Source organism: Ambystoma mexicanum, chromosome 11, assembly GCF_040938575.1.
Source record: "Ambystoma mexicanum isolate Mex_15411 chromosome 11, UKY_AmexF1_1, whole genome shotgun sequence".
Lineage (NCBI taxonomy): Eukaryota > Metazoa > Chordata > Amphibia > Caudata > Ambystomatidae > Ambystoma > Ambystoma mexicanum.
In genome coordinates, this window is record NC_090934.1 from 99,964,823 (window position 1) to 100,036,911 (window position 72,089).

Below are 72,089 nucleotides of genomic sequence, written 5' to 3' on the forward strand. Positions count from 1 at the left end.
TAAGCGCTGCCCTCAAAGAAGACTTGAAGATGTGGTGCAGATTCTTAGATAACTTCAATGGGGTTCAGTTATGGCGGACCCCGTGGGAAACCAGCGCTGAGCTACAGATGTTTTCGGATGCTGCGGGAAGCGAAGGTTTCGGTGTGATTCTAGGGCCCGAGTGGTGTGCTCAGAAGTGGCCGCAGCAGTGGCACAAGAAAGGCCGAACAAAAAACATAATGGTCCTAGAGATGTTCTCCATTGTAGTCGCATTGTTGTTGTGGCCTATGACTCTGGCCAACAAGAGGGTTCGTTTTTGGTCCGACAACAATGCGGTAGTCCAAGCCATTAACTTACAGTCTGCTTCTTGCCCAGCAATGTTGAGCTTGCTCAGAAAACTAGTGGAAGTATGTTTACATCATAACATTGAATTTAGGGCTCGTCATGTGCCCGCCACTGCAAATGTTGCTGCTGACGCTCTTTCTCGCTTTCAGTGGTCCAAGTTCCGGAAGGCCCACCCGGAGGGCAAGCTGGAGGGAGCACAGTTCAAAAAGGAATGGTGGCAGTTGGTAGTGTGGACAGGGCACTCGCAGAGTTGAGTGAGCGCTCACTCACACCCGGAGTAAGATCCAGATACCAGCAAGGTTATGGTAAGTTCAAGAGCGTGATTTCTTATCTACAGTGTGAAAAACAGACCGCGGTGGAACAGGTACGTTCTTTTGTGGTTTGGGCGCACTCAGAAGGATTGTCAAAGAGTTGGGCGGCGTCGCACCTGGCGGCGGTGGCCTTCCACTCCAAGTTGGAGGGGAGGTGTGATCCCACAAAAGGTTTTTTGGTGCGCTCAGCATTGAAAGGCTGGGCCCGTTCGGAGCCTAGGTCTGGGGACGTGCGCGAACCAATTGACTTTGGGTTATTGGTAAAGTTGTTGGCCATATTACCTAGCATATGCTTCGGGGAATACGAGACGGCACTATTCAGGTTGGCGTTCGCATGGGCCTTTTTTGGGGCCTTCAGGATTAGTGAGCTAGTTTCTGCATCCAAGAAAGACACATCGGGGAGGGCCATTGCTTTGGGTGATGTATCCCTGTTCCACAAAGACTCAGGTGAAGGGGTCAGTATATGGTTGAGGAAAAGCAAGACGGATCAGCAGGGAAAAGGTTTTCACATATGCCTACATGGGGCCCCCCTGGCGGAGTGCTGCCCAGTGCACCTTTTTAAGCTGTTTTTACAAATAAGAGCGACATGCACTGGCCCCCTGCTAATCCACGCCGACACTTCCCCCCTCTCTGTATTTCAATTTCGCAAGGTGCTGACAATGGCCTTGAAGGGCTTGGGAATTCAGGGTGAGGGTTGGTCTACCCATAGTTTCAGGATAGGCGCAGCTACCACTGCCTTTCAGCAGGGCATGTCTCCACGGGCAATCATGAAGGTGGGGAGGTGGGAGTCTGGCCGTTATCGACTGTATGTCCGCCCCCAGCTTACTGCATCGCCCGAAGAATACTAGATACAGAGGGCAAACAAGGTCGGGGCGGGGTAGTGTTTGTAGGTCCCGGGCTGATCAGAGGACTGATGGTATGGTATGTTTTTTCCCCTTAGATGATGCAGTATGGCTGATCGGCCACTCATTTGTGACACGCGCTGAAAAAAGGGCCAGGCAATGGACGATCGGCCACAACCTGGGTTTCAAGGCTACCGAATGTGTGTGGCTGGGCACTCCGGGCATGAGGTGGCATTCCTTGCTGCCGGCAATTCACTGGCGACTCCAGTGGCGGCGGGCACCAAGGTGGTTAGTTATTCATTTGGGGGGCAACGATCTGGCTAAGCTGGGTCACGGACGCTTGCTCGCACAAATTCAGGTTACGTTGCGGATAATGGCACACGAGTTGCCAGCCACAGAAATATTCTGGTCAGAAGTTGTGCAAAGGCAAGTATGGAGAGACGCCATTTCTGTGGCCGGCATGGAGAAGTCTAGAAAGCGCCTCAACAAAAGTGTTGCAAAATTCACCAAGGCAGAGGGCCTGGGGTATGTGGCCCACTGCTGTTTGAGCTCCTTGCCTTCCCATTTTGAAGCAGACGGGGTCCACCTATCTGATAAAGGCAACAATGTTTTCCTAACGGCTTTATTGTGCGAGCTAAAGAGGGCAGGTTGCAGGTGAATTCAATGGTGAGTAAAGCATGTTGTAATTGTCTAGTAAACTTGAAAGAGAAGCAAGGTCCTAAGGGTTGGGGGCATTGATGGCAGCGTCAGCCACCATCAAAGCGTGGCGGAGTATCGGGGCGGTCCTAGCCAATGAGGTACTTCACGCTGCAGCTGCAGCGGCTCGGGATTGGCCGGGCTCGAGCCGATCCCTCGACGGGCACTGACTCTCTTCCTTAGGGCTTTAGGCCAACAATCATCCTGGTCAGTGCCCCTGGTTCCTGCTGGCTGTGCCAGTGTAGCTGGAAGAACCAGCAGTTTGTCAGTTTGGCCAGTGGCTAAAGTGGTGACATGGTTCACCCGTATCTGACTGTTTGTAATGTGGCTGGGACCGTCCCAAGTTGTCTTGCTCCAAAATAAACTGTGACCTTGTGTTTTTTCCAAAGAACTTAAAGGATAGTTCCGGGACTTTTTTTTTATTGTCCCTAGGGGTCGGCCATGTGTTTGTAAGCATAAATCGGTAGATCGTAGAAAACTTTCCTATGGACCTTACCCGACGTTTCGCCCATTATCGCACTCGAAATCAGCCTCCATTTTGTGATAATCGTATCATTTCCCCACATCTACCTGGCTCACCTGCCTTTGCAGCACTAAATCAAATCCCCCGCCCCTGAAACAGACTTCATCAAAACATTCATATTCCCCGCCTCTATCCGCGACGTGACTGTGCTGCGTAGGCAAACGCGCCCAGGCGTCTTCTACGCGACTCCACACAGAACCCGGAAATCAACACAGATCAGCTCACAACACAGCGCGCCACAATTCGGAATATGAAAATGTACTTTTAAATCAAACCGCAAGATTGTAAATGTGGTAAAGTACATTTATTTGACATCAAATGTTTAGAGAATATTCAGCGATTTGCATTTTTATTTGCTCACGTTCCAAAAAGTTCGTTTTGATGAAAGCGATGGTCCTTTGCTGTACACATGGTCTTAGATCATCTCACAATACAGCGCCACAATTTGGAATGTGAAACTGTGGTTTAAAAGCAAACGTTAAGATTGTACATTTGGCAAAGTACATTTATTGGACATCAAATGTTTAGAGAATATTCAGCGATTTGCATTTTTCTTTGCTCTCGATCCAAATTAGTTCGTCTTGAGGGAAGCGATGTTCGTGTGCAGTACACAGGGTGTTGGTTTACGATAAAAATAAGCTCTTCGGTCGCACTGATAATTGCATGGCTGTTCCAACAACGAGGCACTAGGCCACCACAACGGTAGGTATGTTGCATCTAACCGTTAGTACCGCGTAAGGGCATACTTGTACTTGGCGATCGTCCCATAAAATGGTCAGGGTGGTAACGTTGTTCACGCGGAGAAGCAACTGGCGGCTGTAGAAGCCGTCTGCCGGTGTCTGGTACTCGTGACACAGACAATAATGGAGGATGTACCTAAAAACATAAAAAATGAAATTAGTCTCACCATCAGATCCTTATTAAAATTATTCATTTCATAGCTAGGACAGCGCTACTGGGTGTACACAAGTGTTTAAAGGCGTGGCGAGGCAGGGAGGGGGGGGGGAGTGGAGTACAAGGTAAGTAGCATAAAATAATAAATAAATAGGGCCAGCTGGTGGCAAGTGCAAGGTAAGTGCAGAACAAGTGCTGGGAAGGGGGGGGCTGTACGATACTGAGACAGTCCCCCAGTGCAGGGGTTGACAGGGAGGCAGTGCAGGTGGAGAGTGGAAGGGCCCAGGTCCGAGGTCACAGACAGTGGACCAGTTGTAGCAGGGGAGAGGGAGAGAGAAAGCAGAAGCAAAGTCGAAGGTTTTGAGGTGCTTCCGTAAAAGGAGATGGTTCTCAAGAAAGATAGTGCGCGGTAGAAAACAATATGCCACATAGAACGAACAAGTACAACTGAACCCGTCTTTAAAGCCACTGTATAGTAATTAAATTGCGGTATAAACTCATCAAAAGTTACTTACATTATATTTGCATTTTCCATTCTGTCTCTGTGTAGGGCAGACCCGAAACACCACTCCTTCTTTGCCGACGTTAGTTCTTCTAATGATCATGGCTATCGTTTCGTTTCTGAAATTTTATTCATTATCTTTTCTTAGTCTTTCGGGATGGTCCCGGCCTGTCAAGGTCAAATCACAATAGAACCTTATACTGGGTCGTGGGCCGTTCCGCCACCCGAGCAAAACATCAAAGCAGCTGACCTTTACTTTGAGCGAGCAGACATTTCTAGTTAGCTGCAGTTAGTGTAAGGGCATCTTGTCTGCGTGCCTTTTTTTTTTATTGTCCCTATGGGTCGGCCATGTGTTTGTAATACGGAAACATTCTATATTTTTTGTAAAAAGGATTTATATTACTGTTTGGTTTAATTTAATGCGCAAATGAACAAGGTTCGAGAGACACATTGCATTTACACTGAGCAATCACTTTTATTTACACAATACATAGCTACACATATTCAATGGGCCTGCAACATGAGGAGACTCGAGAGCAAAGTCACAGGTGACACCCGGGTGGTTCGCACTACTGCACGGTGAAGGGAGGGGCAAGGGTGGAGAGACACATTGCATGTACACTGAGCAATCACTTTTATTTACACAATACATAGCTACACATATTCAATGGGCCTGCAACATGAGGAGACTCGAGAGAACAGACAATCAAATTACAATCATTTAAACCGTGATGTGTATTTCTCAATGAGCTCTGCTTTAGGTGGACATGGAACAGAGGCAATGTTGGGTGGCAATGCAGTTGTCCCCTGCATAGGTTCGTTCACCACTCCATGTATGTCCCTATCGAGGACATCTACGATAAGTCTCTCAATAAACTCATATTGCATATCCTCAAACACTGGTTGGATCACCCATTGTTTACTTCTTTTAGTGAAGGCCTTATTGTAGCGAAGCGTACCTAAAGTTCCGGTCGTCCTACTTTGTTGACGGCCAACATTATGGTTATGTGCCAAGACCGCTAGAAGAGTCCGATTTATCATGCCTTCCATGCCAAAATGCAATCGCTTGGGCCTGTACTTTAGGCACATATTGTGGAACACCTCCAAATCTCCTGTGTGGCAGAATTCCGTGAGTCCCCTCAAATCTCTTGTTATAGTTTTATCAAATACAATCTTTTCAATGGCCTTGTGAGTGGGTGATGAAGGAATCAACCACTTCTTCTTCCGTGCCTCCTCTGTGGACAAATGGCCATGTTCACAATTGTGGAAATGTTGGTTCATCGACCATCGATGTACGTTGCTGCAGTGCAACATTACTGACCGCCATTTTTCCAGTAGAATTTCCAACGACCCTTCACATGTTTTTGAGCTCCACCAAAGATGGTTACTGATTGACTTGGACCACTGTGACATACCTTGCATATCTTTTTTTTTTCCTGCAGCCGACAATTTTTTATTGATTGTTTTTGCAAGATGCCATACGTCAAATTGGTGATTTATATTTTTGTACTCTTCTCTCATTGTCTTGGCAATTGAAACGTGTCTGTCCGTGGCTATCAGGTCGATCACCATTCCCCGCGATTGTAGTTCTTGCAATGATGCTACAAAGCCAACTTTCTCCATGGCCACTGAGGATGTACTTTGTGACACCTGCACGACCACCAAACTCACAATTTTCTTACTTTCCATGTCCTGAAAGTGGTAGGTGCAGTACTTGGCTGAAAATCCTGGGCTGTCGCACTGTCCATCACCGGCTAGCCTGAAGCGTTTGCCCGCGAATGTACTTTCCATTGACATTTTTTCCATTCTCCAAGCTTCGCTGATGGCTGGAAATAGATAATCGGTTTGGTATTTGTAGAACTGAGTTTTCGCAATGAAATGGATTCCCACAAACTGAAAGAAATACTGTAACTTTTTAAAACTTGAACCACTAAAAAGTGCGGCCGCTGCACAAAGTAGATTGCCTGCTGGCAGTTGCCCCAGCATGGGTTGTGCAGACCATGCGAACGGATGATATTGTGTACAGGTGGCATGTATTTTAAGGTTAGTGCCTCGAATCGCACGAGTCACATTAATCAATGGCTCCCCACATACTTCCCCACCAACCCAATGCCCACATTTCATCACCATAATAATATCCATCAAACAGCTATCGAATACAATGAATTTGGCCTCTTTCCTTATACTGTCACTCTGCATCCCAGCTGGTTCGGCCTGTAACGTTGAGGACATGTCACTCACATGAAAGGTACAATCTCTGATATCGTCTTCCGCTATGCTGAGTGATATTGATGGTGTTTCATTGTCGTCCATTTCACTCTCTTCCACTGCAACAACTGTTCCTTGTCCGGAGATGGGAGAAAAAAACAATGTTTTCAACTTTCTCGCGCTCTTATTTTTTGCGGGTGTGGATTCTGTGAATTGATCTCCGACTGCATCCAAACTACCAGGAGGACATTCACTATCAATGGCTGGTGGTGGTATAGCTCCGTTGTCAATCACTTCATATTCTTCCCATTGGCACGATGCATCTCCAGTCTCAAGTCCCTGCCAAAAGGTTTGACAAGCAACATCTCTCGTTCGCTTCACTGTCTGTGTAGATCTAGTTCTTACACCCACTCGCAACTAGAGGACAGATTGGAAAAGGGATGTCCAGTTTAAACACAACTTACAGTATTGAACTATTGACAGTGAAAAACAACATAATATAGTGAACAGGACACTAACCTTCTTTTGCTTTCTTTTCTTTGAAACTTTCTTGACTCGAACTTCAACATCTGGACGCTGTTGCTCCGACTCGTGTGTGCATGTCTCCGCTTCCTCTCGCGCTGCAACGACTATATTTTCATGATAAGCACATCCATCACTCACTGACGCTCCATCGACTCCCTGAAACATAGAACTTTCATTAGTATGTATAATAATATTGAAAACACAAAATGTACTTGGGGACCAATACCCATACGTACATCTCAATAGCAAAACACGAATGAACGCATTGTGTAGAACATTCAAACGACAATAGTTCACGCATTGTTGATCTAGTTAAATGGAACTGTCAAGATCCATACCTCGGGCTCCGCATAGACTTCCATTGATGATATTATTGAAGATGACGCTTCAGCAACTCCCTGAAACACAGTAATTGCATTAGTATGGTTTTCTATTTTGTTAAAAAGAACATAAACTTTGTGCAGGCGTCAACGGCTCATCTAAATAGACCTGCACAATCTTTGATCAGTTGTCTAAAATAAATAATGGATATCTAAATATGATTCGATTTGCTCCATCGTTGGAAGTGTCACCACCCAGAGATCTGCATCAACTACTAGGGGTGATGTTCTTGTAGAAGAAGCTCCGTCAGCACACTGAAACATAGTACTTGCGTTAATAAAGAAGGAAGTATAGCGGATGTAATCACGTCATTTGATCTCGCTTGATCGATCTGTCAGTATCCATACCTCGAAATGCATAAGAACATCAAGGGACGCTGTAACTGCGGTGCACACTTCTGCAAGCTGTTGCGCCGACCCGTAACTGCATGCTCCCCCTTCTTCTTGGACTAATGCTCCATCGACTCCCTGAGTGACATCAACGGTTGTCGTCAATGCGTTGGACTCCTCAGCATCTCCCTGAAAGACAGTACTTGCATTATTTTGGATAACAATAATTATAACTGAAAACAAAGACTAGAGGACGAGTACTGTGGTGTACCATTAGGTAAAATAATTACACGATAAATTAAAACTATTGATTTACATGCCTAAAACAAGTCAGTGGCAGAATAGCTAAGTAAGATTACCCGATAGGCGCTTGAAGTGGCTGATGACTGCAATAACGACACGGATGGAGAATCTTCCGCCTTCATATTGAGTGGATACATAAATGGGGAAATTATTGTTAGCTAATGCTACTCACACTACCGCAAGGCCGAGAGCTAAATACGTAAACTTGACTCACCAGTGGAGGGATGTGGACGAATAGAGTGGGGATAGCGGTTGAGAGCAATTTTCGCCTCGCTCGCGGTGTTTTCTTCTTTATTAGCAATGATGTGGAGTACATGTCGGAGCTAAAGTGCCTGCTGCAGATGCGGTATCGATCACCCCTCTTGTCCGCAAAGACTTCTAGGACTCTACTTTCAAGCTCAGACGGTGGATATCCGCAATATCGGACCCATTCTCTTATCTGATCTATTGTCTTAGGGAAAACATGCATTATAGTACCTTCAGATTTATTATGGGTCTTCGAAGGGCAACCGCCAATGGAACAGGCAGGCATTGTGGAAAGTTCTGAAAAGTAAAGATCAACAATTCTCTATGAATACCAATGTGTTAAAAAATTAAATGACACATAAAAGGTTCAATGCAAGGTTCGTTTTGGTTCTTGGAACTATTTCAATAACTTTAAAAAAATAGAAAAATAATTTGACTAAACTCAGAACATGTGACTAGTTCCTTGCATGTACTGTCGTGAACGAAAAGAAAACATGGATGCAATTTGATAACTACTAGCAAATAGATATAAATTAAAAAATTGGACGCAAAATGATTATGGTACATGGCCTTACCTTGACGAACAAACAGTTAGATGCAGGGATCAGAGTAGTTTCTTGTCGTAGAACAGGGAGCAGTTCACAGGTTGCAAACTGACGAGTTTGCTCAAAGTGGTCACGGAAGTTCACAGAGACGAAGAGCAGATAACCAGCACCTTCACGGGTTGACTAGCAAAGCGCAAAGAAGTTCTCATTAGAAATATGAAGTGGGTTATAAAGAATTCGAAACAGGGGTGTGTTTGTGAATGAATGACGTGTATATGTCGTGGCATTATGCGGATTGCAGGGGGGCGTCCAGCGTGAGGGGGGATGCTTGGCTGGAGACACGGGGTCTGGAGGTAGACATGGGAACAACAACCCATGCTCTATAGACCACTTTGAAGTGTACATGGTCTTTGGCACCTCTTGGCCTTTATCGCTCCCTGACAGCTCCACTTGCCAGCACAAGTACCCTGGTGCGAACTGCCTTTGATAGGGCGGGGGGTGGATTGGGGCGGTGGTCGTGCAGACAAGACACAGGAAGACTCGTGAATGGAGACACACTTATGTGGATTGCAGGGGGGCGTCCAGCGCGAGGGGGGATGCTTGGCAGGAGACACGGGGTCTGGAGGTAGACATGGGAACAACAACCCATGCTCTATAGACCACTTTGAAGTGTACATGGTCTTTGGCACCTCTTGGCCTTTATCGCTCCCTGACAGCTCCACTTGCCAGCACAAGTACCCTGGTGCGAACTGCCTTTGATAGGGCGGGGGGTGGATTGGGGCGGTGGTCGTGCAGACAAGACACAGGAAGACTCGTGAATGGAGACACACTTATGTGGATTGCAGGGGGGCGTCCAGCGCGAGGGGGGATGCTTGGCAGGAGACACGGGGTCTGGAGGTAGACATGGGAACAACAACCCATGCTCTATAGACCACTTTGAAGTGTACATGGTCTTTGGCACCTCTTGGCCTTTATCGCTCCCTGACAGGTCCACTTGCCAGCACAAGTACCCTGGTGCGAACTGCCTTTGATAGTGCGGGGGGTGGATTGGGGCGGTGGTCGTGCAGACAAGACCCGTTTGCCGCAGGGCCTCACCAAGGAGAGGCCATCTAACTGAATGTAAGAGGATGGCTGCAGGATCTACTACATGGAAGGCAGGGGGGTGAGTTTATAAATACCTCACCCTCCCAGGAGAATATATGGGGGTCATCTCTGTACCCAGTGCCCAAAAAGAGGATTTATTATGATCAACCATATTTATTATTTACCTATAACCATGTTTTGTATCAATAAAATCCAACGGCTTTTTATTGCCAACGCTTGATGCCAACCCACAAAATAATATATGTATGACTGCTGCATATATGGGTTCAACGGTTATGTGGATTGAAGGTGTGCGGCCAGCGTGAGGGAGGATGCTGGCCGGAGACATGTGGTGTGACAAGACAAGGCACTGGAAGGCTATTCAACGGAGACACACTAGATTCATTTAAAAAATCAAAACAACCATTGTTAAAATATATGTTGGGCTTTATTTTAGATTTTAATTAAACATAAATAATAAACATTACACATTGTAAAGTTGAGGTTGCAGCACATCGAGGGAAAATCCGCGGTATTGTCCACTGTCACTGGGGAAATGTTGTCTAATGGCAAGTACCGCACAGGCAGGTATTACTCTCCGAACGCGGTGTCCGAGCCTCCCGTGAAGCCACCAAGTGAAGCAACGATAGGCCACCAGCCTGTACCACCTGTGAAAAAGAAAGATGCAAACTGTATTAAACTGACAAAACTTTCTTATCAATGTCGATTCAGGTAAAACATGTCATTTTGCTTTGAAAAAAATTATATCTAGAAAATGCACAATATGGAACCAATTTACATGCGTTCGAATGATATGTAGATGTAATTTTATATGTGGGAGACGACCATGAAATAGTAGTGGCATCACTGACATCACAACCAGAGTATACTTACTCGTTACTCGGATTACGCGGACGAACAGTGCCGCGAAGTTCGTGCATAAGCACCATCATCATCCTCAACACGGTCCGTGAGAGGCAGGCTTCCCTGAACTCTGGCAGCTCGGTGATGCATTGCGGACTTTGCTCGCCTTCCTGCAGACTTTGCTCGCTTTCCGAAATGTAGGCCAAGCACCCGGAATTTTCACGGCAGCAGCAGTTCTCCTCCTCAGTTGGCATTAGCTCGCACCGATTGCATGTGCACCAGGTGGAGACGCCGTCCATGCGACATGGTCCAGGCTCTTCATCCGTTGACTGGTCCTCCCAACTGCCGTCCGAATCCCCATCGTTTTCGCGTGCTTGCCTTTCCAGTAGTTCCTCCTCGGTGTACTCGGGCTCGTACATATACGGCATTATTGTGGCCATTGTGCGGTAAAGATAGTAAAATAATTTACAGAGATGGTACAGGTGTTCACACGGGCTACAAGCGGCGAAGGTAGCTGACCAGAGCACTGAAACGAGTCACAGAATACTCAAAGTAACACAGAGAGAGGAATGGAATCGAAAATCTGCTGCTGTGTGTTGTGAAACGGTCTGTTTATACTTATTGGGGAAAGAGGCATCCTGCCATTTCCATGGCAACACGTCAATAGCTGAGGCGCAGCGATTGTTGACACGAGACGTGCTTTGGTGTTGGGAAATGGGCAGTACGCGTCTGCTGATGTCAGGCTCAGGGGAGGGGGATTTGATTTAGTGCCGCAAAGGCAGGTGAGCCAGGTCGATGGGGCGAAATGATAGGATTATCACAAAATGGAGGCTGATTTCGAGTGCGATAATGGGCGAAAAGTCGGGTAAGGTCCATAGGAAAGTTTTCTACGATCTACCGATTTATGCTTACAAACCCATGGCCGACCCCTAGGGACAATAAAAAAAAAGTCCCGGAACTATCCTTTAATACAGTTGTCTGTGTATTCATTTATTCATATTCATCGTGTTATGATAAGGGCCTAAGGAGTTGGGGGTGTCCAATGTGGATCTCCCCGCTAAGAGGCTGACCGGCCCCCGCAGGGGGCGCTAGAGGGACAGCCTACATAGCGGGCTGTCCCTTCTGGCCACCCCCTTCCGGTCGTGGTCAAGCCTCTCTCCTCTTCCTCTCCTCCCTGAGGGGGAAGGGGCGTCCCCAGGTGGACCTGGCTTCCGGTCAGGTCCCCCTGCGGACACTTATAAGGGCGGGAGCTGCTGGCCATCAGTCTATTTGCCCAGCAGCTCCCGCCCAGTGAGAATTACTAAACACCCACCCACCCACCGCAGTGAGCATAGTGCCAAGGTTAGAAAGGTTGAATATTGGTAAGTTGTAAAACAGGAGTGATACGTGCAGGCCAGTGAGAGGAGTGTGGTGACGCTTTCGCATCATCAGTAGAATTAGTAGAGTGCCAGAGTAGAAGTAGCGACAAAATAAGTAATGTGTTGTTTGAATTGTTCGTAATATTTTCGTTTCTTGTTACAGGCGGAGTATCGGGGCGGTCCTAGCCAATGAGGTACTTCACGCTGCAGCTGCAGCGGCTCGGGATTGGCCGGGCTCGAGCCGATCCCTCGACGGGCACTGACTCTCTTCCTTAGGGCTTTAGGCCAACAATCATCCTGGTTAGTGCCCCTGGTTCCTGCTGGCTGTGCCATTGTAGCTGGAAGAACCAGCAGTTTGTAAGTTTGGCCAGTGGCTAAAGTGGTGACATGGTTCACCCGTATCTGACTGTTTGTAATGTGGCTGGGACCGTCCCAAGTTGTCTTGCTCCAAAATAAACTGTGACCTTGTGTTTTTTCCAAAGAACTTAATACAGTTGTCTGTGTATTCATTTATTCATATTCATCGTGTTATGATAAGGGCCTAAGGAGGTGGGGGTGTCCAATGGGGATCTCCCCGCTAAGAGCCTTTGCTTTGATACGTTACAAGCCTTACAGTTCATTCGTTTCCAACTGGTATCTGTAGCACAATCAATTCATTTGTGTTTGGGGAACCTACAAGGTTGGGGGTTCTTCGCCCTGCCTGCCATGGTAACGTTCTGTGTGTGTTTTAATGTATATTTACTTTATAACTGTTGCCAACCCTCCCTTTCCACAAAAACCCCCTCTTTCTCTTTCTCTTGTGTATCTATGTGTCAGACATGCACTCCTGTGTTGGTTCGCTGTGTTGCCTCTACAGCATGCCAGTGTAGCTGTGGAGGATGGCGGCTGCCTGAGTGCAGTGTAGCAAGCCGGAAGCGTCGGGTGGACAGGATGGGTGCCTGGGAAAGAGGCGGGCGCTGTAATGCTACTGCAGCAGGTATCTTGTCCAATGGCCAGAGAAGAGCTCCGAGTGTGAGTCACGCGTGCGAGTGGGGCAAGAGAGTGTCAGGGTGCAATTTGAGAACGCTCCAAGTTTCTTCATGGTGACTGTCTATTGCAGAGGCACTGGCACTAAGGGGCCAGTGTCTCTGGCCCCTTAGTGTCTCTTTTGGGGGAGCGTGCGTTGCCCTTGGAGACACTGGTACTGAAAATGTACTTTCAATGGAAGTCGCTCTTGGGTTTAGGGGGTTAGCAGCTGTTTTGCCTCAGTGGAAAATACCATTTATTTATTTATTACATTTTTGACAGTGCCCAGGCCCGATGTTATCACGGGTTAGTACATCATACAAGTGAAAAAGCAAAATACATCATCACGTCAAGACAAAATAGTGAAAGAGAGTCGTTGTTACACTTATTTGTCACCATGAATTCTCAGCAGCACTATAGTGCTTGAAATGAATTTGCCCGAGCACTTAACCGAATTAGTACAACACTTTGAATGGAGCGTTACTAGTATTGTACAGGACTTTGAAATTGTACAGCCAGTGCTTGTTCAATCAGCAGTGCTTTTAGTGTTTGAGCACCAGTGCTCTTCTGCAGGACCGTTATGCGTTCAATGAGGCAATATAACAGCACTCAGTAGGCTCTTATACTTGTAATGGGGCCCAAACAGCACTTCTCAGTAGGCTGTGACACTAACGCTTTTGTCGCATTCTCAGTTGGTTGTTATACTGACACTGTTGCCACATTCTCAGTAGGCTGCGATACTAACAACTTGTTTGCATTCTCAGCAGGGTGCTATACTGACACTGTTTCCACATTCTTAGTTGGTCGTTATACTGACACTGTTACCACATTGCCAGTAGGCTGCTATACTGACACTGTTGCCACTTTCTCAGTTGGTTGCTATACTGACACGGTTGCCGCTTTCTCAGCTGGTTGCTATACTGACACTGTTTCCGCATTACCAGTAGGCTGCCATATTGACACTGTTGCCACATTCTCAGTAGGCTGCGATACTAACACTTTTGTTGCATTCTCAGTAGGCTGCTATACTGGCACTGTTTCCGCATTCTCAGTTGGTTGCTATACTGACACTGTTACCACATTCTCAGTTGGTTGCTATACTGACACTGTTACCACATTCTCAGTTGGTTGCTATATGTCAGGAAATCACCTCGATTACGCCCTCATGCAACCAAGTCATCCCCTAATGCAGTGGTCTTCAAACTTTTTGACCCCAGGCCCTCCCTAAGAAAAATTTCTCCGGCCCAGGCCCCCCCTATGCCCATGGACTCCAAAATTGTACTCAGTTGCGAACGGTTATCGTGCGCTGGAGTAGAATGGTGCCCCTAACGAAGGAGTGAATGCCAAACACCCTGTTGTTTCAAAATCATTGCTTGCAATGATTCAAATCAGATTAGAGGACAAATGTTTGTGAACAAAGCATTCCGATTAGTTTGCTATAATACAGAGGACTCGACAAAAAATAATGTTGGATATTTATTTCACACAAACGAAAACACCCAATATTGCTGTCCCGTAGTAACAATTGCTATGCAAGTGCTGTAACAATTTGTTTCTCAAGTACAACAACGTGCTGTCACTTGCAAGTTGGACAGTGGCATACTGGAGAACTAGTGTGAAGGGGGGCCTGCCTTTCACCAGCCAGCCTGTCAATATTGGGTTCCATTTTTCCAATAGCCAACCGCAGGCTTCCTTCCACCTCCAGCTTTGACTGATATTTTGTCCTTAGGGCTGCAAGTGCAGAGAACCCAATTTCGCACAGGTATGAGGTGCTGAAAGGTAAAAGTACATTGACTGCACATTCCGATAAAGTTGGAAACTCTGCAGACACATGTAGCCAAAATGCACCCAAAGACAATTTTCTGAATTGGCTCTCTAGTAGGCGGTCACTTTAGAGCTCCATTAGTTCCTCCTGGGGTTGTATTGGGAGAAGGGCTCCGACGTCAGCTAGGAAAGGCTGAACCACCCAGTCATTCATGTCGTCAGGAAAGTACTTTTCGAGACTGCTTCTGAGAGCATTTAAATGGTTTCCAATTATTTCAGAAACACATGAAATATCATACTCCGTCTCAAGAGCATCTTCTAATAATGGGAACGCATCGGTAATGCCAATATCAACCCTCCTCCTCCAAAGCTCCAGCTTCTTCTTGAATGCCGATATTTTAGCATTCATGGCAAATGATGTGGTTTCTGTGTCTTGCAGGGAGAGGTTTAGAAAATGTAGCTTTTCAAAGATGTCGCCAAGGATCACTCAGAGGCTCTGCTTTTGTCTGGTCTAACTCCAGGAGAAAGTGTCTCACTTCGTTTCTGAGTTCATAGATGCGATTTACAACCTTTCCCCTGGATAGCCACCTGACCTCTGTGTGAAACAGCAAAGCATCATGGTCAGCTCCCATTTCTGCACATAAGGTGGCAAACAGACGGGCTCTTGTGGGGTGCATCTTAATAAAATTTACGATCTTCACAACAGAAGTCAAAACCTGTGTCAGTTCATGCCCCATATTGCGCACAGCCAAAGCTTCTCTGTGTATCATCCAGTGTGTCCACACAATATGTGGAGCTACTGCCAATACTTTTGCTTTTAGCCCAGCTCTAGCATCACACAATGAAGGAGCACCATCCGTGCAAATACCAACACACGCCTCCCACTTTAGGCAGTGGGAATTAGGAAGTTGTTTAAAATTTCAAAGAGTTCAGGTGCAGTTGCTCTGCCCTTAATTTGCTTACAAAAACAAGAAGTCCTCCAACATCTCCTTTCCGTGGCAGTACCTCACATAGGCAATCACGTGAGCTTCTTTTGCTATGTCAGTGGCCTCATCCAACTGTAGGGCGAACTGGCTGTCTTTCAAGCGCGATATCCATTCTGTACTGATATCAGAGGACAGGTCAGCAATACGGCGGCAAATTGTTGTGTCGGACATAGGGATACTTTTGCATTTCTCTGCTGCACTTTCACCAAGCATTACCCGGTTGTCAGCGAGAATGGTTGCGAGAATCACTTTCTCAGCATCTGTAAAAGGCTTCCTGTTTTTGCCAAGAAAGTACACAATGTGGTAAGATGCTTTCAAAGCATTTGCAGGTACAGATGCAACACTTTTAACAGTCTCCTTTTGCTTTTTCATGCCTTGCAGCTGCCGTACAAAGAAATCCCTGGTCTTTTTTGCTAAATCGGCATGTTTGGTTTCCAAATGCCGCTTTAATTTTGTTGGCTTCAGGCTGTCATTTGCTAATGTAGCACAACAAATCAGAGGTGTCCAGTCAAATGGTCGACAGACAAATGGTCAACAGACAAATGGTCGACACAATTTGGTCGACAGGTCAAATGGTCAAATTTTTTAAAATTTATATATATATTTTGTAGGTTTTCGTTTAGGGAAAAAAAGGGGTTTTTAGCAAAAAAAAGGGGGAGGGGGGCCCCCCCAAAAAAAAACATTCGACCATTTGACATGTCGACCTTTTGGTGTCGACCATTTGTCCTGTCGACCATTTATTTTCGACCAAATGACCTAGAACCCAAATCACACACTGTGGCTTCACTTCCCCAGCGACTGTGATGCATGTGAACCCAAAGTCCTAATAAGAGTGATCATATTTCCGTGTTTTTGCATTTCTTTTGTCTGTTCCCACCTCTCCTTCTGCTTTACATTTCAGATCCCTACCATCTTTGGGCACTAGAAAACGATCCATCGAGAAAAGGAGCCTGACCCTGTCGAAACATTGCAAACGGTTTTAAAAAAGTAAAACTGCACCCCAAAAAAAGGTAATACATGGCAAACACCACATGCAAAGAGTTAAACTGAGCCATGTGAAAAGGTTGGAGTTGGTGGGAAACACGCCATGCAAAAAAGGGTCAGAAATATGGGGTGGAGAAAAAAGGAGAGGAGATTTAAAAAAAGCAAAAATTCATCAAAAAAAGGTCTGAGAAGCTTGGGAGTGAGGGAGGGAAGCCCCACACAAAAATGGGTCAGAAACACTGGTTGGATTAAAATACATTGGTACAAGCCTCAGAAGAATTACTATTGAGATCATGCAGGCCTAGCTCTAATTTCTTTTTGCAGTCTGGCCCCGGACTAGGTTGCAGGTGCAACCTTGCACAGGGTGGATTTAAAACATCAGCATATTTACTCACCCAATGGCACACAGGGAAAATAAATCCTTACCTGCGTGACTGGGGCAAGTGCTTCCCTGGGTTTTTCTTGCCGGAACACAGGTGGTTTGGTTGATAGACTGACGCTTGGAGCAATGCGGCTGCAATGAAAACAGAACAGTTAGTCCAGGTTACATGGGTCTTCCTGAGACTTCAAATTAGGATTAGATGAGCAGGAGCTAAACCCAGCTCTTGGGTAAAATGCATCAGAGATAGGTACAGCCCCAGAAATCGATAGGGTTGAAATCCCTGATTCAAATACATGACCCGTATGGCGCTGCCACCCCTGTCCCTCAGACGCCCTTCCTACCTAGTCTCAAACGGCACTGGCACCTACCAGGGAAATACGAAGATCGGATGACGGGCAGGAAAGATCCGTCAAAGTATGCCAGAAGTGTTTGTATTTTCTATTAAGACTTAGCCACAATTTTATTCTTTTCAAACGTGCCACACACAGCCCACGATCCCCCCGCCCCACAGTGGATATTATTAGGGCCCCCTTGGTGGGGGGCAGCCATACAGTTTGGGTAACGCGTTCCCAACTTTAGCAGTGTTGGAACTTTGTGCCAGTTTTAAGACCAATTTAGAAAGGCTGCAGTGTACCAGCAGGCTCTGCCAGCACCCCCAGATCTTTGGCAAAGCCAACAGAAGGTGTGGATGTACGAGGAAGAGCTGCAGAGTGTAAAAAAGCTTTCAAAATGTCCAAACCCATTAAAAATTGTTACTAAAATGTGCCCACCAAGTGAGGATGAAAGGCTGAGACAAGGTTGCCAGATATTGAAACAGAAAGCTGCTCATCATACATATGTACTGGGTTTAACTGGCCGATGTGGTTGCAGAACAGTGCACACAGTTGTACAACATCTTGCTGGACCATGAACACGTTTTTGGGGATATTGGAGGACAATACTTGCGTCTAAGCACTATGGAGATAGTAGTTACCAATAATGATATGGCACATGAAATTCACATATCTGACACCAGATTACCTCCTCACTTTGTAACTACATACTTTGTGTGTGTTTCATCTTCAGGTCCGATTTTAAAAATTCAGGTAAGAGCAGTTTTGGTCCCCCGCTCGCCTCCTCTCCTACCTGCCCCCTAATGTGGGGGTTGCAGAGGGAGAGGGGCGCATGGGGGACCGGTGCTGCATTAATAACGCAGCTCCCCCATGGCAGATTGCTGGGCCCCACAGATTGAAGACCTCTGGCCTAACGTGACTGGTGATTCGTCGTAGCACCCTTCCATCAGTCCCAAGGGACCCTCTTCCCACAGCTATCCACACACCCTTTCCCTGCCGTGATGTCCTGCGTTGGTTCCTTTTCTCTCACGGCTTACCTTCTCCTGGCTAACCCCTTCACAGTGCGGTAGTGATTTCATTGGCCTGTTGATGTAACAGGAAACTTGGGACCACAAATCAAACTTTACCCAGTTCCCGATTGCTGGCCAAAGAATTCACAACTCATATTTTGTTAAATCCATTGAAACTAGCACAGAGATAAAGTCCATCACACCAATTAAAGGCACAGCACCTATTGACCACACTATTATGCTGAATAAGAATTGTACCAGTGATTTAGGGAGATACATGAGCTTAGCATTATTGAATTCGCAGAAACAGCAGGTTTGGAAGGGCAGCTCATAAGTGTAATCCAGCAAACCTGCGAGGCTTCAATGCCCAATTTTACTGCTGAATTGATTAATTATATGGAAAAGGAGGATGCAAATGCTGAAAAGGTTACCCAATCTCCTCACTTAGAGGGCCTGGAGGCATCAGGGAAGGCTGACTGCATCACACGCAGGGGGGACCGGTGCTGCATTAATAACGCGGCTCCCCCATGGCAGATTGCTGGGCTCCAGCAATCTGCCATGGGGGAGCTGCGTTATTAATACAGCACCGGCAGCGCAGATTTGGTCCCCCGCTCACCTCCTCTCTTCCATGCCCCCTAATGTGGGGGTTGCAGAGGGAGAGGGGCGCAGGGGGGACCAGTGCTGCATTAATAACGCGGCTCCCCCATGGCAGATTGCTGGGCTCCAGCAATCTGCCATGGGGGAGCTGCGTTATTAATACAGCATCGGCAGAGCAGTTTTGGTCCCCCGCTCGCCTCCTCTCCTCCATGCCCCCTAATGTGGGGGACGTAGGGGGAGACGGGCGAAGGGGGGACCGGTACTGTATTAATAACGCGGCTCCCCCAACGCGGCTCCCTCATGGGGGAGCCGCGTTGTAAAAAAACACTGGCAGAGCAGTTTCAGTCCCCCGCTCGCCTCCACTCCTCCATGCCCCCTAATGTGGGGGACATAGGGGAAGAGGGGCGAAGGGGGGACCAATACTGTATTAATAACGTGGCTCCCCCGTGGCAGATTGCCATGGGGGAGCCGCGTTGTATATAAAGGGGTCACTTACCTCTCACGGGCGGCAGCAGCAGAAGCAAGGAACACAGGACACCACAATGCAGCCTGGACGTGCGATCCAAATGCAGGAAAGCACGCGTCCAGGCTGCGTTTATTTCCTGTTTCATGGCCACGCCCCCACCACATCGCACTGGCTGAGCATGTGCATGGGAGCCAGTGGCTCCCCATTGCACATGGTCAGTTCAGTCGGCAGGGAAAAAAAAAAGGAGGAAAAAAAAGCGTTACTCTTTCGTCTTCTGCCAGACATCACGTGCCCCCCCCAGGCATGTTGGCACACCCACAAGGGGGGCACGCCCCATAGATTGAAGACCTCTGCCCTAATGTGAGGCAAGCTGATACTGTCTTACTCCCTCTGCTTCTTCACGCTCTTCTTGCAGGTCTGCGATCGGAAAGCAACGCACCAAAAGACACATTAGGAGTAAACCCCCAACGTGTCTCCTTTCTTTCAGAGAGCTTTGGGGGTTCTCATGGAAATGCTGGCAGCCTGCTCACAAACTCTGGTTCACTCGAGCACGACGAAGCAGCGTAAAGACAGTTAGCTGATACTCCATATAAGCACCGCCCACTTTGCAGAGCGTTGCTTCTGAATTTGTTTGCAGTAGCATTTCACGTTGTTTTAATTCATTGCCTTCAGGTTCCTTCGACCTTGTTTTGTTTCCAGGACTGTCTATTGTCTGCTCCTTTGGTTTTGGGTCCTGCATTTCGCCTACGGTGTTGGACTCGGAAAGTTTAACGGACTTGTCTTGTTCCTGTTTTTTGTCTACTTGCTCTCGGATATTGCTGACCTTGGATTTATTCACCGGACTCCTTTTCGCCTTGTGGATTTGCCAACGGCATTGTTTCCAGGTACTTGTGAACACTTGTAACACTCACACCCTTGTATCTGGGACTTATGTAATCAGGAGAGTTAGGGGTCCCATTAGTGGGGTTACCTCCCTGACTGCCACCTGTTGATTGATTAGAAGGCCTTCTTTGCCTCTGATTTTGCTGGTTTTGGGTAGGTGCATTTTTAGCTCCCCACCCATTTCAAGGTCCAAAATGGGGACAACCTTCAGCTCCGCCACCTGAGCAGCAGCAGGGGTGTTGATTGCTTTAGGTTTTTTTTATCTGGTTTTTATTTTCTGCAGGTTTTTAGACCTCATAGATCCGGGTAGCCTGCTCTATTACCCAGTCCAGGGATCTTTTGTCATGTCAATCCCTCACCAGCTGGGTCATTATGTATTTTGGGAGCGCACAAACATAGATAGTTATACATTCTCGGGAATTAGTGCGCACCCTCCTTGTAGTTTATTCAAAGGCGCGTTTCAGCTCCTACACAAACTCTCTTGGGGCCTGATCTTCTCTGCATTTCAAATTGTAGGCCGCTTTGCGAGCCTCATGGGGGTTTCTGTGGGCGGAAAAGTGCTTAGAGATGGCCCCGTTATAGGTGGACCACCCTGAATGGTTTTGATCTACCAGTCCAGCAAAGAAGCTGGAGTACTCTGGAGAGAATATCCATTTGGCATAGTCTATGCAGTTCTGGCTATCTTTGATGTGAAAAGTGTCCATCATTTGTTCATAGAGTTCCAGATGCTCCCAGACAGAATATTTGGCGTTTTTGTGGTACAGTGTTATGAAATTCCTAACAGCCTTGATCTGCCTAATCAGTTCTTTCACCAGAACTCTCCTCTGTATATTTGCCTTATTTTGCACCATTACCTTAGTCCACTCACCCTCAGACTCAGAGGTGCTACTGTTTGAGGTCCCCTCATGATCTTCTAGGTGCTCCCTGATTCTGTGATCTTGTGAGGCTCTCACAGAATGGTGGGTCCTAGTTTCTTCTCTCCTGTGGCGCACAGGAGAGTAGTCTTCTGACTCCTCCCTGCTTTCAGGGTTGGCGGAGGATCCCCCCACTTCTCTGATTGGGTGGAGGTCTTCAGAATGCTCTTTCGGGGCCTCATTTCTTGCTGTTTTTTCTGCAAATCGAACAAATGGTCCCTTTGGAGATAATGCTTCTGCAGGTCTAATTCCCTGACTGTCTCCTCGTAGGAGGTTTCCTGGTCAGAGACATCAGCCATAATATTTTTGTATCTGTACAGGGACACCCGTCCATCAATTTCTGAGGGGCGCTGACCTATCTGTTGAAACATACTAGGCCTATTGCAGTCTGACTGCCCCATGACACACAGTTCTTGTGACCCGGCAGACATGAAGTCAGCTGTGACAAAGTATTAAATGGGTTTTTGTCCCTTAGTACAGACGGCATCACACTGTGATCAGGGGTGACCCGCTCTACTTGTTCAGGGTCCCTCAAGTTTGGATTTAGCCTGGCATACTCTTTCTCCAACCTCACTAGTTTCTCCTTCGCAGCCCCTACCTCTTGATAGTAGGCAACGGTCTGAGTATTTTTGCTCGGCTATCAGGGCTTGACTGGCCTCTATAATCCGCTCTTGAGCTGGCACCTGCTTGTGGAGTCCATTGTCCTCCTCACCGAGGGCCTCGTTGTCCTTTTGTGCTGCCTGTATGGTTTGAGAACACTGAGACAATTTTTGTTGCAGGGGATTCACCTCCTCAGTTTTCACATTTTTAGTTTGGGTGTTCTCTTCCAGAGCACCTTCTACTCGTCTGGTGTGCTCCAATAACGTTTCATATTCTACTTTGAGTGCATTTAGTTTCTGGAGTCCTAAAACTCTTTTCTGTAGTTCTGTTTTTAGGTTGCACACTTCCTGAAATAGGGCATCAATCTCCTGATTTATGGTGCCCCTCTGTTCAGCCAGGTCGTCCCTTTGTTGCTTGATAGCATTTAATTTCTGGCATTCTTGATCAAATTCTGCTTGCACGTTCTTTAATAATTAATGTATTACTTTCCACTTCCACTTTCTCAATCTGCTTTTGTAACACAGTGATTTGTTCTGAGCAAACTTTATTATATTTTAGTTTTTGATTTAGTTTCTGATGACTCTCTTTCAGAGAGTCAACCTTTTCCTGACACTCCTCTTTTAATGCATCTAATTGGGTCACTTGTTCTGAATTATTTTGTTGTTGTAAAGCCAAGTGCTCTTTCAGCTGTTTAATATCATTTCCAGATTCTACGTCAGAATCTTGGCTCTTTTTCAATTTTTCTTCCACTAATTTTAATTCAGTCGGGATTTTGTTTAGGAGCCCAGACTGATTTTGCGCAAGGGTTCTGTTTCTTCATGTTTTGCCTGCATCACTCCCATATGGAGATACATGTAGGCTGTGATTCTGACAATTTGAATCTGCTTCTCTTTAATTTTCGGAGTCATGTACAACTCGCTCAAAGCTTGATGTAATACGCCACCGTTCTGCCACGTATCCATGTCCATGGCAGTGACCTGTTGCATCATTTCTTCTAGCTAGACTTCCTCATCTTGTTCTGCCCATTCCCCTCTGACAAATAACTTGTGCAGAAGGTGCCGCCTAGCCATGTTGATCTCTACTGTGGTCATTTTGGAAAGTGTTCTTTCTTTATTAATTTATTTCTATAAAGGTAACCTGTATTCTGTTGCTTTTTGTCTAGTTTGGAGTTGATTATGCTTTAGTTTTACACACATACCTGGTACTTAGTGTTTATGTTTTGGGGAGGCGCTTTCTACAGCGTAACACAGCTTTCTAGCCACACACTCTATCACTACCTTGAAGGTTAGCCTGCTGTGTTAAGCTGCTACGGGCAGCAACACTTGTCTCAAATTGTGGCACAAACCCCCAATCTGTTAAGGATTCCAATTGGGCATCACACACCAGACCAGCACTCTTGCCCTTAGACTAGGATGTAGCGCACAATTAAAATACTTTTTCTTTATTTCCTAGAATTCAGATTGAGCTGGCACCCAACCCATCTCACACCTGCTTTTACAAATACCCCGGGTCACAATGAACCATGAACCAGGCTGGTGGGTGGCAATACAATATTAATTTATTTTAAATTCAAATAAAATCACACAAATGTAATATTGGGCAGCAATCACCATTGGGGTGAGAATTACAAGGTAAAATTATGAAATACACTTAGTTTGACCTTCTACTATAACATATCCAAAGCACAAATGAATGGGAGCAATTTTACTGTTTGCGTAGATAGCACCCGAGTTACGATTTCCCCCTGCAGTGCTCCCTCAAACCCCTATTAGTCGAATTTTGAGTAGATAGAAAGGAGCAGCAAGGAGTCAGGTGTACTAGGCAGCAAACATAATTAAAATCCAACCTTCCCTCACAACACTGGAATTAAAAACCTTAGCAATTGTATAAAATAGCACTCAGAATGACTAAATATTTAATTTGAAGGTGCGGTTGAATGAATGAGGTAATTATGAGTTATAACCGTATCAGGCATGTAAGAACACTAGCAAACTACAAGGCAAGGTACTAACAACGAGCATACAGTTCAGAAAATCCACTTTGAAATCACAACACAGTGCAGCCAAATCACACGCATAGAATTTGCTTTTTCTTACTTTCACAGGTTTAAATGTCAAAACGGTTTGAAAGAACGTGTGAAATAGACAGAATCGGAATGCGGTTTCTGTGCTGAATGACAGATGCACATCACAGGGATAATATGCCAGTGAAAGAGTGACTCTAAATTAATGACAGGATGAGATTCTCATGGAGAAAGTAAATTCGGTTTTAATAATAAAAGCAGTTAACAAAGAAAATCGGTTTGGAAAGGAAAGGACAAGTTTCACTTAAACTACATTTAGTGGCTAGAAAAGAGAAACACCACCCGTGAATTGAAAAGTTAGCCTGCAGTTGTAACCCTTCACGCAGTGTGCCTCTTTTCCGGGAGAATTCATTTATTTAATCAAAATAGTACTAAGGACTTATTAATGACAGCAATTCGTGGAAGAATGGTGCTAACACTAGGAAATCAAGGACAGCATGCACAGAGAATTCTGACACTTTTAAACAAGTTATCAGGGTATTGATGGGATTACATAGAAAGTGGAACAAAGACAAGGTATCAAGATGGGGTATGTTCTGTTGTGCTATGAGATGGGGTGATACTCACATCAGCACTTGAGTTTGGGATTTGGGACAGCCAACCAGGTTTCTGGACACCAAGGCAATAAAATTGGTCACTGGTCACTGCGGGGGGCCAGTTGGGCCTGTCTGGTCACTGGATAGTGAGGGTACAGTTGGCATGCAGGTAGTGGGGCAAAAAACCTGTCTGGTCACTGGATACTCTTAAAAAGGGTACCACAGCTTTTCCCCCTTTCTCCCTGAGTTATTGGGAATTTTAGGTGGGGTTTCCTTTTAGATCAGTGGTCCTGCCAGGATAGGGTCAGCTATGCTCTGACCTGGCAGTGGGATCTGGAATCTTGCAGGATGAATATGAAATATCTGGATACGCAGGAGCTGGAAAATTCAGAAGAGTGTGTGTCCGTGTCTCTGTGAGCCTCTACCTTTTATTCTACCTTTTATAAGGTGGGTGACATCACAGGATTTACCATGGGGACAGGCCCTGGGCTTCACATGCATCTACCAATGCAGATGCATGTCAATTGGTCAGGGTTTACTATTACCGCTATCCTGACATGACAACAGTTTTATGGTGTGGGTTTACTATGCCCAAGCCCTCCCATAGTTAAGATTACCAAAAAATCAGTTATGACCTAAATTACACATTTTTACAGTTGAGGCACTTTTACAAATCACATACACACATGACATATTTCATGGCAGTCCAACACCCATGTCTGTATGACATTGTTTCGTCCTTCTCATAATCTTTTGCACTTTTTGGTGGGAAATATTCCACTTACAATTCTGTAACTTTTTACATGTGTACATATTATCATAGAGAATGTTTGCATTGATTTCCAAAGTTGCACATGGATACTTTTCCCTTGATTTACCTTTTTCCGCCATTTGAGTCCCCCACATGCTAGGGGAATCAACAATGTCTTGTTTTAATGCCACCAAAATTACCTTTAAACTGTTAAACTCGCATTTCTGCGTCTTCCGGTTGCAGAGATAAAAGTCTTCAAGTTTATTAATTTCGAACAGTCTTTTGACCCAGATGGACTAGCTTTTGTCTCTCGTATAAGGACATACTTCGAACTGTTGTTCTGGAGTGGCCTTTGAGGCCCCCCAGTTTAAGTTGAGGGGAGGTGTTGCTAACAAAGTCAAACCTATGTGTCCCAGAATCTATTGTAACTGGCAGGAGCACTGCCACAGAGTCTGATGAGCGTCTTACATTCTCCCCCTTTGTCCATTCATAGTTTCCAGATGCTGGTCCCCTTGCGTGGGGGCGAGGGGGGCAATATGCTGTTCCTAGGAAGCAAATGTCCTTAGAAGCCAGGGCCTGAAAAAAACCTGTCCTGCTGGTTTCACAGTAAATGCATTTATTATTATTTATTTCTTTCTGAATCAGAAGCAAGTCTGTTGGAATAAAACAACCTATATGTGTTTTCAAACAAAACCCCCATCACATTCTGTGCAAAGACAGGGCCTTAACTCAACATTTCACTTTTAAACAGCATTTTCTTTATTTGTCAAAAGCACATTTTACACATGGGTTCATTCTGCTGGGATGTCACTTTCAAATGCAGCCTTCTCACATTCATTTCCTGAATTTTTCCAAAGCCCCTGTCATGTTTCTAATGCACAGGCATCTGTCCAAATAAAGATCCCTTGAAACTGACATGAGCTAGGAGAGAGGGCTTTTTATAAAGAATTTAGTCAGAATATTTTGTTGCAAAGTAAAGCGTTTTTCCGTAAGGCTGGGAGTAAAGTTGTTTGTGATTTCAAAGATCTTGCCTGACACAGCCTGTCATTCAGTGAGAAATGCCCCCTTTTGCTGAAGCACCACCTGAATATGAATGGACATTGCTGGGTCTCACTGGACCAGAACTGTGTACTGTTGAACAGATGAAAAAGGGCATCAGGGCGCAGTCATTTTAAAAGGCAGAATAATTTCTTTTTCCGTGAAATTTTGGGCTGGCAGCCTAGCAGCGCTGCTTTTGAATTATTTTCTTTTTGGTGCAGATGAACTTTTCTCTGGTGCAAATGAAGACAATACTGGCAGCGATTATCAGGGTTTTTGGTGTTTCATCCCGCCCCATGTGTGGCTGGTCCTACAGCGCAGCCATTATTTTGGTGACTGCAAAATGCAGTTTTGGTGCGAGGCAATGGTGCTCAAAGGAGCCAGCGCAGCCATTCTGCTTGTACTGCTGAATTGCAGCTTGGTGATGGAGGGTAATTCTGCTGGGATGGTAAATGTACCCCACATCGTGCCGGCGGGAATAGGGATGCATCTGGATTCTTGGACTTCAGCGCCTCTTTCAGTGTGCCAGCAGAACATGGAACTCTGCAGGACACATACCCAGAGACCTTCTCCAGCCCTGAATCAAGGAATCCTTGATAAGATGTTCTGTCTCATGTTTAGTGTTTTCAGACCGCTAGGTTTTCTTTCACTTAGAATAATTATTTCTTGTTGTTTTCTCCAGGGTTACGCCTCTCACGTGTTAGATCAGTAACCCTAGAAAACTCCTGAATACACTATTAGTGAGTTACTAAACTACTTTTGAATAGCATTGTTGTGTCTGTTCTTTTGGCTAATAACTGTGCTTTTCTTTGCAGCCAGCGGTGTACCAGGGTGTAACTCATCTTTCGGCAATACTCATCTCAATCTGCCCTTTCGTACTCTTGAGAGGTATATTGCCAGGAAGAACGTTTAACTACAAGACGTGTCAACTGCCCATAGGTACTGTCTCAGACCTTGCAAGATCGTCTGACATATTCAGAAGCCTATTTACATACCATGGAACCAGCTAATGATCCGTTATCTGCCTTGGTCCGATTGGTGGCAGATTTACGTGCAGACATGAGTACTGCTCCTGACGCTACACAACGTCGTATCAATGAGTTACAAGCTGGGCTGCAAACTGGGGCATTGCTTCCACCTCTGCCTCTGGTTCTGCTTCAGGTGAGGTGCCGCTTAGACAGGAGAAAGTCCCTGTATATATGGTGGCGTAATTCCCTCTGGCCACTCCTGAACGATTTTTGGGTAATCCGAAAACATTTTGGACGTTCATCAATCAATGTAGGTTTCACTTCTTGTGCAGACCCACCTCCTTCCCTGATGCAACCACGAAAGGTGGTACTGCTGCAGTTTGGGCAAACCCTCTTTTAGAACAGGGCAGTAATCTGCTTTATGACTGCAACGCTTTGATCACAGCCATGTCCAGTGTGTTTGACACACGTTATAAGTCGCAGGCTACTGATCTAGAGCTGCTCACTTTACCACAGGGGGATATACCTCTTTTGGGGTACCTAGCTAGATTCAATCAGCCAGTCACCGAAAGCAGCTTCCCGGATGAAAAGAAAGGGGCCTTGTTTTATAAGTGTTTGTCTGATCCATTGAAGGACGTGCTGGCTGCCATACCAGTGGTCCCTTCTACGTTGCCAGAGCTTGTGGACCTTGTTTTGCAGATAGCTTGTAAGGCAGAATGCAAAGGGGAAAAGAGGGTAGTACCCTTAATCTCTCCTACGGTTACCCCTGCAACACCATCAGAACTCATGCAGATTGGGGTCCCTTGTCTTCGGAAGAAAGAGAACACCGCAAGAAGAACAACCTATGTTTTTATTGTGGTTCTTCCCAACATTTCCTGAGACTTTGTCCAAGAAAGCCAAAAGAATCGGGACACGCCAAAGCCCGACAATAGAGGGAGTCTCTTTGTCAAGCCAAAACACTCCAGTGGTGTAATTCCATTTTAAATTCATGCTTCCCTTGTTTACCCTTCAAGAGAACAGTGGTCTGCTGAAGCGATTTTGGATTCAGGGGCTACTGGAAATGATGTGGATGCACAGTATGTACGGGATAACGCTATACCGGTGGTTTCCAAGAAAGTCCTGGATTTGGTCAACGCGGTTGATGGTACCACATTGTTGTCAGGGCTGGTAACGGAACACATCATTGATATCACTATAACCCTTGCGTCTGGGCACTCTGAAATCATTATGTTTGATGTCATTGCTGCCCCACAATTCAAGCTCATACTTGGCTTGCCATGGTTAAAGGTGCACAATCCTGCGATTGATTTGTGTACTGGTTCTCTGGACTTCGGCTCAGCCTCTTGTAAGGAGTCTTGTTTTTCTACCGGGATGGAAATATTCAGTCCCAGTATGGCGATCTTGGATTCGGATTCAGTTGTTGGGGGTATAACAGCTGTTGTCCTGCCCAAGGAATATGAGAAGTACAAGGATGTTTTTGATAAGAAGGGTCAGAGGTTTTGTCCCCGCACTGACCCTATGACTGTCCTATTGGTCTAATCCAGGACGCAACTATACCCTTGGGTCGAGTATACTCGTTGACACAGAAGGAGGACGCAGTACTCAAGGAATACCTGGATCAGGCATTAAGTTCAGGGTTCATACGTCCTTCTCGTTCCCAAGCGGCTTCTCCTCTCTTTTGTGTTCCAAAGAAGGAGGGAGATTTACGCCCTTGTATAGACTATAAAGCGTTAAACACAGTCACAATCCACAATCAGTATCCCATTCTACTCATCTCAGTCTTATTGGATCAATTGGGGGTCCTCTGTACTCTTCACAAAACTAGATCTAAGTGGGGCCTACAACCTGGTGCATATGAGGAAGGGCGATGAGTGGAAAACAGCGTTCAAATCTAAATATGGTCATGCCATTCGGCCTATGCAATCCCCCCGCAACGTTCCAGTGCTTCATAAACGATGTGTTTAGGGACCTACGTGATCACTATGTTATTGCCTATCTGGATTATATCTTAATCTATTCTCCGTCTTATGAATCACACGTTCTGTATGTCTCCATGGTATGGCAATGACTGCGTGACAATAACCTTTATGCCAGATTAGAGAAGTGTATATTCCACGCTACTCAAGTGGAATTCCTAGGATACGACATAACAAGTGAAGGGGTTCGAATGAGCACCTCGAAGGTCAGGACTGTCTTAGACTGGCCTGTTCCTATGTCCATTAAGTCCCTACATTCATTCCTGGGCTTTTCTAATTTTTATAGACGGTTCATCTGTTCTTTCTCTGCTACCGTTGCTCCCTTGACAGCCCTCACTAGCTCAAAGGTTCTTTCATCTGGAGTGAAGAGTTCCTACATGCATTTGATGCCCTTAAATCCGCTTTTAATATGGCTCCAGTGCTCCAGAATCAGACCCTGGGCGTCCGTTTTATGTTGAAGCAGATGCATCTGATCAAGCAGTAGGGTCTGTTTTGTCACAGGATTGTGCGGATACAGGATTTCTAACATCCTGTAGCCTATCATTCCAGAAAACACATGCAATATGAAATGAACTACACCATCATTGAGCGATAGAGCTGTTATCAGTGCGAGAGGCTTTTATGGTTTGGAGGCATCATCTCTTGGGTACTGCTGCCCCCGTACAGGTATATACAGATCATCATAACTTGCTTGCTTTACAGTCAGTAAAGTGTACCATGGCATGTCACGCAAGGTGGCACAAGTTCTTCTCCATGTTCAACTTCGTGATCACCTACCATCTGGGTCGCTACTCTCTAAAGCAGATGCCCTGTCGAGAATGCCTGGGGAGAATCCGTCCCGCAGTTGGGAGGGTAATTTCTTGCAACATTGTCATGTAGTATGTGCCTGTACTCTGAATTCATCGTTGAAAACCATGATACAAGAATGGGTGGCAACTAACCCAACAGAAATAGCCGACTACAATATGGACGTGGTTCATTCCCTGCCTTACCTCCAGGGTCGTATATACCTTCTGATACCAAGACCAGGCAAAATGCGTTGAAGTGGTGCCATGATTCTCTTATGGCTGCACACACCGGTCGATGCAAGACCCTTGACCAGTTGAAACGATGGTGTTGGTGGCCTTCCATGAACAAGGATGTTGCAGAGTATATTGACACCTGTTCCGTATGTGCTCAATGCAATCGGACCACAGCTAAGCCTATGGGGTTGTTTCAACCACTACCAATACCTAAGAAACCCCGGGACATGATATCTATGGATTTCGTGGTGGAACTACCACTAGTCCAGGGGTACGATACTATATGGGTTGTGGTCGATTTCTTTACAAAGATGGCCTTGTTTATAGGCTTACCTACTGCTCCGATCTTAACTGAGATGTTCCTATATAACGTTTTTTGGCATTTTGGTCTTCCTGATGTCATAATTTCTGATCGAGGCATGCAATCTACTTCCCATTTTTGGCGTCATCTTACTACCACTTTGGGTATCGATGGGAGGTATTCGAGTGCTTACCACCCTGAAATGGACCGACAAATGGAACAGGTAAATGCTACTCTTGAGCAGTATCTCAGGTGTTTGACCATGCAGCATCAGGAATCCTGGGTGGCGGTTCTAGCGGCTGCCAAGTTTGCTTATAGTAACTCTATCCATGTATCCAAGGGTTCCTCTCCTTTTTTCACCCTTTACGGACAGCATCCAATGTCACTGCCCTTAGACTTAGCTCTCCTCTCTGACAATCCGGCTGTACAGGATTGCATCTGTGATTTATCCACCTTGTGAGATCAAGTTCATGGACATCTGGAGGCGGCCCAGGCACGAGCCAAATGATATGCGGACCGTCATCGCATCCCTGCGCCCAACTATCGACTGGGGATGCTGCTGTGGTTGTCCTCCAAGAATCTTTGTATTCCTATCCGTAAGTGTCTAGTCCTTCGTTTTGTGGGTCCTTTTTCTGTTAAGGGCGTGATAAATCCCTTGGTGGTCAGATTGGAGTTACCGCCTACGTGCAAAATCCATCCTGTTTTTCACATTTCCCTTGTGAAACCTTTTTCCTGATAAGACCAGGCTTTCTTCCCATCCAGCTCCTGTTCTCATCCAGGGAGCAGAGGAATACGAGGTTAATGCCATTCTGGATACCAAGACAACCCAGGGGGCCCAGTTTTATTTGGTTGATTGGAAAGGGTATGGTCCAGAGGACCACACCTGGGAACCTCAGTCTAACTTACATGCTCCTGAGTTTCTGTCACAGTTTCTTGCTTCCCGGGGTGAGGGTGTCTCTTTGGGGGAGGATGCTGTCAGGAAATCACCTCGATTATGCCCTCATGCAACCAAGTTATCCCCTAATGTGAGGCAAGCTGATTACTGTCTTCCTCCTTATGCTTTGTCACGCTCTTCTTGCAGGTCCGTATTCGGAAAGCAACGCACCAAAAGACACATTAGAAGTAAACCCCCAACGCATCTCCTTTCTTTCAGAGAGCGTTGGGGGTTGTCATGGAATTGCTGGCAGCCCGCTCACAAACTCCCGTTCACTCAGGCACAGTGATGCAGCGTACAGACAGTCAGCTGATACTCCATATAAGCACCGCCCACTTCGCAGAGCGTTGCTTCTGAATTTGTTTGCAGTAGCATTTCACGTTGTTTCAACTTCATTGACTTCACGTTCCTTCAACCTTGTTTTGTTTCCAGGACTGTCTACTGTCTGCTCTTTTGGTTCCTGCATTTCGCCTACGGTGTTGGACTCGAAAAGTTTAATGGACTTGTCTTTTTCTTGTTTTTTGTCTACTTGCTCTCGGATATTGCTGACCTCAGATTTGTTCACCGGAATCCTTTTCGCCTCGTGGATTTGATAACGGCATTGTTTCCAGGTACTTGTGAACACTTGTGAACACTCGCACCTGTAGCGCTTGGACTAGAGAATCTTCCTTACCGCTTTTGAACTCAGGGGTCCTCGTTTCGTCTGTGGTAGCTTGGAACTGTTTCAAGGACTCCATTGCAGGTGTCCTCGTGGTGGCGGGAATAGGGTTACATCTGGATTCTTGGACTTCAGTGCCTCTTTCATCGTGCCAGCGGAACACGGAACTCTGCAGGACACATACCCAGAGACTTTCTCCAGCCCTGAATCAAGCAATCTTTGGTAAAGTGTTCTGTCTCATGTTTAGCGTTATAAGACCACTAGGTTTTGCGGCACTTAGAATAATCAGTTCTTGTTTTCTCCAGGGTTACGCCTCTCACGTGTTAGATCAGAAACCCTAGAAGACTCCTGAATACACTATTAGTCAGTTACTTAACTGCTTCTTGAATAGCATTGTTGTGTCTGTTCTTTTGGCTAATAACTGTGCTTTTCTTTGCAGCCAGCGGTGTACCAGGGCGTAACTCATCTTTCGGGCAATACTCATCTCAATCTGTCCTTTCGTACTCTTGAGGGGTATATTGTCAGAAAGAACTTTTAACTACACGATGTGTCAACTGCCAATAGGTACTGTCTCAGACCTTGAAGATCGTCTGACACTATACTGACACTGTTGCCACATTGCCAGTAGGCTGCTATATTGACACTGTTGCCAAATTCTCAGTAGGCTGTGATACTAACACTTTTGTTGCATTCTCTGTAGGCTGCTATAATGACACTGTTGCCACATTCTCAGTTGTTTGCTATACTGACACTGTTACCACAAGTGGGTGGAAGCGGTCGGGAGCGGTGCTCCTATGCTTAGTTTAATTAAGTTTTACCGTTCCGATACTTTTATTTTAAAAAGACACTGTGCTGGAACGGTTTCGTTTTAAAATAAAAGTGTAGGAAGAAGTTGAAACGTGCACTTTCAGTGCACTGCACAGGACGTTTCCTTAAAGAGCAGGCACATGTTTTTTGGGGTTTTATTGTGCATGGGAGGGGGCGCGGCAATGGGGTCTGTGGGGAGCAGTGCAGACCAGTAGGGAACATAGTTCCACTACTTCCTTTCGTACACTTCGACCACTGAGTAGGTTGCTATACTGACACTGGAGGTCATTACGACCCAGGCGGTAAGTACACCAACTTTACCACCATGGTGTAAACTACGTTTACACCATGGTGGATGGCGGATTTACTGCCCCATTCCAAGGTGAGTGGGGCGGTAAATCCCCATTTCCTATTTACCCTTCCCCATTCCCATTTTTGCCCCATAGGGCATAATGGGAGTGGGGAAGGCGCTAATTACGGCACCGTAAATTACGGTGCCGTAATTAGCACCAAGGCGGTTTAGCGCCATGGATTTTAACGCCTGCTAAAAGCAGCCGTTAAAATTGGATTCAGGCGTTAAGGGTTAACGACGGTGTTAACCCTTAACCCCTGGGTCGTAATGACCTCCACTGTTGCCAATTCTCAGTAGGCAGCTATACTGACTTTGTTGTGTACTAACACTTGCCAAATTCTAAGTAGGGTGCTATACTGACACTGTTGCCTCATTCTCAGTAGGCTGCTATACTGACACTGTTGCTGCATTCTCAGTAGGGTACTATACTGACACTGTTGCTTCATTCTCAGTTGGTTGCTATACTGAAACAGTTGGCACATTCTCAATTGGCTGCTATACTGACTGTTGCCGAATTCTCAGTAGGCTGCTATACTGACACTGTTGCCACATTTCTCAGTAGGCTGCGATACCGACACTGTTGCCTCATTCTCAGTAGGCTGCTTATACTGACACTGTTGCCACATTCTCAGTAGGCTGCTATACTGACACTGTTATCACATTTCTCAGTAGGCTGCTATACTGACACTGTTGCCACATTTCTCAGTAGGCTGCAATACTGACACTGTTGCCTCATTCTCAGTAGGCTCCAATACTGATGCTGTTGCCACATTCTCAGTAGGCTGCTTATACTGACACTGTTGCCGCATTCTCAGTTGCAGGGCAGGTGCTACCACTAGGCAAGGTTAGGCGATTGCCTATAATGTGCACATGTTAGAGCGGCAAATGCCACCAAAGGCAGCAACCACTTATACATTTTTTTGTATGCATATATTTAATATTCTCTCTCTCGTCGTCTCGACTACTTGAAGGCGGCACTCAGCACTGTCTGCATCAGCAGGCACCGTGAGGTTTGGGTCGGGTGTGGGCATGGCACTGTGCCGTGCACAGGGCCTCAGGCCGCATCTGCGCATTAGCACCGCATGTGCCCTTGTGAGGCTCGTGTGAAGGTTCATAGTGAATGTTTCGACAGTCACAGTTTTGAATGACAAAAGTTCCGACACAAAAGTGTCGAAAATAAAAGTTTCAAATTTTTTAAAACATTTTTTATGGGGGGGTCCCCCCAAACCCATGTTATTTTTTAAAAAACACTTATTTTACTATACAAACTTAAAATAAAACCTTTAATATTAAAAAAATATATATTCAAAACTTTTATTTCCGAAACTTTTGTTTCAGAACTTTTGTCATTCGAAACTATTGTTTCGAAACCTTGACTGGACACCTAGTGTGAATGTTCTTCTTCAGTTCTGGACTATCAGTGGCCCGCCCTGCCCTGCACTAGCTGCAGCCTGCCTCAGTGGGCCATGGCCCTGCCTGAGAGAGACTCAGACACACGCACAGGTAGGTGAGGTGCCCTATTGTTTTGTAATTGTTGTTCTGCCTCTAGGCTCTCGGTCTCGGGGGTGGCAACAGCTGAACGGGGTGTAGGCTAGAGAAAAAGCAAATTGGAGCCAGTGAAAGTTCATAGATTGCAGGCTGACAGTGCTAATTTCCAGCCTATTGGTTGCTGCTTATGTCCAGTTGGCATTAACAAAGTCCAAATCCACAGACCGCATTTTAGTTTCATTGAATGAGGGTGCAGCATACAGGACTAGGGAAAACAGCACAGCCTCATGCAGTTACTTACCATGGCCTCCTATCTAAGATCGGGTGAGTTAGTATGAGGGAGCTGTATACCCTTGTACATTCCACCTCACTCTGCTCCATCCCTCACATGCCTTCAATGACTGAGCAAATCTTTCCTCTGCTTTAGGCCCTCTGTAAATGAGTCTTCTTGCTGTCAGGGCTCAACTTCCCTTCAACACACCCAAACAAGGCTGTCAAAGTGTACAGGCTTTCTGTGTAACTGCCACTGGCAGCTGGGGTTGTACCTGTCTCGATGCTGGTATACACTTCAGCTGATGTTGAGTGCAGCCTCCCCAATTAATTCTGCATTGATCTGCTTTGAAATTGACTGCAGAGGCCCTGGTGTGCTTGTATCTCAATATCTCAGAGCGGCTCATATGGCTAAATGAAGGGGCAAGGCCGATACAATTTTAACTTAACTAATGTAGTCTCAAAGGTAAGCATGAATGAGCTGGCTTAGACTACACATAATAAAGTGTGAAGCGAAAATTACAAATGAGCTTCAATATCAAGTGAGAAACAATTCTAATGGGTCACAGATAATTACAAAAAGCGCACCAAGCCAATGCAAAGGTTTGTCGTGCAAACTATCCAAAATACTTACTCCTCTGCACTGCATCTCTTTTCAAGAGCTGCCCCACCGTCACATGGTGTCCTGGCTGCAGAGGTGCCTCTAAGGAGGAGCTGGGCGGGCTATAGCCACTGGTCTTTTGGTTGTAGCCCCAGATAGAAGCTCAGGGGCTACAGCCAAAAGACTAGCTAGCCCCTGCCCCTGACAGTCCTGACATTAGCTTAGCCCCAGATCTTTTCCAGACCTAGCAACACCCCTGCCTGTCTGTATGTGGACCTCGCTGTTCAGATAGTGTTCATTTTGCTTTTTAAAAACAACTTTCCAGTCACTCACAAATCTTGAATTCCTGTGAATGGTGTTGTTGACTATGTTGGCATTTTATTTAACCCTCTACATCATCATTCAGCCTTTAGCCCTTCCCCTTCAGCATTGCAGAGTGCTGCCTTTATCTGCAAGCAACCTTCTGAAAGGTAATGGGCCTCATTACGAGTCCGGCGGTAAACACAGCAGTAAAACCGCCTGGTTCCAGCCGGACTCGTATTACCATTCCGCCTCCGTGATTCTCGGAATTACCGGGGCATTACAATCCCGGTTTCCCGGGAATCACAGAGGCGGAATGGTGTTAATCCCCATTCCCATTAAGTTATGGGACTCAATGGGGATCATGGAAACACCGGCAGCATCTCGTAATGCCGCCGGTGTTTCCTCGTCCGCCTGCAGGCGGGCGGTGGTAAACCCGCCAGGTCAGACCTGGCGGGAACATCGCCTCCCGCCTGCAGGAGTTGTGATCGCCCGGCATGGAAACAACGGTGGCGGCGGGTTTACCGCCACCGTTGTTTCCATACCGGGCGATTTGTAATGAGGCCCAATGTCTTGATAGCAGTTGTAAATCAGATCCTAAAATAACAAAAATGTCACAACGAAGTGTGCCTTTGGACACTTGATTATTAACCAATATTTGTGCTTGTATTCAATTCCTGTTAAAACGAGCTTTAGCAAAGCCAACAGTGTGACTATTTTATAGACACAACATAGCATTTGCCAGGGACTGCCATTTTATGCCAAGGTACTCCTACCATTTTCCAGCTGTTGCCATTTTATCGCCAAGTGGTACCATTACAGCAGTGCCTGGCAAATGCCAATCCTACGACTGCACATAATCAAAAACTGTTGCTTAGCCGAGATTACTAATGTTTCCTGTGAGTGAACATTTGGAGAGGGTTTTCTCTGACAAATGGTTCATCAAAGCATCCAGTGCAGTGCTGGACTGACTTGCAGGGAACTCTGGAGATTTCCAGGTGGGTCTCTGCACCATGGGTGCCTTTTGTGCCAAATTTGTTATAAAATTTCCAGTATGTTGTTACCCACTCTTGACAAATGTTATATTAAAGTTTTGTGCTATGATTTTCTATTTTCTAATCCTTAATAGGACAAATGTCCTTTAAAATGCATTATTTCAACTCAGTTGTCTAAATGTTATTGTACAAGCACACCCAAGCCCTATTTAGAGTGGTTTACCTTGTTTGTCCAGTGTAATATGGGACCTCTATGAAAAACATGTCAACGGCCACTTTTGGTTCCCAGTACATCCCTGATCCAGTGTTTCCTAAAATGCTGAAACTGCCGCACTTTTAGAACTTGTGCAGAGAAAATCAAGTGTGTCAGAGAATGGGCAAAAAAAGCTTGAAAATGTGATTTACTACACAAATGCTGGCATACATTTACTTAAGCATCATGGGTTTCTTTGGGCAAAATAAGCATGATAGCCAAGGGGGTCAGCATGGAAACATATTATTGTTGTGACCGAATGCCTGATATTCTTTGGGCACACCCAACATAAGGGGGCAAAACTGCTTATGTTGTTGTGACTGTGATATGCTTTGGGCAAAAGCAGAAAAACGGAGGAGAGTCAACATTAGCATTTGTAGTTATGACCTGCCTCATTATATTCTTTGAGCACTACCAGTATGAATATGTGTTTTACAGTGCCGATGTTGACAAACATTGTTGAGACAGTCCTGGTGATACTTGTTGGGTACAATATGTATGAAAACCTATTATATGTTGCCAGTGCTGACATATACTGTGGCAAAGGCACGTGGCTTTGTTTGGGGATGACCAGCATGAACATGTGTTGCAAAATGCTCCTGTGTACTGTGGGCAACCAGGATTCTATTGAAATATTTCCTGTGACCACCCAAAGAACTGATGGTAAATTCTATGGCTTTTCACAGACTTAACCCCTAACCGGTGTCATACAAGGCACCATTTAATGCATTATTTTACTAAATTTCTTGGGGTTGAACCCCAAAACATCTGTGTTTGTCTGATCAGGAAAAACATGTATGTCCACTTTAAAAATTCATTAGCCACCACTGGACGTACCTAGCGAAGGGAAAGTTACATAATGGTTGCACAGGAATGTTGTATAGTGGTTGCACATCCCGTGCCTGTTCTTTTTGCGGGGGACTTATTGCAGTGATGCTCCTGCTGCTTTCTGTTCTGTGTATACAAGATGAGGGAAGTTGTAGTGCTGCTGCTGTTCTCAGAGGGAGAGGCTTGCAAAGTTGGAGCACGTGCTATATCATGTATGTTAGCAGGAAACTGGCACTTTTGTGTCCCGAGTTGTTTCTGTTTTTTAAGGCCACATGTAATTCCATGTAAGGTACTAGACTGGCTGACCTCTTTCCTCAGTAACCGCCTTTCCCAGCTGCAACTGAGACCTTTCTCCTCCACCACCTCACTCTCTACCTACGGCATCCCCCAGGGCTCTATCCTATGGCTGTGGCTCTTTAATATCTATCTTGCCCCTCTTGCTCACCTCATCTCCTCGTTCTCCCCTCACATCCAGTGTTATGCTGATGACACACAACTCTCCTTCAAACTTCCCATGTCTACATGATCCTCCTCGCTCATCTCCAACTCTCTGACTGCCATCCAGGCATGGTGTGCAGCTAATGATCTCTGTCTTAATGCCAGTAAGACAGAGATCCTTCTCATTGGGACCCCTGCACCCTGTTTCCCTCCTACCCTCTGGCTGCCCTCTACCCTCACCCTCTAATGAGGCCAAAAACCTTGGGGTCATCTTCGACTCTGCTCTCTCCTTCACCCCTGACATCTTGGACCTTTCCAAGAAGACCTACTTCCAGCTTCACCACCTTAGAGGCATCCTCCCACTCGGAAAGGCTGTGACCGGCCTTTCGGAAAGGCTGTGAACAGCCACACAGCAGCAATCACTACTCAGGAACGCATTGAAGCAGTCATTTGTAAACCTCATGGGAAGCGGACAACAAGTCTATGAATTGGAAATTTGTGTCAGAACATTATGCCTCATTGAAAATATATTTCGCATTTGTTTTGAATATTATTGTGAATTGCAGATAAAAGACACTAAATAGACGTTCCTTTAAGATTAGAGGAGGAACTACCAAAAAGCTGTGTGGCTCTCTGTATACGGCTAGTACCTCGCTTTCAACTGATCAGTGATATATTCATACGCCCTGAGGACGGCCCGGTTAGGGTTGAAACACGTGTTCGCGCTTGGCGTTTTTTGTTCATGGAATATTAAAAACATTGTTTTTGAAAACCTTAAGTTGATAATTTGTATATCTACCAACAGAACCTGTAATCATTAGAGGTGCTGTGACAGTTTCCTCACGTTAACACAGGTTGGCAGCTCAGACAGTGAGGCTTGCCAAATCTTTTTGATACATATTGTTTGAAGGGGTTTTGAGAAATTACCCTTCTGGCCCTCACCGCTGACGCATACCTCATAATAGCTAAACATACCTCTCAGACACTTATGGTAATCGGATTTGCGCACCTCCTGTCATAGGATAATTTCTCAGATACCTCTACCTTCATTAGTGCTGATTCTGCCCTCTGCCTCAGTGATACGCAAACTCTCCTTGTCTACTCTTGCCTTCAGGGATCCGATGGTGGCAACAATGTCATCAAGCTGAACTTTGATTGCCAGAAAGCCATTTTGTACTATAGTCGTCAGCCGGTCCTCTCTATCACCACCCTCCACTTCAAGTTGGGCACTGGACGTAGTTGGTGTTTCAGGCGCAGGGCCTAGTGTTTGACTATTAGTGAATGAGTCCATGGGGCCCTTCTTTTTAGCACCCGCTCCCTTCATCATTTCTTTTTGAGTTTGTGCGTCTCTCGTGTCAAATATCACTGTGTACAGGAGTATATAGTAGTCTCTAATAGAAGCAAGTGTTACCAAATCAGAGAATGCGGTCAGCACTGTGTTAATTGATCAGCAAGCCGTTAATACTCTGTGCGAGTCAATCGGTGATAAGGAACCTTTATGGAGTAGACTTCAGCCGGGTCGTGAGTCTGAGGGGGTGGGTAGTCGTGTAATTCAGTGGCCGTTGACCAAACCTAAATGTTGGTGACTAAAGGACGTGCACCACCGGAGGGCTTATCCTGCACACAGTGGAGTATTCAGATCACTACATAGGACATCCAGGTGGCCAACAGAGCCACGCACCAACAACTACGTGAGCAGAGTAATTCCACAGTTGATGGTTAATAGAATGATGTGCCACTCCCCCTTGCCTCCCCTGTTGTTCTGTTGAAGTTATCAGGCAGTACGTGTGGGGTCCGCTCTCTTACATAGTAGTTCACCTCCCAGGAGACCTGTGCTTGCTTGTTGTTCTCTTTGTTTACTACAGCAGCTTAGGATGTATTATTATTCGGGAGCAGGCTCTGAACGTGGCAGCATTTTCTGGTATCTCCGTCAGCTCAAAAGCCACTTAGTGCCTTGAGCGCACACCAGGGTGCAACAGACCCTCCCACAAAAGGTCATATCTAAGGTTACAGGGAGAGTGTGACCATATTACATTGGCAGGTCCACCCTTCGCATGAGTATTGAGTTCTATTCATATTATGGCGTAAGGGGCTTGTTGCCCCAGTCACTGATCACCTTGAGGACAGGTCCGACCCCTCTGTCCCAAAAAGTCAAGGAGTTGAGTTCACGTTTACTATTCAGTGCGTTGGGGTCCTCCTCTGCATGCCTGGGTCACCCGGATGGACCCTGTCCTCTCACATACTGCGTTTAGGTTATGCGTAGTAAGCAGTCACACATGCGGCGCAGTGTTGATAATATCGACGGCCCCAACTGTAGGCCAACCAGTGGACTGTAGTCTCCCACGTATTGTGGTACGGGTCTGCCCAGTTCACAGTTGAATGCGTGTTGCCGTCCTACTCATTAGCATTAGCCCCTGCCTCAGGCCTCAGTGTAACTGTTCGTATCCAGCCGCAACCCCACCCCGCCACCAAAGTACACGTTCACGCCGGGCTCAGAATAGCTGACTCTCACAAGTTGTACGGCGTTTTCGTTTCTCAATGTGTTCAATGTGTTGTCTAGGCTGGCAGGAGTGGGCTCTGTATGGGCCGAAGGCTTCGGGCAACTGGCAGCAGATGATTGGGGTGTCACCCCTTTATTGAAGCCAAATATCGTATAATGTTCCGCTCACCAGCCGGTGATCAGGGCTATGACCAGCACCAATGTCCCCAGCACCCCCAGGTGTAGATGGGACAGGGGCCACCAAGTGTCATGCCAGTTCACTGTAATGTGATGTCAAGGGCTTCCCAAGTGGTATTGGGCTGTTAGGGCGCCCTGAGTAACACACGGCCTGTACTCCAGTTTTTGTTGTACCAAGCTAATCCACGGTGCAGGTTCCCAGCTCTGGAGCGATAATGGCCCGTGGCGCGCCCGCCAACCGTGTGCTTGGCAGGATGTAAGCAGAGGCGCAGCACTGATGTTCGTCGTCCGGGGTACGTGGCTCTCCTGTACCATCAGCGGTCTACAATGTTGCTACGGGGGCTAGGATGACCAGACCCCTTTTCTTATCCTTCACACTACCGTCAGGCTGATTCCTCCAAGGCAGCAGCCGCCGGCCATGCCGCACTTGCCCATCCTCCACAGCCCCCGGATCAAGGATAAACTCTTCGCACCCGCCCTGAGCGCCCGCCACCAGCGCTGTCAGCAGGCGAAATGGATCTGCTGCGCAGGCTCTGTGTAACTGGATGTCTTCTCCCGCACACTGCTAGCATGTCCCCACAGGCAAGGGATCTTCTCCAAGCCACACAACGGACGGCGTAGCCGGCAGCCCCTCCAGCCGAGTCATCGTACCGTCTGACCACACATATATCAACATTGGAGGGGGTTGGGCCCTTCACTTCACCGTATCCGGGATTCGCCCTCGAGTCTGCTTATGCAGAAGCTCCGAGTCCCCTCCTCTCTATGGTACAGCTCTGTAGAGCGTCTGCGACTTGGCTCACGTATCCCTCGGTACTCGCAGGTGGCCCGCACTGCAGCCCAGCCTCGGCTGATTTTCAACTCAGTGTTACAATGGAAATACGCCTCTGCTGCAACCAGGATTTTGGTCACGCGTGCCCAAGACCCTCAGCAAAACGAATAGCCAAGTTGTCGCTCTGCGGGAGACTCCGAAACACTCACGTAATAGAATATGTGGTGTATGATATGGACCAAAGACTTGTCTTTGTTGTAGTCTTCCAGCAATATTGAGGAAGTGCAGTAATTTGAGGCTTTTTGGTTTTCTTGTCTTCTTCTTTTTTCTTGTAACCCATGCTCAGATTTGACAAATGACTTGTCCTGTGTAAGCAATGATGGATGTTCCGGTTCATATGGATCGAAAATCCTCTGGTAATGTATGCCATGTATTGATTTCTGTTAATATATCTGCTTTTGTGTTGTGTAATTATGTATTTGGTTAATGACTTATGGTACAAAAGGCCTGATGAAGACCTTTATGTACATGTCGAAACACATGATAGCGGCATACCAGTAAAAAGACTTTGTACCAAGCTGTTGCAGAGAATTTTTTTTTTATAACTTTGTATTGACAAATTAGCATGTACAGTACACTTAATATAGTGTGTTTGCAAAATGTTGCATTAGGTCCACAGGCCTTTCTTCTGTTTAGGGCTAGTGTCATTCCAGTTGACTGATGTATGCTGATCACCCACCTGCGGATTTCGATGCAATTCCCCATATCATTTTTGAACAGTAATACAGGTGCATTGCTCATTGAGGGAGTAGCCCAACTTTTTCTTTAATAGGCCAGATGCTCCAGTTCTTATCTGGACTGTTATTCTCTTAAAGGGTCAGTTATACTTCTAATGGAGCAGATGCATTTGTTTCTTCGGGGCTTTTATACTCTTAATGTCCCAGATGCTTCAGTTGGTTCGAGGGCATTTATACTCTGAATGGCCGCTGCTTCAGCTCTTATCAGGCTGTTATACTCTTTTTGGGCCAATTATTATGAAGGACTCATACTCCTGATGGACCAGATGCTTTTGTTCTTATCAGGGCTGTTATACTCCCAATGGACCAGGTGTTTTTGTTGGTATTCAGGGCTTTCATACTCTGAATGACTGCTGCCTAACATTTTATTCAGGCCTATTATACTCCTGATGGACCAGATGCTTTTGTTGGTATTCAGGGCTTTTATATTCTGAATGACCCACTGCCTCAGTTCATATCCAGGCCTATTTTACTCATAATGGACCAGATGCTTTTGTTCTTGTCAGGGCTGTTATACTCGTAATATCCCAGAAGCTTCTGTTGGTATTCAGGGCTTTTATACCCTGAATGACCCACTGCTTCAGTTCCCATTAAGGCGTTTATACTTTTATTGGGCCAAATAATATAAAGGACTCATATACTCCTAATGGACCAGATGCTCCAGTTCTTATTAGGGCTGTTATACTGTTATCGGTGTAATTATTATAAAAGACTCCTGCACGCCTAATGGACCAGATGCTTTTGTTGGTATTCACGACAGTTATACTCGCCACTTCAGTTCTTATTGGGGCTGTGTGATACCCTCATTGGGCCAATCATTGCAAGGACTCTGTATTGCTAAAGGACCAGATGTTTTTGTTGGTATTCAGGGCTTTTATACCCTGAATGACCCGCTGCTTCTACTCTTATCAGGACTGTTATACTCCCAAAGGACTAGGTGCTTTTGTTGGTATTCCGAACTTTCATACCCTGAATGACTCGCTGCTTCAGTTCTTATCCCAGGCTGTTATACTGTTAATGTCCCGATGCTTTTGTTGGTATTCCGAACTTTCATACTCTGAATGACCCGCTGCCTCAGTTCTTATTCAGGGCTATTATACTCCTGATGGACCAGATGCTTTTGTTGGTATTCAGGGCTTTCATACTCTGAATGACCCGCTGCCTCAGTTCTTATTCAGGGCTATTATACTCCTGATGGACCAGACGCTTTTGTTGGTATTCAGGGCTTTCATACTCTGAATGACCTGATGCCTCAGTACTTATTCAGGGCTATTATACTCCTGATGGACCAGATGCTTTTGTTGGTATTCAGGGCTTTCATACTCTGAATGACCCGCTGCCTCAGTTCTTATCTAGGGCTTTTATACTCATAATGGACCAGATGATTTTGTTCTTATCAGGGCTGTTATACTCGTAATATCTCAGATGCTTCTGTTGGTATTCAGGGCTTTTATACTCTGAATGACCCACTGCTTCAGTTCTCATTGAGGCTGTTATACTCTTATTGGGCCAATCATTATAAATGACTACTATACTCCTAATGGACCAGATGGCCCAGTTCTTATCAGGGCTGTTTTTCTGTTTTCTGGCCAATTATTATAAAAGATGCTTTCGTTGGTATTCACAACAGTTATAATCTGAATGACCCGCTGCTTCAATTCTTATTGGGGCTGTGTGACACCCTCATTGGGCCAATCATTACAAGGACTCTGTACTGCTAATGGACCAGATGTTTTTGTTGGTATTCAGGGCTTTTATACCCTGAATGACCCACTGCTTCAGTTGCTATTAAGGCGTTTATACTTTTATTGGGCCAAATAATATAAAGCACTCATTGGCCCTCATCACAAGGTTGGCGCAAAAAATCTGCCCGTACCGGCATGGCGGTAATAACATGTGCGGCTTGGCACCAACCCGCAAATAGCAGACGATCAAGAGTGCGCGGGCGCGCGCATCCCTGCATGCCATTATTGGCCGCACCGGCATGCCGGTAACGACCCCCAAACCCTCAGACAGCAGCATCGACCAATACGCACAGAACGGCTCCGCCCTCGGCAACCCCTAAATACCGTTACCGTACTGCAAATAACGGGTGCGTTAATACCGGACCCGGAAGTAATATCATCGCGCCGGAATGGGAAATGCCATGGCGGCCATCTTTAAAAACACAATCCATTGCCATCCTCCACCTACAGGACCCTCTACACCCCAACTCCCAGGCCACCACGGACAACATGTCGAAGACCACCCAGAGAGGCACGGACCGCCTGCGCAAACCACGTTTTACGGACGATGAGCTGAACATGTTGGCCGACACCCTTGTGGCAAATGCTGAATTGGTGTTCTGCAACGACCTCAGGCATCCAGCCCAGCTCAAGAAAAAAGCCATCTGGGAAGAAGTTGCCCAGAAAGTAAGTGCAGTCGGCACCACCGCACGCACAGTGCGTGATTGCAAAAAACGTTGGGACGACCTCAGGCTGAGAGTCTGGCAGATAGAGTCGACTAATCGGAGCCCGGGCCTGGCAACAGGAGGAGGACCACACTCCCCACTGAAATTGGCCAGATAGGAGGAGACCTGCAGCTCCATCATAGACGTGGAGTCCATCGAAGGAGTCTGTGAAGCAGAGTTTGGCGTGTCCCTACTGAAACAGTAAAAATAATCATAATCATCCTCCCCCAAATGTGGCTGCTACTCCAGCCAACAAATGGGCCATCATGCACACCTACACATATCCATGTACACATTCTGGGTCTACCACCATCCCATCTCAATGCATGTTGCGGTCATACACGAATACACCCACAAGACACATTTCATGGGCATGTGCCACCCAGGACGACCCTCCCAAAACACATCACTGTCCAACTGCACCCAACAATGCATACATGTGGACACGACTACGCTATCAAAATCCACTCTTCAACATTGCATGTACACAGTCCCCTACAAAGCCACAAATGCAACTGATCAGATGGCGCCACATGTCCAATGACTAATGCATGCACAATGCAAGCGGAACAATCACTGATGTCCTGCCACTCTCTGTCCCCCACAGGTACGGATGCTGACAGTGACGAAGCGCAACAGAGTGCACAATGCAGAACACCAGCCAAAAGGCCTAGGAGGCAATCTAATGGCACAGGTCCATCAACCTCAAGTGGACCAAGGATGGGCCATGCGGGAAGCAGGCCAAGTACTGGTGATAAAACAGCACCACAGACAAGCACACAGGACGAGCTGACACCTGCATCTGCATCTGTGGTCACACCATCCACACTGGCTGAGGACACAGCAGGCATGGAGGATGGCACACATTCTGCTGCTGCCAGCACAATTGGGGAGATGGCTGCATCGGCAGATCATAGTGTTGATGAGGTAGCTGAGCCGGACAATGAGGGCGATGCAGGACTTGTCCACTCAGAGCCTGTAGTGCACACACCAAGCCTGCAGGCCACCCCACAGGACACACCTCAGCGGGACTCATCCGACCAGGGCAGCCATGGAGAGTGGTCTCCGGCCATGCACAGCCCCATGATCCATGCTGTGCCACCACATCACCCACCGACCACAAACCACACTGCCATACGGGACCTTGAGGGACGTCTCTCCAGGATGGAGGCCTGGCAGGAGGCGATGCAAGGCTATGTGCAGCAGTACCTTGCTGAAGGGGAGACAACACGCCGTATTATCCAGGACAGCACTGCAGCCGTTATCCAGGCCATTAACTCAAGTGCACAGCAAGTACGTGATGCCTTCAATGCCTTGGGTCAGATCCTCACCAGGATTGCTGACCGCATGGACCAACGGCAAACCCTGCCCCTTGGATCACAACCATCTGGGTCATCCGCATCATCCACGCCAGCGAGTTCGAGGCAAACCAGCCCCGTGCGCATGTCCCTGCAGAGTTCGCGCCGCTCAGAGATCCAACCCCCTCCGAAGGGGGCTCAACAGTAGCAGGGCCACCCTGCATAATCCCTTTGGGTATACATCCAGACACATGTCGTGCCATAGTTGACTTTGGGTGTTAGGGGGTGTGTGGAGGGTGGTGGTGGGTGTAGTGTGTAGTACTGGGGTGTTTGGGGGCATGGGAGTAGGGTGGGGGAGGTGGAGGGGTGGTGGGTGTAGTGTGTAGTACTGGGGTGTTTGGGGGCATGGGGGTAGGGTGGGGGAGGTGGAGGGGTGGTGGGGGCGTGTATTGTTGAATCATGTTGTACTTAATTTCTCACGAATACACCAGTTGTGTAACAAACATCACATGAGTGGACATTGCTGATTCTTTTGTATGTCAATTTATTGCTTCATGCTGATTCGTGCACATTTGCCCACACAACCAGTGCCCACAGTTCACAACACATGGCACCCTCTGCATCAAAGTACATCAGAATGATTGGTCTATGACCATTTTGCGCACTGCGCGACCCTCACGAGTTTCGCGTCCTGGCCTATGTCCTACTTCTACTCCTTCCTCTCCTTCTACTTCACCAGGTGGTGGCAGCTCCACGTCAGGTGGCAGGGGTATGTTCCGATGATCTTGCCCACCTTCTCAGGCCCATATATGAGTGCCCCTCCCGACCTGCTGATGCAGCGAAACTGTGCCTTAAAAAGGCCAAACGTCTGCTCAATGACCACACGTGTACGTGTATGTGCACGATTGAAGTCCTCCTCGTGCCTGTTCTGCGGGTTCCTGACAGGGGTGAGTAGCCACGGCTTCAGAGGATATCCAGCATCACCTACATGGGACCAGAAGGAGGTATGTGTGAGGAGGAGACTCAGTTGACAGGTGTGCTCAGCCTGTACATCATTCAAGTTCATATGCACAATCTCATCATTGGCAGCCACATCAACATGACTGTCAGCCCTGTACAGTGCATGCCAATCCATAGAGGGAGCCTTTTGTGACATACACGACCTAGGGTCCTAGGATTTTAAACCACCAGGCCACCCAATATATGTCTTGGCTAGGGGCATTTTGCATGCAAATGTGAGGGCTGTGTGTCGGCGGATGACTTAAGAAACTTCCATTCCCCCCAATCCATCTACCCCCATGGCCCAGAGGGCATTCCCCATGCATATGCATGTACCTCCCCCCCCAATCCATCTGCCCCCATGGCCCAGAGGGCATTCCCCTTGCATATGCATGTACCTCCCGCCCCCAATCCATCTGCCCCCATGGCCCAGAGGGTAGACTCACCCAACAGCCAGCCACTTTGTACGTCTCCTTCCATGTAGTGGGGTCGTGAGGAGTTCCGCAGCACCATGGCATCATGCGTGGATCCTGGGTATCTGGCACAGCAATGTGTTATTATCTGGCTGGCATCACACACCATCTGCACATTGATGGAATGGTATAGCTTCCGAATGCGGTACACCGCCTCCACAGCATGTGGGACTACCAACTCTACATGGGTACAGTCGAGGGCACCAAGTACATTGGGCATGCCTGCCAGTGCATGGAATGCTATTTTGGTGGCATTTGCCTCCTGTGGTGTCCTTGGTAAGGATATGTAGGCACTTGCGTGCTTCAGTAGTGCATCCAGCACTTGGTTTAACACAACAGAGAAGCATGATTGGGACATGCCATGCATTTGGCCCACTGTGTGTTGGTAAGTGCCTGTGGCCAGGAAGTGGAGCACAGATGCCACCTTCAGCAAAGGGGGGATGGCTGTGCGGATGTTGATCAGGCTGACCAAGTCATCCTGTATTAATTCCACTATGTTGGTGATGGTGTCTCTGTCCAGGCAGTACAGGGTGTGGATCTGTGCTGGGGTTAAGTCAAATGGATTGGCCCTTATACGTGGGATTGTTGGCTGTCTGCGGGGAGCGACTGCCTGCACTGGTGGGATTTGCTGGGCATGTCTCACCCTCCTTCTCCTCCTGCGTCTCCTCTGTGTTTCCTGTTGTACTGCCTGCTCAAGGAGTAGCAGTGCAGGCATGTCCTCCAGGCCCAGTGTGGCAAGTACAAGTGGTAGCAATTTGCCTTGGAAGGGGGTGTGGTGTGTGGGTGTTCTCCTTTGGTGCTGATCCTGACTCCATTGCCTCCACCTGTGCTGATTGTGTGCACCTATGGCACTTGGTTACACAGCAGTTTGCTGTTTACGGTGGTCCGCGATGCCGGTTTTGCCGGCATCATGGTGGCCCTTCTTACTGGCATCTCGATGCCGGTATGTACTTGTACGTGTGACTCGTAGTGTTCCCTTCTTTGCGGCATGTCGGTATTAAGGCCTCCCCATCTGCGCGCGTGCCCGCATGCCGGTACGGTAGTGCACGGCCACAGCGGGTCCTTGACGATGCCGGTAGCAACGGCATCTAGGGTCATGATACACCGGCCTGGTAATTGATGCCGGTATTGCCTTACCGGTGCCGTTCTTACCGGAGCGCCAACCTTGTGATGAGGCCCATATACTCCTAATGGACCAGATGCTCCAGTTCTTATCAGGGCTGTTATACTGTTATCGGTGTAATTATTATAAAAGGCTCCTGCACGCCTAATGGACCAGATGCTTTTGTCGGTATTCACGACAGTTATACTTGCCACTTCAGTTCTTAATGGGGCTGTGTGATACCCTCATTGGGCCAATCATTGCAAGGACTCTGTATTGCTAAAGGACCAGATGTTTTTGTTGGTATTCAGGGCTTTTATACCCTGAATGACCCGCTGCTTCTACTCTTATCAGGACTGTTATACTCCCAATGGACTAGGTGCTTTTGTTGGTATTCCGAACTTTCATACTCTGAATGACCCGCTGCTTCAGTTCTTATCTCGGGCTATTATACTGTTAATGTCCCGATGCTTTTGTTGCCATTCCGAATTTTCATACTCTGAATCACCCGCTGCTTCAGTTCTTATCCCCGGTTATTATACTGTTAAAGTCCCGATGCTTTTGTTGGTATTCAGGACGTTCATACTCTGAATGACCCGCTGCTTCAGTTCTTATCCAGGGCTGTTATACTCTTAATGGACCAGATGCTTTTGTTGGTATTCAGGACTTTTATACTCTGAATGACCCGCTGCTTCAGTTCTTATCCAGGGCTGTTATACTCTTAATGTCCCGGTGCTTTTGTTGGTATTCCAAACGTTCATACTCTGCATGACCCACTGCTTCGGTTCTTATCTGGGCTGTTAGATTCTGAACGCGCCAGTACTGGCATTTGTCACACTGGTTTTAGGCCCTCATTACGATTTTTGCGGTACCCATGGAGCTGTTAGCTCCATGGCTGCCACCAAACCGGGCTTGTTTACCGGGTTCCTGCAATGAGGAATAACCGGGTCATTCCAACATGGAGGATCTGGTAATTGCTCCTTGCAGGAACCATTCCCCATTCCCATTTGAGCACCCATTGGGCTCAATGGGAATGGGGAGGGAGGTAACAACGGGCACATTGCAGTTGTCCCATTGTTACCTCCTTCTTCCCCTCGCGGGACCCGGAAAGCACGCCTGGTTTTACCAGGTGTGCGATCCGGGTCCCGCGTTGGGAAGCTTGTAATCGGCCCTGACGGAATGAAGGGGCCGGTCCCGTACCGGCCCCCTTCATTCCGTCAGTGCCAGCCTTATAATGAGGCCCTTAGTGTAGCAGTACCGGCACTTCTCAGCAGACGCTTCTGTATGAAAGGAGAACCCACGCTTTTAAATCCCTTTCTGTCCTACTAGTTACAGCGAGTGTATCTAAACCACCTCACGGAAGGCCCCGGGACCTTAGTCGACCCACATTGTGTTTGGGAAAGCACTTAAAAATGTGGAGTTGTGAGTCATGTTTGCCAGGAAACAATCATCCTTTGTGTTGCAGACACCCGCTGTACAGCAGTTATTAGTGACCTTTAAAGCACAAAAGCACTCTGTGGGCCTGCAGGAAATACGTGCCAGGTGACGTGAAATGCTGCTAAGATGTCGGTGGCATTTATTAATGTTAACCTATTGTGCCGAATTCACAAGTCACAGGTATTAATCTGGGTTCACAAAAGACAGGGGTTGGAACTATATGGGTGTTTTCGACTACAACTCCCATCAGCCCTACGCAGCATAGTCAATGGTTACGTGTCATGGGAGTTGTAGTTAGAAACCTCTAGAGAGCTGCAGGGGGCAAATCCCTGACATAAGAGAAGCTTATGAACCCAATGAACCTTAATTCGGATATACAGGTAGCAGGTGCCAGGTTATCCGAGCTGTAGACTACCCAGCAAGTTTGTTTTGGCTTAAGCTAGGGGGTACTTTGGGTACAAAAAAATGTACCAATATCAGAAAGAGGCCCTCTCAATTCTAGTACTACCCCAGCATCTCGAGAAACCTGTTTGCGATCCCACCCATAATGCCCACCTGGTAGGCGCGCTTTTAAGTTGCAAACGACCTCTTTTATTTAAGCCTGACAATAAAACAAGCCTAGAAACTCAGAAATCCTATGGAAGCAGCAGAGGTTCTATGGTCCCTTCAAAGCAGCCATCAGTGCTGCCTTTGGCCTGAATTTTCTTGGACCCGGAATCCTGCAAACAGCTTGCCTGACTTTAAAATGGCGGTCGCATCTCCTGTTGTGGCTACGGCCGTGGGGGGATAATGTGTCCCGCCATGGCGTGGTGAGACTGGGGGTGGGGAGCCGGCAAAAAGCGCCCTATAAATTCAATCAAATGAAATGAAAAATGTAATTAAAGGAAATGAAAAACAAGGTAATTTGTGTTCCGCCGGTCTGGAGCCTCAAAAGGTTGAGAGGCGCGTGTCGCTGCATAGTTATAGTCCAATGTGGTTGACTGGTCATCAGTTGGGGAATGAAACCAACCTGTGGCTGAAAGCGCACTGGAACAGACAACATTTCATAGAAAGGTGGACATCAATGGGAATCCCCGGCTGGGCAATTCATGCAGCGTAGTTTGGACAAATGCGAGTTCTGCTCCTGCATTTGGTTTAAAATCAATTGAAAACTAACACAAAACATTGCTAATTACAATAGGGACTAACCCATAAACAAGCATTGACAACGTTTACAGTTTTTGGCTTCTGTTTGCATTTTCCAGGCGCTGCAATAGTGATACTGCTTGGCCATAAAATGGCAACAGATGGCAAATAGTGTTAGTACCTGGGAATATTATGGTAGTGCCTGGAAAATGCATATCGAATGACGATACAAGAGCCAAAACTGTTGGCCTTGCCAATGCTTATTTTGAACAGGAATTTGGTGGATGGACAGATGGAAGGACACACATATTGCTTATAAATCAAATGACTAAAAACACACTTGAATAAGATATTTTATTACTCTAGGAGATATTTTACAGCTGCAATTAAGTTGTAACCTTTCACAAGACTGCTTAGATATCACATTGGCATCCCTTAAAAGCACCAAGCTGACTCAAATTGATCCCAGGGTTGCGTGCTTCAGGTGGGGAGGGGCAGATAGGAGGTGGGAATGTCCTTGGTTGGTCAATGGGGGCAGGTGGTGGTAAAAGCCAATCAACACCTACAGGTTTTGTGTCCCTTATCATATCCCATCTCTCAGTCTTCACTTTCCATGCCCATTTAGAGGCAGGGCACAAAACCCCACCTTCTTAACCCCCCATTTGTGGACCACAACTGCGTGACATTGAACCACACCGGTATCTCTCGAAGAAATCTACAACTGAGAGCCAGGAAGCGGCAAAGAGCCAACCCTCTCCTTCCAACCAATCCCTATCCTTCAAGTCACCCCTCTTTACTAAAAATATTGCAGCCTCATACTTTGCCCACTTCAGGCATGCAGGTAGTTGGTTCTTCTGAGCCATTCAATAATAGAGGTGTTCCCCTTTCCCACGGTCCGACTAACAACTCCACCCACCTTTCTTATAGAGCTGAGCGCAGAAAAGCCAACTTTACTGCCAGGAGGGTGCTATTTAACACCACTTACCTTACCATCTAGTGAAAACAAAACATGGGCTAAATATATGAGGTTTTGCATAGGTCAGAACATAGGATCGGCCAGACGTATAACTATACCAGGCTTAGATTGTACAAAAATAAATATAGAAATAGGAACTTGCGCATTTTCTAACCTGTATACTGTGCAAACATGAAAAACACTGTAAGATTAATTTCTGAAAAATAATCATTGGAAGGAATCAGAGTGGCCAATTTGGAAACTGACGCTTCTGTGAGTGGCGTTTTGTCACCACCCAGGTGGGAGGTTACAGAGATTACTTTGCCGAGGTGTGCATGGTGGCACCATGCTGCTTGGCTCTTCCTGGCAATGTGTGGTTTGAATGAGAGGTCACAGCCGATGGTAAAGCCAAGAGGTTTTGCACGGGGTGAGAGTTGAGGCATGAATTCTGTTATATCAGTACATTCTGGATTTGGACCAGGTTGATCAGGTTTCCTAGTAGAATGAATTACGCCTTTGTCGGGATGACCTTCAAGTAGGCAATTGACATCCAGACTTAAGAGATAGAGAGTGCTTAAATCGATAATGATCCAATTGATCGTTCAGTAAACGTGTCTGTCTTCGTCCAGCTGTATCTTGTTGTTGGTGTTGTTGAGGAGTTTCCCCAGGAGTTCTACGTAGAGTGTTAAAGATGAAAGGGGACAGAATGAAGCCTTGTGGAACTGCACAGGTTACTGAGCGATGCTGGCATCTGTTGTGGCCCATCTTGACGAGTTGGTCTCTGCTAGAGATTAAGGTGGTTAGCCATTGAAAGACAGTTCCGTCGAAGCCCATGCATGTGGCGACGATGCTAAGGAAACCTTGATGGTCAATGGTATTGAGGGTGGCTGAGTGTTTGAATAGGACCAGTAAGTAGGGGCCTTGTTTGTCCAGGATTTGTAGAACGTCATCAATAACTTTGCTGGTGCTGATCTCTGCACTGTATTGTGGTTGAGAACCAGATTTGTAGTCCTGTGTGATATTTTGCTGCAACTGAATAGTGAGCGTCTTCTCAATCACTTTGCTGGGGCAGGATAGATGCAAGACTGGCCAATAGCTGGCCAGGTCCTCTGGGCGGAGGGTGGGTTTCTTCAGCAGGGGGAGGAACTGTCCCATTTTCAGTGTATTGGGAAAGGTGTCATGTGGGATTAAAGTTTTGATGACGTTGAGATGTTTTGGCCACGCGTCACCTGTGATGACCTTCACAGTGGAAGAAGGCAGGATTTCATTTTAAGAGCTAGTGGGATTGAGGATCGAGATACTGTAGGGAAGGTCTTCTCGAATAACTGTCCTGAATTCAACCCTATTTTGATGTGCTGCAGGCTGCATGGGTTGGAGGCCTGTGATGTGTTTGGAGCTGTCAATGTGTTGCCTTATGCTGTCTATCTTGTCTGCGTGTTGCATTTGCCGGTGGACAGCGGTATTGCTGGTTCTAGCAGAGGACTGATGCAGTGCATCTCGGCAGGGAAGATCGCCTTTTCATGTTGGGATGCTTCCATGATGATTACTGTGTAGAAGTTTGCTCTGCCTGTGCTGATGAGTGTCCTGTATGCTCAACTGAGGGTTCTGAGGGTGATGAGGTCTTCTAGTGGGTGGGGTTTTGTATGCTCTTTTGGCACAGTCATGCAGGAGTTTTCTCAACTTGCATGTGCGCATGACATTGTGTGGGCACCTTAAAGTTTGCCAATTAGGCCAAGCCCAGGAAATGCTCCCGGGCGGACCCGCCACAGAATAACGCACATCCCACTTCATAAGACCACTTACGCGGCAACTGATCTGCATCCCTTCCCCATGTGTCTGATCGGCCCTGTCTGGGGTCAGATGCAGGGAAATATGCAACGCGGCCAGGAGTCTAATAAGATCCCGGCCAGCATTGCTCTGACTAAAATAGAAATGCTCATGCTTGCCATGAGCATTTTTCTAGTTTTACTTCGCAAACAGCAGTGGAAAACCAAGCCCTGGATTTGCAACTGAGTGCCATTTAAGGCTCATCACTGTACATGCGCCACCAGGCCTTGTGTGTGTGGAACTCATCCCAGTCCCCACCAGTGTGGGGACCACACACCCGTGCATGCCCAAGAGTCTGGAGCACGTTCACAACATGAATATACATAGAAAGGCTATCTACAGGCCCCTTGTCCTCACAGCCAGGCCCTCCTCCAACTCACAACTTCCCTACGTGTGTCTGGGACTTCCCAGGTGAGACCTGTGGGCGCAGAGGTAGGAATGGCACGTGCCTTCACATGTTCCCGCCCACAGATCGTTATGAATTGGCCCTGTCTGGTTTCACCCTTGTGGCTATGCAAAGCTGTGGTGTGGAGTTCTGTGGTATTTCATTATTATGGTGGTATTTATTGAGCGTGGACCTAGCTTCGAGAAGCAGCGGAGCACCTTACAGTGTCTGCCACAAGTCTTTCACCCTGTTTAGTATGATGTATGTCTCATGTAACCAAGTAATTTCCTTATAACAGCGCCTCGATGCCCCGAGGCTGTTTGCATGCTCTATAAATGTAAAAAATAAAATAAATAAATAAATACAGAGTAATACAACAATACAGATACATAACAGAGTGCTTTACAGAGGTACCTGCTGCGTCTTGATATTTACAGTGGTTGCCGGGGGATGTGGCTTGTGCCGTGAGTTGTAAGGTTTCGTCATCCACTTTGAGATCACCGTAATAGGAAAATTCACCGCCCTACTTTTATTGGTAACATGTAATCATTCTAGTTCTTAAATTCCTTTGTGCAAAAAAAACTTGTTGCAAAAAATACTTTTTGCAATAATTTCATTTCAGAAAGTTACTTAGCCAATAATTACACTTTAAATGGTTACTACGACAATGGAAGAAAATGTACACAGATCGATACCAATATTGAATAAGGGCTGGGGATCTATTAAAAAGCTAATTTAGGAATGTTTATTAATAATTAAATCGCATGGAGAATGGAAATGTGCATGATTTTACAGTGCACATGAGTAGACCTTTGGGTGGCCTCGGTGTCCAGTCATTTGGTCGAAGAAAAACGGGTCGAATGACATTTGGTCGACGCAATTTGGTCGAAAACCAAATGGTCGAATTTTTTTTTTTATTATATATTTATTTTTCGGGTTTTCGTTTTTTAAAAAAAGGGTTTTTTTTAGAAAAAAAAGGGGTTGGGGGGACCCCCCCCCCAAAAAAAAAAAAAAGTGAAAAAATAAATAAATAAATAATTCGACCATTTGGTTTTCGACCAAATTGGTTCGACCATTTGTCTGGTCGACCAATTTTTTTCGACCAAATGTCTGGTAACCGGTGGCCTCCACTGGTAAAAACAGAAACCCGGCTTAACTTCTGCTGGAAATGCATTGGAGGGACAGGGCCTCCATGGCCTTGTCCTGTACTCCTTTTATCATGTGTGTTCAGTGTTATTTTCTGCACAGGAGTCCATGCGGGACACCTGGCAGTGCATCTCTTCCTCTTTTTGGTTGTGGTGAACAGACCCTTGGGATACCTTTGTGGCACCCATGGGTGGAGGTACAACCCTGTACCCCTCGTGTATGTTTTTGGGCACTGGTGTGTGGCCCACAGAGCGGGCGCCATGCTGAATTTGACAGGTGCTCTGAGTATCCTCCATTTTGTGATACCCAGGCCCTGCCATTGGAATCAGTTGATTCCTAATAGGAGACAAGATGGCCTCTGTGGCCTTTTGCTTTCTATTGCCTGTTACCTTGTTTTCCCAAAGTCCTGGGAAGCCCTGACTCTGTCCCTTCCCGTGACTGGCTGGTGGGTGGAAGTACAATATATGGTATTGTGGGGAATTCCAAGCCAGACTGGCTGCAGCCTTCCCAGTGACTGTATGTTCTTGGTGCACCCTTGGGGTGGGACCTGGGTGTATGTAGTGTGTTAACAATATACATTTCATGTTATGAGTGTCTGGTTTGTGTGACACAATGAATGAGACAGCCCTGCCCAAAACTGGTATGAATGCAGTGTGGAGTGCTGAATGGCTGGGTGCTTGTCCCAATCCACATTCCTTGTCGTGATTGTCTGGATGAAGAAAAATGGCCTAAACGCACTGTGAGCCTGATTGGCTGCCTGCCTGTTGAATGCCATTCTCAATGATTGGCTGCCTGAGCCTGGCTCAGCAGTGTGAATGAGATACAGATCAGTATATCTGGGGACTTCTCACTTCCTGGAATTGTTCAGAAGCTGAAGTCGAAACGTGATGCTTAACCTTGAAGGCCAGCTGAAAAAGAAGGCTTTGCTGCTGCTTTCCTTCGATGCAATCCGAAAACTGTTGTGTCTCGAAGAACTGATCCAAGAGAGGACCTGACTAGGAGACCTCTTCTCGAGCTACGAGGGAACATTGTGCACCAGCTAATCTTCACCAGTGCTCCCTGGAAGTCAGCCCTCGTAAGGCTGCCGAATGGAGAAGGGGACCGACGAGGAATCTGACTCAAAGCACCAGGACGTCAAGGCCATCGGCGACTGCCACCGTCGACCGAGGTTCGGAGGACCACTGTAACCTCGTCGACCGGAGCCACAACACTCCATTGACTAAGACACTTTGAAATCAAGGACTCCCTTGCTCATCACCGTCGACCGCTTTGTCTTGCAGGAGAAAGTCAAGGTTGCAGGAGAATCTGTCGGTGGGTGTCCCGCCACCCGAAGTACACAAAAAAGAGCTGACGATGATCCTAAAGCGAGCCGTGGTCGAGTCTCGATCGCCAACACCAAACGCTGATGACCCTATGCCCTTGCTTGGCCTACGTTCTTCATTGACTCTTTGCGATAACAAACTCTCATCATCGAGGTGCACCGCAAGCCTCATATTCGCAGGACGTCCACGACTGATCGTCGACGAGCACCACAAGGACCGAAGCTGCTGCCTCGACGATATTGTTCTCCTTTTCTTCAAGGAATGTCAACGATCTGTGGCTTCTGCCTTAACGGGAGTTAACTCAAGAAGGACCCGTCGATGACCTGACGTTAATCTCTGCTAGACCAGGTACATTGGGTAGTAGAACCTTTTTAGAAGGAACCAAGACTATATTAAACATTATATGGACTGGGCTTGTTGATACACTTTATTTACAGGTTGCCCAGGTGGGGGGATCCTCAAAGAGAACTGTGTCTAATGGTAGGGACCCAGTATTCTGCCAGTTGTTTAACCCAACTTGTCTACCCAATACCTTAAAAGGTTCAGGGATTATAAGAAAAGAGAGAATGTGTCTTGGATTGGCTGGGTGGGTGCTGCACATATGAACATGGTGGGGTGGATTGATGTTTGCAAGGTGAAAACTTTTACTGAATTGTCCCACCTTTTGTTTTTTGAGCATTTTCCGGAAGCCTGGGCGCCAGAGCTGCATCAGTATGCTGCTGACCAGAACATATTAGATCCTTCTTAAACTGGCCAGGCTGGCTGACAAGTGGGTCTCCCACCCAGTGTCCCTAAGGAACCCAGTGGGAAGGACATGGACAAAGAAAAGGGGGCCTCTTAGAAGTCTGAGGAGTCCCAAAAGCAGTCACAGTCGGGTAAATCTAAACCTTCCTCTCCTAAAACCCATAAATCTGGTGGGGATAAATCCTATGTGGGTGGGAGTAAGAGTAGTGGTCCACCTCCTGCAAAGCAGGCTCCCAGTGGCTCCAGTACTGTACCTCGCATTCCTGGCACTTGTTGGGACTGTGGGGCTCTGGACCACAAGAAGGGTTACCCCAACTGTAAAGGTAAGGCACTTGGAGTCCAGGCTGTCAGTCTGAGCTACCCTTGCCCCATGCCTGAGGTGGAGGCCAATGTCCTCCCCTCCTCTGCAGGAATCACATTCAGTGCTCCTGCAGAGATTTCCCTAGTGTCCCTTGGGGCCTGGGTCCAGTACGCAGAAGTGCTAACTACAATCCCACAGAACATCCGCCGATTTTTAAGAAGTGTCCTCCTGAATGGCCAGCCTTCTACTGGTTTGAGAGAAAATGTCGCAAGCATGACAGTGGTGGACAGGACCCTGCTCATGCCAGAGGACTATGTAGGTGCTCCTCTGAGAACTACCAGGTTAGCTGGTGGGCCTCACAAATTATCTCCTGTAGCCCTAGTCACCATTGCGATTGCGGACAAGTCAGCAAAGCTTCCCATCCTGGTTCAGGACAATATACCTGCTAATATTTTGTTAGGAAATTATCTAGTGGAGTTGGGGTTGATTTCTGATGGTCTCCCCCTGACTGCTGCTGCAGTCACTAGGTCACAGGTAACAATTGGTCTGACTGCCAGTCAGGTACCCAAGCCGAAGGGGAAACCCAAGGCAAGAAGGAAGAGCAAGAGGCCCACCTCTGTGAAGGCGGCTCTTTCTCTTCCTTCTGTTTCAGCAGCACCCATTGGGATTCAGGCTCCAGACGGGCTTGGTACAGTGGTAACCCGAGGCTCAACTCCTGAGGGAGAAAAGCCAGAAGACCCTTCTGCGGGAGAGGTGCTCAACCCAGAGGATCGCCCTGACCTTCAATGCCTGCTGGCTGAAGGGGGCCCTCTTGGGGCGACATATGTAAGGTTCAGAGAGAGTGCCACTCTCTTGAGAGTCTGAGAAAACAGGCCCATGCCCAGACACAAGGTGAAGTGCCTAGGTCGTTCAAAATGTATTGGGAGGGTGAGCTCCTTTGTAGTTAGCCCACTAAGCCTGAACCTGGTGCCCTCAAGAGGTTGGTGGTACCTCAGGTTTACAGGCCCGTCCTACTGCAGTTGCAGCATGAGGTGCCCTTAGCTGCTCATCATGGGACCAAGAAGACTAAGCACCGGCTCTCTGCACATTTCTACTGGCTCCGGATGGGAGCAGAAGTGGAGTCCCACTTGAGGACCTGGCCCACTTATCAGTTGTCTGGAATGTCTGGAGGCAGTGTCATTGCCCAACTGCAGCCTTTGCTAGTGGTTGGCGCACCATTTGAGAGGGTTGGCATCGACACTGTTGGTCCCTTTGACCCTCCCACTTCAGGTGGACATCGGTTCATCCTGTCTTGGTTGATCATGCACCCAGGGTCCCTGAGGCTATACTCCTTTGGACCATTACAGCCAAGGTGGTTGATTCCCTAAAGAGGTGGTTTTCTGACAGAGGATCCAACTTCATGTCGATTTACATGGAAAGAGTGCAGAGTAACCTACAAGTTCTCCACCTCCTACCATTCCCAGACCAATAGTCTGGTTAAGATATTTAATAAAACTCTCAAGGGCATGCTGGGTGCTTTGGAAATGGGATCTCCTCCTGCCATGCCTGCTGTTTGCTTACAGAGAGGTACCTCAAGAGGGTTTTGGTTTAAGCACCTTTGAGTTGCTCTTTGGACATCCCATGAGGGGGCCCCTCGTCTTGATCAGAGAAGGTTTAGAAGGCACCCTACAGGTCCTGCTAAGTAAGTGGGGGACTATGTGTTAGGCCTCAGACTGAGGATGACACAGATGATGGGCCAGGCAAGAGCGAACCTTAAGGCAAGCCAGGAGTTGAACAAATGCTGGCATGACGTTAAAGCATCACAAGTAGATTGGACAACAAGGATTACCCAATTAAATGATAGGCTATAGTTTTCAGCGCACACTGGGAAGTGAGCTTTGTTAATTTTGAATTTTAACACAATTCGACCGTAGTGTTCTTCCAAATAAGGAATTCATTAAATAAATATTTTGGGTAGGCAAAGGATCTACACAGTTTTGTAACCCCGACCACCCACTATAAAGGGAAAGGATTCAAGGCAAGCAGACTTCCCAACCTTTTGGCTTCCCAGGGCTCAGTTCTACTTACACAGCAAGCCTCTGTATAAGGTTCAGGAAAGCCAGTTGCACCTCAGGACACTCTGGAAAGTAGGGCAGGGGTCTAGTCACTCCACTCTCAAAGATGGCCTCCCGCTCTCCACCATAGGACCTAGTCAGCTTTGTGGCCTTCATAGAGATAGACAGCTCCACTGAGATGCACTCTCAGCAATCTCCTTTGGTGTCTACTTACAGCTGTCAGATGGTAAGTTTCAGCAGCCTTCCTGATGGTCTATCTCTTATCTCTGTACTCCTGTCTTTCTCCTTTTTCTGTCCCTCTGTCCTAGTGCAGTCCCCCTTATATAGCAGAGATGACACCACCAATTGTACAAACTTGGGGAACTACCCTGCAATAATCCCTGCACTAGGATTGGACAGTGACCCTCTCTCTCCTCCCAAACCCAGCCTCCAAGTCAGGATTGGTTTAGGGGTTTGGAGCAACATATGGCAATTCCCATTTGTCAGCATCATTTGTTATCCTTTCAACTTTTTGGCAAAAACTAGTTATGTATCACAACTTCATAATTGTACTTGCAACTTCCAGACTAAACATATTTTCGGACACCGGTAGTCATGGGAAATTAGATAAACCGACCACTGTATCATGTAGCACAACCATGTTGCACCTTTCTGCCGTTTCCATAAAAAACACAACAGTTATGAATATGTAACATGTTAAGCATATCCCTAATTTAAATTTCTACCCGCTCACCAATTCGCACATTTGGAACATGTTCAGATCAGCCAGAAAACTAGTTTAACTGACCCTTACAGTTCCCAGAGTCACAGGAAGATGAATTGTATATCCCCAACATCGCGAGGAAATTACATACAAAATGGTACATAGATAAAATCCATCTGCCTTATGATGGCTCAAAAAAGGCCTAAATGATGATAGACCTTTTAAATACAATGGGCCTCATTATGAGTCCGGCAGTAACCTGCCGGTTTTTCTGGCTCGGTTACTGCTGGACTCGTATTACCATTCCGACCTCCGTGATTCCTGGAATTACCGGGGCATTACAACCCCAGTGACCCGGGAATTCCGGAGGCGGATTTCAGTAAATCCCCATTCCCATTGAGTCCCACGGGACTCAATGGGAATGGGGACCATGGAACACCGGGACCATCTCGTGATGGTGCTGGTGTTTCCACGTCCCCCTCTAGGCGGGCGGTGTTAAACCCGCCAGGTCATACCTGGCGGGAATTACACCTCCGCCTGCAGGACTCGAGATCACCCGGTATCGAAACAACGGTGGCGGCGGGTTTAACGCCACTGTTATTTCCATACCAGGTGACTCGTAATGAGGCCTGTTGTGAATGTTCATGTGGGACAAATGGTCCTGTTCCTGCTTCCGGCCATTTGTTTACACTGGGTCTGCCTGTACCTTAATCAGTCTTTATCAGTCTATTTTGTGTTGAAAGCTTGTCCCCATTTTCACACACATTTGTCGTGCTCCAGCCTTTCAGAGCCAACAGGTCTGGAGAACACTGAATTGTGATGCCTTTAGCCGGACATTTTTATTGTGGCTGGTCATTAAATGGGAGATGTGACATCCAGGCTGGAAAGGGCAGATGTCCTTGTGAAGTTTTGCCTACAGCCAGCAAAAGGGTATGCCTGACAATTTTTCAGGAAGACAAAGTAGCTCTTCAAATGTCACTGGAGTTTTGTGGGTGAAACATAATATACATTGGTCTTTGTCAATCTACACATATGTTTTGTTTTCCTGACATTTTTCTGTGAGCAGTGATATTTTTTCACTTTTACTTTTTCAAAAAACATTTTTATTTGCACACACATGTGCAGGCCATTTTTATTTTCAATGTTTAAAAATCCTGATTTCCATGTGACAGGGATCTTTGATTCCTCCTTCTTTTGTAAATTAAAATACACTTTATCCGTTGATAATGACAGTTACACCCTCTTTTCCTATGGCTCTTTAATTTTACTTGAAAAACAAAAACAAATTCAGGCCATTTTTGTTTCAGTGTTTAAAATCTTGCTATTCGTGTGAACACGACTTCTGTTTGGGGCCTTTAAATGCACTCCACATGCCACCCCCCTATTCCTCTGTGACTCTTTCTTGGGGAAGATCAGGGCAGAGTGGGGTTTCATTAGGCGTCATTTCCTTCATCAGTGAGTGGGCACTCCAATCTCCCCTTCCATCTCTGGGCTGGGGTTTATGGCATGGCACCTCATTTTCTTCCTTCTTTTGGGAGTGGGCACTCCAGCCTCCGCAACCATCTCTGGGTTGGGGTTATGGCATGGCAACTCCTTTTCTTCCTTCTTTTGTGAGTAGGCACTCCAGCCTCCCCTTCCATCTTTGGGTTGGTGGGCGTGGCACATCACCCCTTTCTTCCTTGCTTTCCAGGACCTTTTGGTTCTTACCGGACTCCACTCTCACCTCCAGGCTGGAAGGTAAGGAGGTTAGTTCTCCAATTGAAGATCGGAAAAGAGTTTCAGTATGTTTTACACACATTTTCCCCTGAGGATTTACATAGAATTTACAAAAACAACAACATTTCCATTTCACAAAACACATTTAATTTATTTTCTTCATCTGTACAATAAGACCAAGTAAATTACTCCCTGTTATATATATCACTGAAAAAGCTGGGACCAGAGTCTGTCACAAACGTCTTTAAGATACTTACAATTGTTTTGTTTGATCTCTTCACACACCCCCTACGCTTGAGGCCAGGTGGTAGGCAATGTGGAGTTTCTTTTTACTCCTAGAATCTCACACATCTTTGCCATCACCTCACTGGTAAAATGGCTTCCTCGGTCCGATTCAATCCTTTACAGGAGGCCGAAACGTGAGAAGATGTGGTTGATCATTAGTGCAGCAGCAGTCTCCACCTAACAATTCAGGGCTGGAAGACATTCTACCCACTTTGTGAACAAGCATGTCACAGTCAACATGTACTTGTTTCCTCTAGAGGAGCGAATCACTGGCACGATAAAATCGACTTGCAAATCTCACCAAGGCAGTGTCATTCCCCTTTTTTGTAGGGGAGCGTTATGTGTATGTGAACTAGGTTGCACACACAATACACAGTTTAGGTAAGTATTGAGGTCCTGGCCCATGTGTGCCCAGTAGGCAAGCTCGCGCAAGATTTCCAATATCATATGTAACCCCCTATGACCAGCAGTGGCCGTGTCATGGGTGTGGTTCAACATCAGGCTTCGGAATGAGGCAGGTACCACCCACTGGTCACAAACTGTCTTGGATCTGGAACATCTTGGGAAACTTCATCAACATCTGGAGCTCCTCTTTACCGACAAAATCTGACTAGAGGAAAGCTTCTAGGGTCTTCAATGTGTTGATTACATTTCCCAATGTTCGGGTCCTCTTTCTGTGCAGTGATCAAATCTGCATCTGGGGTATCTGTACTCCACTGGGCTGTTGAGAGATCACTGTTAGCCCGAGTTTGTGACCTGGTGCCAGCTACCATTTAGATTGCACCCAGCAGGGATTCTGTTTCTATGAAATACACCTGCAGAGTTCTGGTTTTAGCCAGCTGGTCAACCAGGTAAATCCCATCCTTATCTGGCCCCTCTATTTTGGAATGACCCCTTATCGTCTTCCAATAGATGGTCATCTCACTGGAGGTAACCAGATCATTGATTGACTGGATCAGGTTGGCATGCTTTAGGGGTTTGTTGTTGGAATAAAGCATGCCTCGACTCTTCCAGTTAATCAGGTGCTCCACAAACCCATTCCTGACATAATCAGAGTCAGTGATTATGACCAGTTCATTGAGTTGGTGGTGCACTGCAGTGAGTGTGGCTTGATATACAGCCATCAACTCTGCAACCTGCCTACTTTGGGGTCCTATTTTATAACCTGCAGAGAGTTCCAAGGTATCATTCACACAGGCATTCCCAATGCCAGCCACCAGTTATTTTATCCCGCTGTTATCAACATGTTAGGAGCACCCATCCACATAAACTGTGGGTATCCCTGGACATGTGTCTTCTTCACAGACCTTGTGTGGGGAAGTTAAGTACGCCTCCATGTTGTTGTTGGTGATTAGACTTTCGTCCCTGAGACAGTTTTCGTGAGCACAATCATGCTAGTCTGCCAACCCTTGCGCAAGGGGACCCTTCTTGTTTTGGCTATATCTGACCTCCACAGGAAAGCCTTGTACAGACAGAATCCAGGAAATAATTCTGGAATTACTAAGTTTCCCCACCTAGATATTGCAAGGGTTGGTGAGGAGTCTAGACGATGATGAGCTACACCTGTATAGCTGTAATTTTCTGTGCCCAACTCATTGCCAGGAGTGCCTTCTCACAGTCATTGGGCCTCATTACACGGACGGCGGTAAGGGTTTACCGGTACCGGTAAACCCTTACCGCCTTACTACCTTTGCGGGTTGGAGAATTTAACGCCTGCTTTTTGCAGGCGTTAAAAACCGCCCGCAAAGGGACCAGGGAGCTAATTACGGCACCGCAATTTGCTGTGCCGTAATTAGCACCTTCCCCGTTCCCATTATGCCCTATGGGGCAAAAATGGGAATGGGGAAGGGCAATGGGGGAAGGGGGAATTACCGCCCCACCAACATTGAAATAGGGTGGTAATTCCCCTTTCCACCAAGGCGGTGCCGGTATTTTACCGGCATGGACCAAGGTGCTAATAGCACCTTGGTCCACCGCCGTCCGTTTAATGAGGCCCATTGAATTTTTCCTCCACAGAGGACAAAGTCTTGCTCACGTATGAGATGACTTAGTTGACCCAGTCATGCTTTTGGTACAATAACGCTGTTAGGGTAGTATCTGGGAACCCCCGTCTCCAAGAAGAACTCCTTGTTCTTTATGGGGTAAGCCAAACAAGGAGCCTGGGAAAGGCTTCTTTTCAGTTGTTTAACTGCCTCTGATTGTTCTGGACCTCACTCTCACTTGACTCCGGCCTTTAATAAATGGACCAAGGGTCGAGTGACCTCTGCTAAGTCTTCAAGCAACTTTCGACTATAATTAGTGAGTCCAAGAAGGCTTCTTAATTCTCGCAGAGTGGTAGGCTCTTTTAATGTCAATAAGGATTCCACCTTCTTCGCCTGGGGATTAAGACCCTCAGGTGTGATCTCGTCCCCTGAGACGTTCACTCGGATCTTACACCACTGTGCATTCTGAAAGGACAGTTTTGCTCCAGCCTTCTGCAACTGAGTAAGAACATAGAAGATTTCTGCTATATGTTCCTCCACATTTGAGCACTTGATCAAAACATCATCCACGTAGGCCAGGTTTCCCCTTTTGCCCAAATCGGGCATGGTTTATGTAGGAAGATGTTGAACTTATTGCTGGAGTTTATGTATCCAAAGCAGGTTCAGGTCCATGTGTACTGCTGCCCCCCAAAGGTAAAGGCAAGCTTGTACTGGTCTTCCCTACTCATGGGTACAGTCCAGTAACCGTTGGTCAGGTCAATGGCAGCCATCACCTCTTTGTTTTTGCTTTGTCACCCCGAGTGGGACGGGTATGCCCAGACGTGGGTCCCGTGCCTGCTGGGCCTAGAGACCCAAGCTACTCCTCACTGATGATCCCCAACAAGGGTGAAACATGTTTGGGGATGCTTGTGGTCTCGTGCAGAAGGGATGTGACCTAGCAGTTCGGGCTGGACTTCCCCTTTTGGGGTGGGGCCAAGCCTGATTTGCATATGGTCTTTCCCCTTCTGTAATGGCTTGGCAGGCGAAGAACGATGGTCTGGAGGGTTGCCCCGAGCAATGCCAGTGGTCAAGATTCAGTCTATACCTTCCAGCCATCACCTCTTTGTTTTTGCTTTGTCACCCCGAGTGGGACGGGTATGCCCAGACGTGGGTCCCGTGCCTGCTGGGCCTAGAGACCCAAGCTACTCCTCACTGATGATCCCCAACAAGGGTGAAACATGTTTGGGGATGCTTGTGGTCTCGTGCAGAAGGGATGTGACCTAGCAGTTCGGGCTGGACTTCCCCTTTTGGGGTGGGGCCAAGCCTGATTTGCATATGGTCTTTCCCCTTCTGTAATGGCTTGGCAGGCGAAGAACGATGGTCTGGAGGGTTGCCCCGAGCAATGCCAGTGGTCAAGATTCAGTCTAAACCTTCCAGCCATCACCTCTTTGTTTTTGCATTGTCACCCCGAGTGGGACGGGTATGCCCAGACGTGGGTCCCGTGCCTGCTGGGCCTAGAGACCCAAGCTACTCCTCACTGATGATCCCCAACAAGGGTGAAACATGTTTGGGGATGCTTGTGGTCTCGTGCAGAAGGGATGTGACCTAGCAGTTCGGGCTGGACTTCCCCTTTTGGGGTGGGGCCAAGCCTGATTTGCATATGGTCTTTCCCCTTCTGTAATGGCTTGGCAGGCGAAGAACGATGGTCTGGAGGGTTGCCCCGAGCAATGCCAGTGGTCAAGATTCAGTCTATACCTTCCAGCCATCACCTCTTTGTTTTTGCTTTGTCACCCCGAGTGGGACGGGTATGCCCAGACGTGGGTCCCGTGCCTGCTGGGCCTAGAGACCCAAGCTACTCCTCACTGATGATCCCCAACAAGGGTGAAACATGTTTGGGGATGCTTGTGGTCTCGTGCAGAAGGGATGTGACCTAGCAGTTCGGGCTGGACTTCCCCTTTTGGGGTGGGGCCAAGCCTGATTTGCATATGGTCTTTCCCCTTCTGTAATGGCTTGGCAGGCGAAGAACGATGGTCTGGAGGGTTGCCCCGAGCAATGCCAGTGGTCAAGATTCAGTCTATACCTTCCAGCCATCACCTCTTTGTTTTTGCTTTGTCACCCCGAGTGGGATGGGTATGCCCAGACGTGGGTCCCGTGCCTGCTGGGCCTAGAGACCCAAGCTACTCCTCACTGATGATCCCCAACAAGGGTGAAACATGTTTGGGGATGCTTGTGGTCTCGTGCAGAAGGGATGTGACCTAGCAGTTCGGGCTGGACTTCCCCTTTTGGGGTGGGGCCAAGCCTGATTTGCATATGGTCTTTCCCCTTCTGTAATGGCTTGGCAGGCGAAGAACGATGGTCTGGAGGGTTGCCCCGAGCAATGCCAGTGGTCAAGATTCAGTCTAAACCTTCCAGCCATCACCTCTTTGTTTTTGCTTTGTCACCCCGAGTGGGACGGGTATGCCCAGACGTGGGTCCCGTGCCTGCTGGGCCTAGAGACCCAAGCTACTCCTCACTGATGATCCCCAACAAGGGTGAAACATGTTTGGGGATGCTTGTGGTCTCGTGCAGAAGGGATGTGACCTAGCAGTTCGGGCTGGACTTCCCCTTTTGGGGTGGGGCCAAGCCTGATTTGCATATGGTCTTTCCCCTTCTGTAATGGCTTGGCAGGCGAAGAACGATGGTCTGGAGGGTTGCCCCGAGCAATGCCAGTGGTCAAGATTCAGTCTATACCTTCCAGCCATCACCTCTTTGTTTTTGCAGTGTACACCTTTGACCCTTGGATCAGGGCCAATCCCTCATCGATGTAGGGAAGGGGACATCTTGACATGTAGACCCATTTGTATAACTCCCTCAGGTCTGCATATAGTTTTCATTGTCCGTTCGGTTTAAGGATATCCAGTAACGGGTTGTTGAAGGTACTGTGTCGGACAAATTATCCCACAGGATTCTAAATTCTTAATAATCTCTGTGAGTGACTCCATGGACGCGAGAGGTAACCAGTATGGGAGCCACCTCAGGGTCCGTGGGAATGGTTGTTGAATGAATGGATGTGCGTCCATGGTCATATGAGTCCACTGAAAAGATATCTTGGAATTGCAGGAAGCTCTGTTTTAGCTTTTGTCTTTCTCCTTGGTCTCACAGGCATCAGCCAGATTGATCCTTTCCTCGACCATCTGCTTGAAACCTGGAAAGACCTCAGGCTTGGCAATTTCAGTGGTATTCTCCAGTTGGGTGGAGAGATCTCTTTTGATGTTGTTGACCTGGCATGGGGAGTCGGGGTAGTGGTCCTTGACTCTGAACACTACCTCCTCCCTCCTAATGTCACAGGTCACCACTTCCACACATTGTAGGGGCAGGAAGAGTACACCAGAAAATTACCCCCATGCCCAGTAAACATCTTTTCTGGAGGAATACCGTTGCTGATGTCAAACAGTCCTTTGGGATTGGTCCAATGATTTAATTACCTAAGGAAATAGAATAATGTTGGGCATCAACCGCCATTCCAATAAAGATGCCTGCGGCCAAAGTGATACTTTGAGGGTCGCCGTTATCCACCAATATTCGTATGGTGTTGTGTTCTAGGTCTACTAGAGGTGTTGAATTTAAATATAAACCTTGTTGGTGGAGATGGGACTTTAGAATGATATATGCATCCTGATGTTTGAGGTTCTGTCCTCGCTTTATTTTGTGGGGAAGAGTAAATTGTCGCACCTGTCCTAGCATGGTAACCTCTTTTCGCACTTGAACTTCAACTGCATAAGGCAGCAATTGAGCTGACCGTAATGCTTTTTCAATGTTGTCAAAGCACATGGGGTTACTCTCCAGTTGGGACCATGCTTTATTATTAATTAGGTCCATAGTGATTGCAAATTGGTTGAGAATGTGACTTCCCAGATAAAAGTTGGAAGGGACATCTCTCACAAGCCAACAATTATGGTGTATGCTTTTTTTGACAATGGACATTTTTAGCATACACTTGCTAGGTAGGAGATGTTTGGAATTTGGGGTTTCCAGACCTACTTCCCATTTGTCAATCAATTTAAATGTGGGAATAGTCTGATCTTTTGGGAGTTTCCTGAATAATTCTTCCCTGATGAAGCTCCTTCCATTATTCAGGCATACACTTGCAAGCACTGGTTCCTACCCCCATTTAACTGAATGGGGAAAAACAACTGCTTGCCCTTTTTCTGAATATCCGTCAGACTTTGAGCTGACTTTTTCTTGTCTGGTTTCACAGGACTCAAGGTTTTTTCTGATTCTGGACTGGTGTAAAATTTTAGGGTGTTGTGTGGATTGCCACTTAAAACTTGGAGGAAGGTTCATTTTCAAGAATGGAGAAGGGTTACCAACACCAGTTTGTTCTCCTACACAGATGACTGTGATGTGTCTGGTACTTAGTTCTTTTTTACATGGAACTCTACTGGAATTGTTAGAACGGTGATCAATTTTGTGACAGGCACCATTCAGGCTTACATAATTGGTACTCATTTTTTATTTGAAGGGCTGTTAGTGTAGAGGACCTTATTTACACAGACGATCAGAGGTGATAACCTCTCAGGAGATTGTTCCCCAGTAAACAAGGTGTGCCTCTGGAGTCACAACGATCACTGGATGTTTCAGCGTTACCGTCCAATTTTTAATTCCAGATCTGCAGTCCCTTCGATGGAAATATCATTCCCGTCGAAATTTTGGAGTTGTCTGGGAAGTGGTGTGAGTGGAATTTGGTGGCTCTCCCACCGTCCTGGGTTTAGGTGGTCTAAGGCTCTTTTTGATGGGAGGGTGGCTTTGGATCCAGTTACCAACAGAGCTGCTAATTCACACTAACCCTGCACCTTAACCGGTACGTAAAATCAGTCATCTTTCTCCTCCAAGGTGCAAAGAAAGTGTGAGTTATTTGACAGCCCTGTGGTAATTTTCTTAATATTGAACTCTGACACTTTGTGATCTTGGGCAGTTTTCTGTGTCGGATTTCGGGAATCTGCGAAAAGAAAAAAAAACCTCCTTTTCCCCAGTTCCTTGTCCTTCCCCCGTTACCTGGCAACAGTTCCCCCTGTGTTTCATTTCTGTTTGGCTCACATGTTTGGGGTTGAATAGTTTCTGGTCCTGGGTCAGTCTCCATACTTACCCTTTCCCACTCAGGGTCTTTTGGGACCCATTTTTCTTTGGGAGGTCTCCCCCTGTTTTTGAAAGAGAAGGCCTACTTACCTCAATCTTCCAGGGATTCGTCTCTTTCAAAGGGGATAATCCGGAGTTCCTCCACAAAGCGGGTTCTTCTTTGGCCTCTCCTACTTACCCTTTGCTCTTTGGGTTCTAACATTTTGGTGGTAGAAGAGACTCTTTCAGGCTGAGAAGTTTTTGAGGGGTTCTCTTTTGGGTGAGAAAAAAAAACTTCCTCAAGGGCTTGGCATCTCTCCTCCACCCGGGCCCCCTCCTCCGGTACCTGTAGTTTGGCAGAGGTTTCCTCCTATCATTTCCCCCTTGGGGCATCAGATCTGGGTGCTGGGGAATTCTGGGAAGCAGGGTTGTAATGAGAGTTGAACTGAGCCCTCAGCATGCGCCCCAGATCATTGGTCAGTTGCTGGACCTGTCGCTCCAGTTGCGAGACCTTGTGTGTGGGTTAAGGAGATCTCAAGTAATACCTTTGTTGCTCCTGAAAGGGGTAACTGTCCCTTATCCCGGAGTAGCTCAGGTACTGGGAATTTCCCTCCATAATGTTCCATCTTGATTCTCCCTTCTCCCGGGTTCAGGAATATATTGTCCTGGAACTGGGGAGAGTGAGGAGGATTGTTTCGAAAGGTCTAGTTTGGGGTTATCTGGGGAAAAAGTTCAGATTGGGAGGTGGAGTGATACTTCTCTGCTGACAGAGGTTTGGAAGGAAGTTTTCTGGGACAGTACTTACCAAATTAGGCCCCCTATTGAGCCGGGGTAATGTATACATACCCCAGGATTGGTTTAGTACCCTTGTACCTAGGACTTAAATAGGTGGCAGGGTCAGAGAAGTCATCGTTCTGGGCCCCTGCCTGACTACCATTCGATTGGGCTGGGTTGGGAGGACCCCTTCTGCTTTTCATTTTGCTTGTTGGTAGGAGGGTTACTTTTAGGAGCCCGTCTCCAGATCCGATGGAGGGATAGTTTCTACCTCTGCCACCTTTGCAGCAGAAGGGGTGTTAGATGTTTTTTTTTTTTTTTTACAGTATTTTTACTCTCAGCAGGCTTTTGGAACTCATAAATCCTGGTGGCCTGTTCAATCACCCAATCCAGGGCCCTATGCTCGTGAACGTCACACCCCAAATGAGTCATTATGTATTTGGGGAGAGCATGGAAATATGTAGTTATTAACTCCCTACTATTTGTGTTCACCCACCGGGAAGTCTGAGCAAATGCACGCTTTAACTCCTGCACAAACTCCTGAGGCGCCTGATCGTCCCCACACTATAAGTTATATGCAGCCTTACGGGTCTCTTGTGGGTTCCTTTGGGTGGAATTTATTTTCAATATAGCCGCCTTATAGCTGAACCATTTATGATGATCCTGGTCCTCCAATCCTGCAAATAAACTGGAGTACTCAGGTGAGAACGTTCATTTAGCAAATGCTATACAATCCACATCATTCCTGATCTGGAACGATGCCATCATCTGCTCATAAAGTACCAGGTGTCCCATACCGAATACTTGGCATTTTTTTGGTATGGGGTCAGGAAGCTATTTATGACCTTTATTTGTCTTATTGGGTCTTTCACAAACCCCTTGCTCTGCTTCGCTGTCTTTTTCTTCCTATGCACCTGAGTCCATTCACCTTCTGACTCAGAACTGCTACCGGTACTCCCTTCCCTGTCTACTAGACGCTCCCTATATCTATGAGACTGAGAATATCTCCCAGAACCACGGGGTATGTCCTCTTTCGCCTGGACCAAAGTGAACTCTCAGGGCCACTCACCCTGGAGTTCCTTTCAGCCCCAGGATAGAACCCAGTTTCCTGGTCCCTTCTACCAGGGAGTCTGGGGAATTACCCCATCCACTGAATACACAGAGGTTTTTGTAATGCCCTTCCTAGGCTGATGGCCTGGCTTTTCTCCTTCAGTGAAGCGGGAAAGGTGGTCTCTTTGTAA